This window comes from Hemiscyllium ocellatum, chromosome 25 (assembly GCF_020745735.1).
Source record: "Hemiscyllium ocellatum isolate sHemOce1 chromosome 25, sHemOce1.pat.X.cur, whole genome shotgun sequence".
Taxonomy (NCBI): Eukaryota; Metazoa; Chordata; class Chondrichthyes; order Orectolobiformes; family Hemiscylliidae; genus Hemiscyllium; species Hemiscyllium ocellatum.
This window is the reverse complement of record NC_083425.1, coordinates 17,530,755-17,602,843: the sequence shown is the minus strand read 5'-3', so window position 1 is coordinate 17,602,843 and position 72,089 is coordinate 17,530,755. Positions and strand designations below refer to the sequence as shown.

General features: G+C 39.9%; 1 long non-coding RNA gene across 1 annotated transcript; it reads left to right on the top strand.

Annotated features, from left to right (window-relative positions):
* The first annotated feature begins 24,269 nt into the window (after positions 1–24,269).
* LOC132827712 (uncharacterized) lies at positions 24,270–67,246 on the top strand. Its single transcript, XR_009646033.1, has 3 exons — positions 24,270–24,319; positions 66,802–66,872; positions 67,181–67,246. It is a non-coding gene; the product is annotated as an uncharacterized LOC132827712 (long non-coding RNA).
* Positions 67,247–72,089: the final 4,843 nt, after the last annotated feature.

Genomic DNA, 72,089 nt, shown 5'->3' with positions numbered 1-72,089 from the left:
GTTTTTTTTTTGCAGAGATGGTTCTATTTCCTGATGGTCCCTTTGAGATTGTTGAATTTATGACACTCCATTTTCTTTGTCATAGACATGTAATTTCTTCACTTTATCTACTCTTCTTTTTACCATGACTTTTATCACATGCAACACTCTGTAACTTCTTGGGTATTCTCTGTTGCTCCTGCAACATCTCGAATTCCCTTCCCTCAACTGATTCTCTTGAAACTCTTGAACACACTGAAGCAATTAAATCATTAGCTTGTATAAAATTCATTCCTTCAATTGGGAAAGAAGGAACAATTTCCACAGAAGCAATTCTATTGACCAAGTCACTCCATAAACCATCATCATCCAAGGGAGCAGGCTTAATAATAAAACCCTATATTAACACCCTCCCTTCATCAAGCCATCTGACACAAGTCTTATCATAAAACACCTTTAATAACTGATCTACCTCAGTAGTTCTCAAACTATTAATCTATTTACTTCAAGAGTTCTAAGTGGGGGTCACTCAACCTGAAACGTTAACCCTGATTTCTTTCCACAGATGCTGCCGTTTCTGCTGAGCTTTCCAGTAATTTCTGTTTTTGAATCTGTTTACTTGTGTTATTTGTGATGTAAGGGAACATGTTTCACTATCATAACTGTACTAACACTCATCATCTTTACTGATACTGCCCTCTCTAAAATCTGCTTAAGCATTCATATAACCCCAACTGGTTTATCATTCTGTTGACAATATTTTGTTTTTATATGCCCTGTCTATTGGCAATAAAACATATAGATTTCCTAATATCACTGTTATTCTTCATACCATCTATATTATATTATTGTCTGGAACAAACTCCCTTAAAAAATGTATCCTAACCTTCTGGTTAGCCTGTTTATGTTTTTCACTTCCTTTCATCTTTGAAGTTCCTTTTCTGTTTTGAAACTTGTTAACTTGTCTCTCTTGATTTCAGGTTCCAACATTTGCAAATCTTAGACAAAGTGTAAGAAACAGCAAATCTACTAATAGAGCCAAAAGATTCAATGGATTTGATCAAGCAACAATAAACTTTATTTTATTAGAACAATGATTGAATCTAAAATACATGTGCAACCTATATTCTAACAAGTAGAATTAACATATGGTTAATATGGCTAAAAGACTGACCAAACACCCCACTGAGCATATTGAATACCAAATATAATCAAAATAGATTTCTCAGTAACCAAATCAGAAATTGCTGGAGAATCTCCAGAGGTCTGACAATATCTGTGAAGAGAAATCAGGCAATGTTTCAGGTCCAGTGACCCTACCTAATTGGACTGAGACATTGATTCTGCTTTTACTCCACTGTTGCTGCCAGACCTTCTGAGTTTCTCTGACAAGTTCTGCTTTCGTTTGAGATTTCCAGCTTCTAAAATTATTTATTTCATGTTTCAATTTCTTAACAAATTCCACCCTCAACCCCGAATGTATATATACAATGGACATCATATTTGACCATCGCACTTTGGAAAAAAGAACACAGGCATGGATTATTTTATAAACAATTAGAAAATTCATAAAGCCAAACTACAAAGGGATCTACGAGTGCTGGTACAGGATTCTCTCAAGGTTGACTTGGAGTTTGAGTCTATGGTTAAGAAAGCAAATGTTATGTTATCATTTATTTCAAGAGGGTTGGAATGTAAAAGCAGTGAGGTGTAACTAAGACTTTATAAAGCTCTGATTATGCCCCATTTAGAATATAGTATCCAATTTTGGGCCCCACACCTCAGGAAGGACAAACTGGCACTGGAGCGTGTCCAGCAGAGATTCACACGGATGATCCCTGGAATGGTCGGCCTAACATACGATGAACGGTTGAGGATACTGGGATTGGATTCATTAGAGTTCAGAAGGTTGAAGAGAGACCTAATAGAAACTTTCAAGATAATGCATGGCTTAGAAAGGGTGGACGCTGGGAAATTGTTTCCATCATGCAGGGATACTAGGACTCGTGGACACAGCCTTAGAATTAGAGGGAATCAATTTAGAATGAAAATGAGGCGACATTTCTTCAGCCAGAGAGTGGTGGGCCTGTGGAATTCACTGCCATGGAATGCAGTAGAGGTCGGGACGTTAAATGTCTTCAAGGCAGAGATTGATAAATTCTTAATCACGCAAGGAATTAAGGGATATGAGGAGAGTGTGATGTAAGTGGCGTTGAAATGCCCATCAGCCCTGATTGAAAGGCAGAGTGGACTCAATGGGCCGAATGGCCTTAATTCCAGTCCTATTTCTTATGGTCTTATGGTCTATATTTCTCAACTTCAAAGGCCTTCACCATTCTTCTATTTTTTTTAATTTGTCCTTGAAAATCCCCTTCATGTGCAGCTCCCATTTTGGACAATCATCCTGCCTACTTGGTACAATGCTCTCCTGTACTCCAACACCCACTCACAGGCATAACTCCAGCTCTTCACAGACAGGTAGCCTCACTAAGCTAGTCCTCCCCCGACCTTGTGCAATGGCATCAAGTGATTACCACCTGCGGGCTTTTCAAAACTCAATCTCAATGTTGCTATTTGTAGTTCACAGCTATCTTCCAAGTCCTTCAGAACTCTGAGGACCTTTTCAGATCCGTCAGAGTTGATCCACTGTTCTAGGATTTCCTTGGACCCCACAACACAAACCAAATGAGGGGTGACAGATATAGGACAGATGTCGGACGGAGTTTCTTTACTCAGAATAGTAGGGGTGTGGAATGCCCTGCCTGCAACAGTAGTAGACTCACCAACTTTAAGGGCATTTAAATGGTCATTGGATAAACATATGGATGAAAATGGAATAGTGTAGGTTAGATGGACTTCAAATTGTTGCATTACTCTGTGGAACTATCGAGTGCGGAAGATCCTGTACTGCACTGTGATGTTCTATGTTCTAAGTGTCATTTAGTTTCCTTTAGCAACACAGTTAATGTTATGAAATGTAGAGTGTTTTTTTTTGTCTCACACACACATACGTATTCAATGTTTGCCTGCTTCTTTCTCCAACCAACCATGACTCAAACAGCTTTTCCATGTGTTTTTTTTTTAACTGCTTTGATTGGTCAATTGAAAGCCTTGCATCAAATCCCATCCCTTGGTTGAACTGTGTGAAATTAATAATTTTGGAGTAGTTAAATGTAGTAATCCCTTAGAATCCTCAAAAATAAAGCAAAGAACTGAGGATGCTGGAGACCTAAAACAAAAACAGAAATTGCTGATGAAACTCAACAAGTCTGGCATCATATCTGGGAAGAAAGCAGAGCCTGGTGACTCTTCTTCAGAAAATGCTGGCTTCTAGCATAAATTGCAAACAAATAAAGATGGATTAATCACAAGGTCATCAGTCCCATTTTCCCAGATTATTCCCATATTCCTCGACATATTTTAACAGCTAAAAATTCTAAACATCTAACTAATCATAGGTTACACAGTTCACAACAGCCACTAGTACAAAACCTCACTGACACACTATAGAAAAGAAGGTACAAGCCTCTCTATGGTGAAAGGGTATAGTGACGGTCAAACTAGCAAGCTTTGAGGCTGGAATGAAGGTAGTCAGGTTTGGGTACACCCATTTCACTGTGAGGCTCAAAATAGTTCATAGTTCTTTATCCAAATGGAGGGGTGATGCCAAGATAAGCAGAGAAAAAAAGCAAAGGGTACACATTGGAATACAAAGTTAGAGGTCTGACCCATGCTGCACTCATTGTCTGATCAGTAAAATAAAAGTGTACCTAGATTTTCCCTATGCACTGATAGAGAAGGAGACTGCTGCTGGGAGTATTAAATTGTGAATTAGCACTTCATAATTCCAGGTCTTGGCATTAAATGATGGATTGAAGTGATAGCTCATGGATGACTAGTTAATGACAGAACACAGAATGAAATGCTGCTTAATGATGACAGGGCACACTTTCTCACTCAGAGCAGTGGCATATTTGTCACCTGACATATGGTTAATGAACCAAAATAGAGTAACTACTTTCTAGTACCTAACAATGCCACCAAGTACGAGTTTTGTTGAATGATGCTTTTGCTATTTGCACATTTAGTCAAAGATGCAACAATATGCAATAGGTAAAGCATCAGTTTCAATGACAAAATCTAAATCAAACCCTGTAAAGTGCTCAGTTTAAAAATAACAGAACAAAGACAAATTGAACATTAATTGGAAGTGCATTGGTTTAGAAATCTGAAACTGGTAAACTATACCTGACTCATGTCCTGGGAAAATAACCAAGGATCATGCAACATAGTGTATAAGTTTCATCATTTAGTTCAAAATGCTGTGATGAAAATAGCAGTGTTTTAATGTCCTTTTCTATCTAAAACAAGAACTCAGTTTGTGCAAGGTCACTTCTTGTTCTGTTGGAAGCATTGTTCATTCAAAGATATCTTCCATTATTTATACTCAAATCATCATCACAAAAATACTGTTGAATTTGAATGTCACAAAATTTGAATTCAGTTCTTTTTCTTTTAGGACAGATAAAGCAAAGAGTTTCTGTATCAAGCACGGGAGGTGTATATGTATGTCATGGCTTCTTGTTTAATGTATTTGTCTCGTAACCATAGAAACGAACACAGGCTGTTATGGTCATTTTGTAAAGTTTCTGCAAAAGTATACCACTGGTTAGATTTATTATAAACTGTCAGCACCTTAAATAGAATGTGCTGCTAGGTGAAGTTTATTTGGCGAGACACCACACCCTTCTCTTAGAAATAACATCAATTTTCCGAAAGTCTCGGTTCTGACAAAGTGATTTAGTTTGGTGCAATTATATAAACAGAACTTATGAGTTAACCTGTTATTGTGTTAAGGTGCGTCTCATGACTAACATTTCAGTGTGCTGGTGTAGCTGGAGAATGTCACAGCCATGCCCAGTAATTATTAACATGTCCACATCCCACAGACTCAGAATTTATTGATTTAGTTTAGTATGCTTGAATATATTCAGATGTACTGATAAATATGACACATTGCATTTTATAAGATTGGATAATGTATGACCTAAGCAATTATTTCAAGAGATGCTCATTTTTTCAAGAGATTTTCTGCCCGTTTAGAATTTCTGCCCTTTTCTTACCAAACTTCAATGAGAGTTACACAGAAAAGCATTAGTTTCTAAAATTAGCAAGGAGACCTGGAATTTGATTTGGCCATAATTGATTTCCTATCTTACTCTGTTAATCCTTTGGGTTTCTTTGTCCATCTCTTTCTCATCAGCACTATATTTTTGTTCTTGTGTTTTATTTGAATGTTCATTTTCTGTCATTGACATTTAAGAATTATCTTAATTTTAGATCAATATAGTCTGGGTTTATAAGTCTTATGTTTTCGCCTGTAATTTATTCAAGATTGGGAGAAAACACCGCCTTAATGGATATGTCAATAGGTACGATTAGGATGTTTTGATAATTCAGAAAAACAACAATTGCTATTAAATTACAATTCAGCTTCAATTCAGTGTGAAATAGATGGTGACACCTTGCAAAATGTCCATATTACAGAGGAGGAAGTGCTGGGTGTCTGGAAACGCATAAAGGTGGATAAATCCCCAGGACCTGATCAGGTGTACCCTAGAACTCTGTGGGAAGCTAGAGAAGTGATTACTGGGCCTCTTGCTGATATTTGTATCATTGATAGTCACAGGCAAGGTGCCGGAAGACTGGAGATTGGCTAACGTGGTGCCACTGTTTAAGAAGGGTGGTAAGGACAAGCCAGGGAACTATAGACCAGTGAGCCTGACATCGGTGGTGGGCAAGTTGTTGGAGGGAATCCTGAGGGATAGGATGCACATGTATTTGGAAAGGCAAGGACTGATTAGGGATAGTCAACATGGCTTTGTGCATGAGAAATCATGTCTCACAAACTTGATTGAGTTTTTTTGAAGAAGTAACAAAGAGGATTGATGAGGGCAGAGCAGTAGATGTGATCTACATGGATTTCAGTAAGGTGTTCGACAAGGTTCCCCATGGGAGACTGATTAGCAAGGTTAGAGCTCATGGAATACAGGGAGAACTAGCCATTTGGATACAGAACTGGTTCAAAGGTAGAAGACAGAGGATGGTGATGGTGAGTTGTTTTTCAGACTGGAGACCTGTGACCAGTGGAGTGCCACAAGGATCGGTGCTGGGTCCACTACTTTTTGTCATTTACATAAATGATTTGGATGTGAACATTAGAGGTATAGTTAGTAATTTTGCAGATGACACTAAAATTGGAGGTGTAGTGGACAGTGAAGAAGGTTACCTCAGATTACAACAGGATCTTGATCAGATGGGCCAATGAGCTGAGAAATGGCAGATGGATTTTAATTCAGATAAATGCGAGGTGCTGCATTTTGGGAAAGCAAATCTTAGCAGGACTTATACACTTAATGGTAAGGTCTTAGGGAGTATTGCTGAACAAATAGACCTTGGAGTGCAGGTTCATAGCATCTTGAAAGTGGAGTCGCAGGTCGATAGGATATTGAAGAAGGTGTTTGGTATGCTTTCTTTTATTGGTCAGAGTATTGAGTACAGGAGTTGGGATAAAATGAGGACTGCAGATGCTGGAGATCAGAGCTTAAAAATGTGTTGCTGGAAAAGTGCAGCAGGTCAGGCAGCATCAAAGGAACAGGAGAATTGACGTTTCGTGCATAAGCCCTTCTTCAGGAATGAGGAGGGTGTGCATAGGTTTAGGGTGGGAGGGTAAAGATATAAGAGGGACCTACAGGCAACTTTTTCACACAGAGGGTGGTACGTGAATGGAATGAGCTGCCAGAGGAAGTGGTGGAAGCTGGTACAATTGCAACAGTTAAAGAGGCATTTGGGTGGGTATATGAATAGGAAGGGTTTGGAGGGATATGGGCCAGGTGCTGGCAGGTGGGAATAGATTGGGTTGGAATATCTGGTTGGCATGGACAGGTTGGACCAAAGGGTCTGTTTCCATGCTGTACATCTCTATGACTCTAAATCACACACTGTTGTCAAGAACAAAATAAATCATTTGATACATTTTCTATTGCTACTTTTTTGAGTGCACATATCACAGCTTGCACCGTCTTTTATCTGTGGGCATGGTGTTACCGCTATCCAGAGTCAAATTCTCACTATATTTTTGTGAGCTGCTCTCAGTTTTCCAGTGATTATGTTGCCTGTGCCTGTTTAGAATGCTTTTCGTACTGATGTTCAGAACTGTCATTTATATGCAAAAAAAGACAATGTTAACACTGAATTCAAAGGACAGTTTTTTTTTTGGCCGATCGTAAACCAGGATATGGGAATAAAACTCAGGTTACCTGTACTTTACCCATTCTTGGTCATCTGAATTAAATAATTTCAGGTCACAAGATTGTGCCAGAGACGTGTTAATCATTCACTGGGCCCAACAAATGGGAATATGAGAAAGGAAGGCCAACTTTTAACAAGCAACTCTTACCATTTTCCACAAAGACTCTTGCCATAGAAAACATCCTATTCAGATGTATCACAACTTGGTATGGCAACTGCTCTCCTCAAGACTGCAAGAAATTACAGTCAGTTCTTCTACAATGCGATGGTTGTGTTCTTGTGCAGCCCAGTGTTTTAGAAAAATCATGCTTTTGAAATAAAGTGTAATCGCGTTACAGCCAACACACGTTTTAAACGTTTGCACTTTAGAACCAGTGTCCCAAATTCATCAGCCACTTTACAGTGAACTCACGTTGACAAAACAACCTGTACAGAGAATTACGAACGCAGCCCAGTCCATCATGAAAACTGGCCTTCCTTCCATTACTCTGTTGACACTTCCTGCTGCCTCAGAAAAGCAGCCAACATAATCAAAGACCCCTCCCACCCCAGTTACACTCTCTTCCACCTCATCCATCAGCCAAAGATATAAAAGTTTGAAATACCAGCAGATTTAGGAGCAGCTTCTACCCTGTTATCAGATTTATGATCAAATCTCTCATATATTAGAGCTGATCTCTCTCTGCACCATCTCTGTAACATTATATTCTGTTCTGTTAGCCTGATCTAACTAAGCAGGGTATGATTTGTCTGGTTAGAATGCAAAACAATACTTTTTTACTGTACCTTGGCACATGCGACAACAATAAAGCAAATCAAATCAAATAGATATGAATGAAATAAGGATAATATTAGATATACCTGAGCAATATCTCTTTATCCGAAATGTGGGCACAAAATGGCAAATAAATATGTGTGTGATTTGGGGATTTTTCGATTATCTCACAGGCAGAATGTAATGTAATTTACAATAATAATGATAGCATTACAATAATTAAGATCTGCAATTTTGGGTAACAGGCTTTATTGAACATAGCTTCACATGCATAATGATAAAAGAGGACATTTTACCAGGCAGATAGCCTCCAGTTTCATGTGATATGATTTGAACAGGTAAAGTCAGTCTGCACTGCAGATTTGTTGCCACCATTCTCTTCAAATGTGGGCATGTACATGCTCCGTTTGGTTGGGTGTTCGAAAGAAAACTCATTTCTTAGTCAAGCAAGATGAAACCCTTTAGCTAATATGCTGTAGTTTATTGCATGCCAGCAACCTGTCCAAGATTCCATAATAATGATAACCATTGTTAGAGAGAGAGAGAGAGAGAGATAGTGAGGATTGCAGATGCTGGAGAGGTGAGTTGATAAAATAGAGTGCTGGAAAAAAAAGCACATCAGGTCAGGCAGCATCCAAGGAGCAGGAGAGTCAACATTTCAGGCAGAACCCTTCACCAGAGTCTCCTGCTCCTCAGATGCTGCCTGACCTGCTGTGCTTTCTCCAGTGTCACTTGTTAGAGAGAGGACCTGGATGCTCAGTCTTACTTCTCCTGAGATCCCCAATTATTGTTTGCCTACAAATGCATTTGGCAGCATCATTGTGATTGGTACTTATGACAACTCTCAATATTAACTCTTTCAGACCCATGTACAGCAATACCTAGAGTAGTTGGCAATGCCTCTTTCTCTACAAGGATTACGCTAAATATAGCTCTTAAGGTGTTTTGTCAGTTGTGACTTAGTTATGGCTCTCTCAATTCTCAGTTAAGACATTAAGGGATAAAGTTCCAGTTCCAAAACATTATGCACAAAACAAGTTGTTTGATCACAAACACATGGGATGTTGATGTGTGCATACCAACAACTACAGTTCTTAATTTCTGACTTTTGAAAGTACTTTATCATCAGTAAAACAGTTTGTGATGGCCTGAGCTCATGAAATGCGGTATATAAATGTGAATCTTCAATTTGTCTTACTCATGAAAATGACAGAAGACCTGGGTCTTTTTTTTCAAATCACACTCAGTGAAATTCTGCCTTGATGTTAAGAGAGGTAACTCACATCACATCTTGAGTTTAGCTCTTTATCCATGATGGATGATGATTGATTGGGTTGACTTCATTGACAAGAAATATCTGACCAATATTCCATGTTGCCAAGTAAATTCCGGTGTTATAGCTTTAACCAGCTTGGCCAATAATGGGGCTAGTTCAAGAGCACCATTCTTCAGTAATATTGCCAGAATGTTGTCAGGGACCATAGCCTTTGCCAGATATAGTGCCTCAGGCCATTTGTTCATTTCACATGAAATAAATCAAACTGGCTGCAAACCGCTTTCTTAATTTTGGTGACCTCAAGAAATGGATCATTCACTCAGCACTTCTGGCTAACAATGTTTGCAAGTGCCTGTCTTTTACACTGATGTGCTGGTGTTTTTCATCATTGTTGATGGGAATGATTGTGGAGACTCATCCTCCTGCGAGTTGTTTAATTGTCTACAATCATTTGTGATTGGATATGTGAGGACTATAACAGCTTTGATCTGATTCATTGGTTATGGGATTATTTAGCTATACTGTTGCAAACTATTTCCTCTGCTTGGCATAAAAAGTAATTCTGTGTTGCACCATACTGTTTCTGACATGCCCTCCCGCACTCTTCATTGAACCAGGAGTGATTCCCTGCCAATACTGTCAGGGACAAATGCATCTAAGATAGGTGGATTGGCAAGAATGAGGCTAGGCTGTATTTCCCTCTTGTTGGTTCTCTCACCACCTGGCTTAACCCAGCCTAGCAGTTCTTTAATCCAGTTCAGTTAGTTGTAGTTTTTCTTGAATCACCTTAACAATGGATATTGAAGTCACCCATCCAGGGAGAGTTTGTGCTTTTGAGACCCTCAATACTTCTTCTATATTATATTTAACATGGAGGAGCACTGACTCATCATCTGGGCTTTGATAGGTGAGGAGCTGAAAATGTGTTGCTTGAAAAGCGCAGCAGGTCAGGCAGCATCCAAGGAGCAGGACAGTCGATGTTTCGGGCATGAGCCCTTCATCAGGAAATCACCTGATAACAATCACCTGATGAAGGAGTGTCACTCTGAAAGCTAGTGTGCTTCCAATTAAACCTGTTGGACTATAACCTGGTGTTGTGTGATTTTTAATGTTGTCTCAGGAGAAAGCCTGCCATAGAAAGGGGAAACTTATGCATCACAGAACCAGTCACAATAAAAAGGCTGATCAGAAAATTAAGTGGCCTGCTTAGTAAGAATAGGCAACTATCTTACACGTTCTCAGAGACGTTCCTATACTTAATAGATTACACTTCTTACTCTGTGCCTTCATTTAGTACCTTTTGACAATTTATATTTGACTGCATTCTGTCAAAGATTTCTAATTTACCCTTGGATACCCCTGGAGGAGCTACCTTAGGGAACACATGTAAGACACAATTTTTATTTCAGAAAAGAATGAAGTTGAATTGTTAAATTACCAAGTTATACTATAGTTAATTCATTTTTGAGTTGTGCAGGTCTCCGCCTGAACATAGGACACTAAACCACTTACGAGAATGTCAATGGAGTTGCACATAAGAGAGAACACAAAGGTAGATTGAAAACTGAAAACTTTTCAGCCTAATAAAACTGTAGAGTATTCTCCTGATGCTGGATTAGGTGAAGTACAAAGAGTCTAGGGGTTTGTTAATGCCAACAAACTAAAGTGAGTTAAGTTGCATGATAGTTTACAATGTAATTTATAACATCATACTTCCGAGATGGTGCTGTGGCTGAAAATGTGTCCTGAATTGTACCATATTTTTAAAATTTTGCATCTTGGATAACACATGTAAAAGGCAAAAACAGTGATTGATTTAAGTGATGCACTACCTTTGAAGTGACAATTCAATGATATGAATAAATATGAAAGAATCACAAGTAGTAAGAAAATGAGCAATTAGTGACCAATGGATAACTGAGTAACTGTTTAAACACATTTAATTTTTTTTTAATATTGATAAAGAATGTTTCAAAAAGACTCCAGGCCTGGGCAGAGTTATGGATTTCAGACTGAGCCTCCACTTTAGAGATCAATAATTTAATTGTAGTTTATTGAAGTTTCATCCAGGAGATAATGAATTTTCATTGAAACTTCACTGTGAGAATATATAGGCACTGACTAAAGCAAAAGCCAAGATGCAGATGGAGTAGAAAATTTATATTTCAACATGCCAATGGTACAAATAGAACCGAACTTTGCTTTTTCTGTAGGTAATGTGGTCACACTGGCCATTTTAACTTCCCAGCTGAGTATGACACTAAAAGCTAGATACGGTGAGACATTCCATGTTGAACCATTCAGAAGAAACTCCTCCCCATATGGTGAAAAAGATACCTCAAGCCAGCTGACAGACCTGGGCAGCTAGAAACACCAAACCTTCGGACCAAAAGCTTTGAATCTTTTCTTTCCCTGAAAATCTGCTGACTTGTCTATATGTAAATGCCCAACTATTTAATGACAGCTGCCACTTGTAGTTGCTGGATTTGATATTTGAGGGTTCACCTCTTCAGTAGGAAGTAGACGTTGTAGACTTTCTCTTCTGAGTACTCTTTTGTTTTACCTATAATCGTTTCAATCTTGGTGTCACAAAGCAGTTACTTTTTTTCTAAAAGCTGTTCCTTGAGTCAAGGAAACTCTGTCCTTGTTTTTTTTTCAGAGGGGCAATAAACCAAATCAATATGGTTTGGTACAGATATGAGAAAGATTTTGGGAGGCCTTTTGTTTATATGTAAAGAGGTGAGACTTCAGGCCAAAGTGGTCATGCTTTAGAAGTTACCTGTATAAAGACAGGGGAATGGTCAGCTCTCAAGCTGACCTGAGATGAACAGTTTTAGTTCAAGCTTGAACTGGGAAGTTCAGCGGGGAGCTGTGTGGAAACTCTCTCTCTTTTCTGTCCTTCAACTTCAACCTGTAAGCATGTGTTCCATCTATATTGGTTTTAAAGCAAGTTGGCTTTTTGGGATTGTTGTGTGTTTTTGGAACAGCATAAATAAGTTTAGTTGGATAGATTGTATTCTGTATGGGTTCTTTATTCTGTTTTTGTGTGTTTCATTGTGTGATTTTGTGAATAAATATTTTGACTGTTTTAAAATCTAGTAGTCAACATAGCTATCTTACTCAGGTAACTTTCACAGTACACTTACTGAAGCAAATAGCAAAATTAGGTCTAGGGCTGCCTGCTCAAGAACATTTTGAGTAGTCTGGCCTAGTGCATAATAGATCGAGGGCTCTTTGTGGGATTTTAAGCAGCAAGTGATCGGCGCTAGTGTCTTATTTCGGGTGTAAGTTTGGTTGGGTGGACAAAGCTTGGTATAGTAATGGCTCTTTCAGTTGCCAAAAGTTTTCTAGATGTGGATGCAGTGAGTTTAAAAGTTTTGGAAGAAGACTGAGTTGTAAGAATTAGCAGCGAAGCTAGAATTGGAACTGTCTCCTTCTGTGAGGTAAGGAGAGATAATTACAGCAGTAGGTCAGCATTTAAACTTGCTGGAGAAACCATCAGAATCAATAGAGATGGCAAGAATTCAATTGTCAAATGAAGCAACTTGAGTTGGAGGCAAGAGATAAGGAAAGGGCAGCAGAAATGAAACAGTTTGATTAAGAGCAGAAGAGAGGGACAAAGAGAGAGCAGCAGAACAAAGAGAAAAAGCGAAAGCAGGGAAAGGAGTAAAGAGAGGTTTAGAAATTCAAAAACTGACACTTAAACAGGAAAGTCAGCTTAAAAGGCTGGAGGTAAAGGCTGAGGGTATGCTCAGTGAGGAACTAATGCAAACTCATGTGGAAGAGCAGAGAGTTAAAACAGGAAGGTTGACAGCTGAAGTGCTGATGATTATGAGCTGGTCCATAAAACAAGGTTTGGCTTCCAGAATCAGTTTTAGTCCATGATGGATAGAAGGTGGGGCAAAGAGAAATCCTCACATGGAAAGGGAAAGATAGATCTCAGTGAAGACCATAAGGATATTTTATCACAGGGTAAAAAAGAAACCCTTGAGGGGGACAAAGAAGTTAAAAAAGCTCCGGTGTTTTCATTGTAATAAAGTGGGCCACACAAAATCAGAGTTTTGGTGGGCTAGGAGAAAGCCAGATGTAGGAAAACTCTACAAGCCTGGCAGTTTTGTTGGACTAGTAACAAAAAGCACAAGGAAAGTTAGACAACTGCCTCAGAGTGTACAAGATGATCAGAGGTTGATTAAGGAGGAAGTGCCAGATCTGCTTAAAAAATATACATGCAAGGGTAAAGTTTATTCACATAGGCAGGAGTCTTAGGTAAGGAGGTTATAATATTAAGGGACACAGGAACCTCTCAGTCTGTAATGTTGAAGGATGAAGAGATATGCACTCCAGAGGGACTATTGCCAGAGAAGGTACTAGTAACAGAAATTCATGATGAGACAAAAAGTGTTCAGTTATATAAAGTGAGGTTAGAGAGTCCAGAGAAGAGAGGATAATTTATGGTGCGAGTACTGGATAAACTCTCAGCTCCAGGAATACATTTTGTCTTTGCAAATGATAAAGCTGATTCACTGGCAGACGTGCTGCCTACTCTACTTGAAAAGCCAGTGGAGACATAGGCAACTGAAGACCTGGAAAAGGTTTATCCAGGGATTTTCCCTGATTGTGTGATCACAAGATCACAAAGAGACAAGCTGAAGCAGGAAAGATCAAAAGGCACAGATAAGGAAGCTGACATAGTGTTATCTGAAACTTTCTTTGATCAGATAAGTAGAACAGAGAAGGACAAAATTGATAAATATGCAAGTATTTTTAGCTTTGCTAAACTGATTGCATTCCAGCAGACAGATGAGGAGTTAAAACAGTTATATCAAAAAGCATTTACTGAGAAAGAAAGTGAATGCATTCCTGTGTGTTATTACTTAACAAATGCTATCTTAATGAGGAAATGGAGACCATTACACATTCAAGCAGATGAGAAATAGGCAGAGATTCATCAAATTGTTTTGCCAGTAGGGCATAGAAAGGAGGTGCTGCGAGTGGTGCATGAGCTACCACTTGGAGGTCATTTAGGGGTGAGGAAAACACAGGCTAAAATACAAAGACATTTTTACTGGCCTGGACTACACAAAGATATAGTTAAATTTTGCCAGATATTTCATACATGTCAGCTAATCGGAAAACCACAGGCAGTAATAAAACCTGCACCTTTAATACTTATTCTGGCATTTGATTAACCTTTCACAAGAGTCTTGATTGATTGTGTAGGACCCCTGCCTCAAACATGAAGTGGGAATAAGTATTTATTAACAATAATGGATGTGTCGACTAATTTCCTGATCCCACGAGGCAACATCACAGCTAAAAGGGTTATGGAATAATTACTTAATTTTTTTTACTAGATATGGACTACCAGTAAAGATCCAGTCAGATCAGGGATCAAACTTCTCATCCAAACTTTTCAAGGAGGTTATAGATAACTTGGGAATAAAGCAATTCAAATCTATTGCATACCATCTGGAATCGCAGGGAGCACTAAAGAGATGACATCAAACACTGAAGACTATGTTGAGGGCTTATGGTCAGGATTAGCCAGATGTTTGTGATAAGGGAGTTCCATTTGTACTTTTTGCGGTCAGAGATGCACCAAATGAGTCAACCAAATTTAGTCAATTTGGATTAATTTTTGGACATGAAGTGAAAGGACCATTCAAACTAATTAAGGAGAAATTAATAAGTCAGAATTCAGAGACTGCCCATTTGGACCATGTGTCAAATTTTAGAGAAAGATTAAATAGTGCTGGAGAGATGGATAGATGGCATTTACAGGTATCACAACATGCAATGAAACAGGAAGCGGATGAGAAATCACAAAGTCGCAATTTTGCAATTGAACATAAGGTATTGGTGTCACTTCCAGTAACAGGTGAGCCTTTAAAAGCCAGGTTTAGTGGCCTGTTTCAAATTGAGAAAATATTGACTGAGGTGAACGACTTGATAAGGAGTCTAGACAGGAAGAAATCTCACAGAGTGTGTCATGTGAATATGCTCAAAAGGTATTTGGATAGGGAAGGAAAGCAAGAGAAGAAGATATTAATTATTACAGCACAGAAGGAAGAACCAGCTTTAGAGGACTCTGAATTGAACATTCCTCAAATCAAATTGAACAATGAGGAATTTGTCAAAAATTGGGATAAATTATTGAGTTACCTTCCACAAGAAAATCAAAATGACCTGAAAGCCTTATTACGATCAAAGGGGAGGTGTGCAAAAATAAACTGGGAAGTACTAACCTAATTGTGCATGACATAGATATAGGAGATGATGTTCTGATTAAGCAACATCCTTATAGGCATAACCTTCTCAAGTCAGCACAGGTTTAGAATGAGATAGAGCACATGCTCCAAGATGGCATAATCAAAGTGAGTTACAGTGACTGGAGCTCACCCGTAGTCATGGTGCCAAAACCAGATGGTACCCAATGGTTATGTGTGGACTATTACAAAGTTAACACTGTTACAAAGACTGATGCATATCCAGTTCTACAGTTGGAGGACTGGGTGGGGCAAACAACTTATACTTCTAAGTTGGACTTGCTCAGAGGCTACTGGCAAGTATCTCTGTCAGAGAGAGCAAAGGCAATTCCAGCTTTCGTAAGGCCAAATGGACTATATCAGTTCAAAGTCATGCCATTTGCTTTGAAAAATGTTCCAGCCACATTTCAGAGACTGACTAATAAGGTCATTGCTGAATTACCCAACTGTGTGCTGTATATTATTGACCTGATGATTTTTAGTCACTTGTGGAAGGAACGTTTACAGCATTTATCAGACTTGATCGATTGACTTCAGAAGGCAGACTTGGTGGTGAACCAAGTGAATTTGCAAAGCCCAAGTCACCTTCCTGGGCCATGTTACTGGACATAGACAAATGGCCCCACGGGATGTGAAAACTAAAGTAATTGGGGAATTTCCTACACCGTCAACAAAAATAGCAGTACTACAGTTCCTGGAATTGAGTGGATTTTACCAAAAGCTTGTGCCAAACTTTAGCAATGCAGCTGCTCCACTCAGCGAATTGTTAAAAAGGGGCAAGAAGTTTCAGTGGACAGTGGACTGTTAAAAGGCATTGGACAGCCTAAAAACTGTGTTAACCACTGCCCCAGTATTAGCCACACTGGATTACACAAAACCTTTCAAGGTGGCTATCGATGCCAGTGATGTGGGTGTCGGTGCGGTGCTCCTGCAGGAGGATGATGAGAGAATAGAAAGACACATCAGGTATTTTTCCAGGAAATCGAATGTTCACCAACAGAAATATTTAATAGTGGAGAAAGAGACTCTAAGCTTGGTGTTGGCATTACCACATTTCAGTGTTTATATTACCAGCAATGCACCTGAGACAATCATATACACTGATCATAACTCATTGACATTTGTGGAAAAATTGAAGGACAAAAATGCCAGATTGTTTAAAATGAGCTTGTTGTTGCAGCCGTTCCATTTGATAATTGTGTATGTGACAGATTGTGAAAACATGATTGCCGATGTGTTATCGACACTCAGATGAAATAGGGAGATGGTGGGGGTGTCGCAGCCTGAAATTACATGTGGTTGTGCATGTTTGCTGTTTATAGTTAGTATAGTGTTTACATGTGTATAGACTACTAACTAGAGTTTTAAAGGGTTAAAAATGAAGCCATCTTTTGGTATTAATGGTCCCTTTTTTAAGAGGGGTGTGTCACAAAGCTGGTCCCTTTTTTTTCTAAAAGCTGTGTCTTGGCTCAAGGAGACTCTGTCCATGATTTTTTTTATAAAGGGGTAATAAACCTGACCGGACTCTGATCATTCTGGTTTGGTACAGAGATTAAAAGGATTTTAAGAGGTTTTTTGTTTATATGCAAACAGATGAGCCTTCAGGCCAAAGTGGTCATGTTTTAGAAGTGACCTGTGTAAAGAGAGGGGGGGTGGTCAGCTCTCTAGCTGAGTTGAGCTGAGCAGTTTTTATATCAGTCTTGAATGGGAAGTTTAGCAGGGAGCTGTGTGGAAACCCTCTCTCTTTTCTGCCCCTGAACTTCAACCTGTAGGCATGTGTTCCATTTATACTGGGTTTTAAAGGGAGTTTGCTTATTGGGACTGTTGTGTATAATTGGGACAGCATAAGTAAGTCTAGTTGGATAGGTTGAGTTCTGCCAGGATTCTTTATTCTGTTCTTTGTTTTTCGTTGTGTAATTTTGTGAACAATTTTTTAAAATCTATTTTAGAATCTAGTAGTCAACCTGGCTATCTTACTCCAGGTAATTTTCACTGTACACTTCTGAAAGAAATTGCAAAGTTAGGTCTTGGGCTAAGAATGTTTTGAGTGGTCTGGCCTCGTCCATAACACTTGGTGTCTGCAAACTTTTAGGGGAAAGTGAGAACTGTAGTTGCTGGAGATCAGAGTCAAGAGAGGCAATAGGATCAATGTTTTGGGCACAAGCCCTTCATCAAGAGTGAGGCTTGTGGGCTGAAGGGGGGGGGGGGCTGAGAGATAAATGGGAGGGGTTGGGGGTGGGCCCAGGGGGAATGTAGTTGAGAATGCAATAGGTGGATGAAGGTGGGGGCGAAGTTGATAGGTTGGAGAGGATAGATGGGAAAAATGACAGATAAGTTAAGAGGGTGGTGCTGAATTTTAGATTAGATTCACAACAGTGTGGAAATAGGCCCTTTGGCCTAATAAGTCCACACTGACCCTCCGAAGAGCAATCCACCCTCCTCTGACTAATTTACCTCACACTATGGGCAATTTAAGGTGGCCAATTCACCTGACCTGCACATCTTTGGACTGTGGGAGGAAACCAGAGTACCCGGAGGAAACCCACGCAGACACGGGGAGAATGTGCAAACTCCACACAGACAGTCACCCAAGGCTAGAATTGAACCTGGGACCCTGGTGCTGTAAGGCAGCAGTGCTAACCACTGAGTGCCCCTGAAGTTGGAGGCTCAGGATTGGGATGGGGAGGGGGGGGGGGCGGGGGCGGGGGCGGGGAAATGCGGACACGGGTGAAATCCACACTAATCCCGTGTGTGGTTACATGGTCCCAGAGTGGAAGATGGGGTGTTCTTCCTCCAGGCTTCGGGTGGTTAGGGTTTGGCGATGGAGGAGGCCCAGGACCCGCATGTCCTTGGTGGAGTGGGAGGGGGAGTTGGTTGGTGCTGGCGTCCCAGAGATGTTCTCTGAAAAGACCTGTAAGTTGGGTCCTCTCTCTCCGATGTAGAGGAGACCATATCGGTTTAATGGAACCAGTAGATGACATTTGTGAAGGTACAGGCAAATTTCCGTTGGATGTGGAAGGCTTCTTTGGAACCTTGGACGGAGATGAGGGGGGAGGTGTGGGTGCAGAATTTGCACTTCCTGTGGTGGCAGGGGAAGGTGCCAGGAGTGGCGTGAGGGCTGAGGGAGAGCATAGATCTGACAAGGGTCTCTCCAGAACGCTGATGGGGTGCAGAAGGAAATATAACTGGAGAGGTGGGGACTGTTTGTAGGTGGTGGAAGTGGCGAAGAATGATGTGATGTATACAGAGATTGGTGGGGTGGACGGTGAGGACCAGAGGGGTTTTGTCCTTGCTACCTGGACTACACCTTGTCCCACCCTGTCTCCTGTAAAACCACCATCCCTTATTCCCAATTCCTCCACCTCTGCCCCATCTGTTCCCAGGATGACTAATTCAACCATTGAAAATCCTAGATGGCCTCCTTCTTCAAAGACTGCAATTTCTCCTCCCCTGTGGTCGACTATGCCCTCCACTTCCCATGCCTCCAATCCTAACCCTACGCTTCCCAATGCAACATGGACAGAACCTCCTAGTCCTCATCTTCCACACCTCCAACCTCCATATACATGGCCAATCCTGAACCACCTAAAGCCTGGAGGAAGAACACCTCATCTTGCAACCCTGTATCCACATAGGATTAATGTGGATTTCACCAATTTCCTCATTTACCGTTCTCCCACCCTCCAACTTGGCACCCACCCTCTTGACCTGTCCATTGTCTTTCCCATCGATCTGCTTCACCCTACTTTCCAACCTCACCTTCAGCCCTACCTTCAGCTGTCTATCACATTCCCAGCTACCTTCCCCCCAGCCCCAGTCCCCTCCCATTTATCTCTCAGCCCTCTAGTCCACAAGCATCATTCCTGATGAAGGGCTTATGCCCGAAACATCGATTCTCCTGCTCCTCTGATGCTGCTTGACCTGCTGTGCTTTTCCAGCAACACATTCTCGAATCAGTAAATTTTAAGTCGATTACTTTATCATTTTACTTTTGAAGAATTTTCAGCAAATACTGGTCATAAACTACCCTTTAACTTGTTTAGGAAAAGCTTCACTGGTGATCTACTTTAACTGAATCGTATAAATTAGAAAAGAGGCTAAATGAGCACTATCAATCCACAGTTCACCAACTATTTGGGGATATGCTGGTTGTTTGACAAAAGCCATTATTCATGAACAACTATGGGTCTCAAAATGGAACAATTAGAATACCGAACTATTTTTTCACACGATTCTTAGTTGTCTATTCCTTTCTTCACTTAGATTATATGTGGTCAGAAATAACAGCAATCGAATATCAAAACAAACAAAAACTACCATAATTCTGTAAGCGATAAGATAGTTAATGTTAGAAATGCCTGATAAAGTTTCCATCACCTTGGGTTGATCTTCTGGCTGAGATATGGGAATTAAGCTACATAGAGGAGAAGATGATCTGTTTTAAACACAGATATGGATTGTGATTTATTGGAGAAGATTTGAGTGAGCAGTCAATAAAAGGAAGATTTGTGCATTCCCAAAGTCTTAGTAGATTCAATGGCAAATTGTTTTTGGCCAATAGTTACTATACTAGTGCCTCTTGGAGACTCTACAATATGTCAGATGCTTAAAGACAAAACTGGCATCAGTGGACATCCACTGTCCTCTGGTACTAATGCAACAAAATGCAAAATGCAGCACTGTCAAAAGGTGCAGTATAATGTGGAACAGTTTTACTGGCAAACTGAACATCTGTGGAGTAGTGATCATAAAACTGAAAAATAGAAATAACTGAACTGCTTAGTGGATCCTATTATTCAGTACAATGATGTTCTTTATTTATTTGTTCAGCGTTACAATAATACAAAGCTGAGAATGGTGGTGTTGTGTGCATCATTACACTCAGACTTTGCGAAGGGCAACTAATGAAGTTTGGTTAACACATCGCACCACTGAGGTGCATAGATCAATTTGGGTAATTCCCCAGTTTGGCACAAGCATCTCAGATTGGCATGTCTGTTTTTGTTCCAGGGGAAGGTGCATGTAGGATGAAGTCAGCCTTTGAACCCTGGATGTAGACAGGAGGAGGACACAGGGACTACAATATGATGAAAAGGGCTGTTGAAACACTTGTACGTTTTCTCTTGGATCTTGTCACAGTTCTGTTAAACATTATTCCCGCTGGCCTTCACCATTTTTGATTGTCAGAAAAAAAGCCTTATGTCCTTCATTGAATGAAATCTGCTATCCTTCCATGGTCTGGCTTACACGATGGCCCAGCAAGTCATTCAATTATATCAAACCACTACAGACAAGTCACCAAGTAATAAAATCAGACAGATCAATTAAAGTTGAAATGACAACACCACGGTGCACTGGTGTCTAACAAAATCATTTTTAGCAACACTGGAGGTGGGGTGTAGGGGTGCCAAGATCAGAAGCTGGCCTGCAGACTGGTTGACATATTCCTACTCACAGAATCATACCTTACAGACTACATTTCAGACAGCACTATCACAAACCCAGCTGATGTTAATCTTCAGCCAACTCATATCAGTCTGCATAATCTCAATAAATAGCAGAAGGCAATGAATACTGTAAAGGCTGTGCGGCCATGACAACATTTGGCCAATAATACTGAGTACTCCAAAACTAGTTACTCATCAAAAGGGAGAGGTGAATTTTAAACCTTACAAGAAAGGAAAACCCAGCTAACTGGAAGCCAAGAAAACTGAAGCAATGAATTCCTTGGAGATGAATGTGGAGTCTCTGGCTTAAGACAGCTGGAGTTCACCATCTATTATCAAGGGGGTGGGGTGAAAATGCAATGGATGCTATTGTAATGAAGATTGTGAATCAGATATTTTTATTTGATAAATGTTTGTATTTATATAGTGGCGCATCACACGTAGTGAATGATTTGTGGTGCAATGATCATGTTATAGATAAACATGCAACCAATTAGCTATGATCTCCTCTATCCAAGGAGAACATGTTTAGAATGATGGTTGGGTTTGGAAATGTGTGTCAGTTACTTTTATAAAAGTTACTGACATATTTCTGTTGTCTTGTGACAAATTAAATGCTGTGCTGATGAGGAATTAATGCTTTCCTTGTGCGTTATGGCTTTAGGTTTAATGGAATGGTGATGTTTATTGAGGAAAAATGATGAATTCTTCTAATTCTGCTTCTGTATGAGTCCAAACTCTCATATGTCTCTCTCTCTCTCTCTCTCTATATATATATATATATATATATGTGGAATGCATAATTACTAATGATGACAAAAAGTAATAAAGAAGTTAGTGAGAATGAAAACAAAGTCCCTAAAAACCAAATGGCAGTCCCCAAAAACCTTAAGAGAAACAAATATTTTGAGCACTGATCCCCAACAAGAGTAAACCTACTCATTTCCATTCAATAGCATTGCTATTGCTAAATCCCCCACTCTCAATATCCTGAGATTCACCATTGACCAGCAACTGAAATGAACCAACAGATAAGTACAGTAGAAATAATACAAGCCAGAGGCTAGGAATTCTGTGACAATTAAGTTACCCCATGGTATCACTGAAACTGCTCGTAAAGCTTTTTTCCTACTCTCAAGCACAGACAGACAGATATTTTCATTTTTGACGGGCGCAGGATTTAATAGCTTGACAGGTTAACTGTTTACACGTGCTCTCCATCCTTGAAGAGCATTTATGTCTTCACTATTAAGTCAAGGAGTGCACACTGTGGATTGGTGTCATTTCTGGAAGAAAAACAATCAGGTCATCTTGGCCTGTGCTCTGAATTTAAAATGGCCCAGTCCATAATTTACATTTATAGACTTCAAGTCCCATCCTCTTGCCCCTGTCAGTGAAAATAGGGTCTGCAAGAAATGGTAGACAGGACTTTCAGGTTTCTGTCCTATTTATCATTTTTAAAAATCCATGGAATCTCAATGACTCTGAGAAAATCTATTCCACTGTATCCCTTGTTTCTGGGTATGAATCTAACCTAGTTTAAGGGCATGAAAGAATACATTAACTTCAATGCAGGGAAAAGTAGTGGCTGTAGAACAAGTTTCCACTTTCCCACTATTATTTTAGATTCAACTGCTTCCCTTCTTTTCTATCTCAGCCCTCAGGCTCTTAAATGAAACACATTGGAGAGATGTGAGCACTAAGTCACTACCAGCATTCATCAATAGTGCTCAGCTTGGGAGGTGATAGAAACCACATTCTTGCGGTTATGTGTTCCTGGTTACAGTTTGGATTGCTAGACTAAATACCAGGAGATTTTCAGTTGCTTACATGAGTTAGCCAATGGTGTTGAATAGCTGTAGCCTGATATTGTACCATTCTGGTTTACCTTTCATCTATTTCACATCAAAAATCACTCGAACATGTAGCGAATAAAAAGTATATCTTAGTTTTATGGTCTCCCACCAAAGGCTGAGAGTACAGAGATTCCAGCAGGTGACAATGTGATCAGATATTTATGAACTAGAATTTGGATGTCAACCTATTACTAAACTGTTTAGGAACTGGATATTTACCAATCTCTTCACTGCCAACATTGAGATGCTTCAGCAACACTCGACCTACAGGCATTTGGATGCGTACCCATTATCACAATATCAAGGATGGACATTCAGAGCTGTCATTAAACTACAGGAATCCAGCTACTTACTTAATAGAGGACAAAACTGTGTGCATATTGATCACAGGTAGCACAGAACTGGCCATTTAACTGTCACAAGGCTGTAGGAGAATCTGACATGCTGCCATTACTTGACTACTGCTGCCATTACTTGACTACCAAGAAAACAGTCACTTATCTGTTCACCGGAACACAGGAGAATGCTGTATATTTCCATCCCCATGCTGTCAGGAATTGAATGGACTGGCGGGAACCTGTCACAGAGAAAATAATTGGAGTCAGGCCAACCTTGGGAATTAGATTAAATTAGAATACTATAAATTTCAAGAAGACTGTGACTGACTTATTTTTGAGTATTTTCCTGATATTAATCCCATCAATTGCCAAAGAGCAGCACATTACACAATGGCATGAAATGTGACCAAATTCACAAAGTCAGCAGCAGTCATTCAGCGCATATACTCTAAGAGTGGAACTGAAAACAATAAATTAGCCAAGATGGGTATATCTAATGGGAATCCTAAAATGTGGGCCAAATTCAGATTTTTGATCTGAATCAGAAATTGTTGGGTTGGGATCTAAGTTTTGCCGGTCATCCAATAGCTTCCCAGTCAGTCATTAAGAAGATGTATTATAAATGAGCTTGAGCTATTCGTTGCATCTCTGTATGCTTAGCTTTGACATTAGCTGACAGTGTGAATTCTAAGTTGACAGACTATACTCTGAGGCCTTCGAAACCTCGGAGAGCCAGTTGGCCTTTGCTGACTGATTGCTGCAAAAGTGTTCAGTTTCTCTTCAAGCGGAGGCTTGTTGAAATCTGCTGCTTGAGTACTGTGGCTTTATTCAGCACTCTACAGACACACTTTGTCACAATATTGAATTTGAGGCCGCTCCAATTTTAGAAATAGCAGAAGAAAAATAGTCAGGGATCGTGCCAGCGAAATATACAAGTTGCCACACCATGGGTGGAGCTTAAGCACACAGTCTGTACGTGTGGACGCTGCATACTCCCAGTCTACGTGCTTTAGGTCTCTCCAGAGGACATAAGGCAATGGTGGTGTCATACATACCTCAATGTGGTCATGGGTAAGTCCAGCTTGTTTGTACTGTTAGTCTCATCGCTCTAGCAGCAGGAACTGGAAAAGATTGCAACTGAGAGGAGGAAGGTACTCAGCCCTTGCAGATGTTTTGAGGCTAACCAATTTACAAAAGTGTTTTCACCAAGAAATTTCAACCTGCGTGCCAAAAGTTCATTCTTTGAGTGGCTAGACCAGTCTGAACCCATTTAAAATAGTTGAAGATCCGTACAGTTTCATTGTAACAATGTGCTGTTTTGAACACTTTCAAAAGTGCAATCCATGGTGGTATCTTATGAAAACATTGAAATTGATGATTTGGAAATGTGCCATTCAACTTTCGGCATCGAAACAGCAACCTTTCCTCTTGCCATCTCTAATACTGATCTCATTGATCTAATATTATATTAGAATTGATCTAATACTATAAGAAGACAAAACTTTGTGCAACAGTTCATGACTTCAGAACTCTGAACCAAATCAAAAATCTGTGTTTTACCAATTTGAATAAGTTATAACGTGTGATAACTGTAATCATATAACTTCAAATGCCATTTTCAATAACTTGTGAAGCGTGCCTTCAATAGATAAGGCATGTGATGATATTATTACTGGCACGTTGCAGACACTTGGAAAATAGTAGACTGCCAATACCACAAATATTGCAAAATTACACTAATTAGAATACTGCTATCATTGTTATATTAAAAAATGAAGTATCAATATGATATTTATCAATATTAAGTATCAATATTGCCACTGATGGGTTAAAATGGTGTTATAAGACATAAATAACGTTTTGAACTTCGTTCACTAGTATGTGTTGCTTTTGTATTGTCACATTTCGTCAGGCATGGCCCAGAACAGGTCACATACACAAAGTGACAATTTATCTTTAGGCACTTAAGGCAGCCATTGTGAAAGCTTCAGTATTGATACAGTGACCTAATCCTTTTTTAAAAACAGATTTGCGAAGAATACTGACAGGGAAAGTAAAACTTATACTTTTCAGGAAGTAGGGTAACTGAGGTCTTTGGGATCAACTGCACAAGCAGTGAGGGCCATACTTTAATGTTTCAACTAAAACATGTACTCTGATTAATGCAGCATCTTCTTAGTGGTGCTCTGGAAAGTCAATCCAGAGTCTAAGTTCTTGGTTTGGAACTTGGATTTTATGATGCACTGCAGAACAATATTTTCAGTTCAGTGTTCGTATTAGTTGCAAGCAAATAGTGATACCCATTGTGTATGACCATGTAACTGAATGACATGAATATTTTCAATGAGAAAAAGACAACTGAAAATTCAGATGGATGACTTCAATTTTCAGTTCAGTACAAAATAGACATAGACTGTTTGACTGCTGGTTACAGCCTCGTTTTAAGGAGGATAATGGTAACAGATTTGGTACCTGTTTGCTGTAATCTTAGAGCATTAAAATAGCTCCAATAGCTAACTAACAGAAAGTGAGGACTGCAGATGCTGGAGTTCAGAATCGAGAGTGTCCAAAGAGCAGGAGAATCGATGTTTTGGGCATAAGTCCTTCATCATCATTCTTGATTAAAGGCTTATGCATGAAACTCAATTCTCCTGCTCTGGGGATGCTGCCTGACTTGCTGTGCTTTTCCAGTGCCACACTCTTGACCTTATAGCTTATTGTCAGAAAATAACAGAGCTAATTATTCTACAGAATACAACCATTTCTCTGACAATATTTGAATGCTTTTCCCTGATTACAAAATTATCTTTCAAAGGTCTTCCAAAATATCTGTTAAAAATAACTTTTTATCTAGTACCTTTAGTTTAACAACACAGTCTAAAGTGCTTCATGAACAAGAGAATTGAAAACCAACATTAGGCACAATGATATGTAAGGCAGGTGGATAAAGATTTAAAAGGCAAGGTGGGTTAATACATCAAACAGCATCATTGGTAAAATAACTATCTTGTCTTTATCATGTTGCTATTTTCCTTACTGAGCATAAATTGGCTTGTCAATTGCTTGTCAAAGCTATTATATTCAAAATGTGCTCCACTGATTGCAAAATGTGTTGAGATGTCCCACTTGGTGAGAGAGGTGCAGTGGTAACACAATTTGTTTCATTTGAGATGAGATTCCCTACAGTGTGGAAACAGGCCCTTCGGCCCAACAAGTCCACACCGACCCTCCGAAGAGTAACCCACCCAGACCCTTTCCTTTACCCTACATTTACCCTGACTAATGCACCTAACGCTATGGGCAATTGAGCATGGCTAATTCACCTGACCTGTGCATCTTTGGATTGTGGGAGGAAAACAGAGCACCCAGGGGAAAGCCACACCGACACGAGGCGAATGTGCAAACTCCACACAGACTGTCACTCAAAGTGGGAATCGAACCCAGGTCCCTGGTGCTGTGAGCCACCATGCCTCCCACATTTCTTTCTTTAAATACTATTATTTTAATCGATAATACCACTGCAAGGGGAGATTTGCTCAGATGTTATCTTTCTCTGTCAGACACACTACAGCCTAGAGGCTGGATATTTGATGCTTTCTTCCCCCAGGCCAGTTTCTGCAGTCTAACCATATTGCTTCAACAATAAGAACATGAGCTGGTGCACAAAATATACTAAAATGGCAGGTGAGAGGAACAGGGGTAAAGTACCTGCTTCTGAGCCAGGAGGCCTGAGTTACAGTTTCTTTTGCTTCAGAGGTTTGACATATCACATCTGAACAGGTTGTTTTAAATTAGCTATGACCTGTGGCACAAAGGTAATGTTTGGGACTAGGAGGTCTATGCATACCAGTCCCAGAGCTGTTTTATAACAATATCTGAACAGTTTGATTAAATAAGGGAGGGGAAGGCTGGGAAATAGGCATCAGTCAATCCTTTGAGGAAATTGACATCAAAAACATAGGCACTAAAATGGCGCATCTTGGGATATTGGTCTTGACAAGTGCATGGGGAGCCGAGAGTCCAGAGGGGCCAAGTCTCAGTGATATGTTCAGTGCAAACAGCTCATCTGAGTAAAAATATCCAAATCAGACCATGTAGCAGAAGTGGCCCTTGGCTAAATCTTTGTATTCGGGGTCAAACTATGGTGAGGATCATGGCAACTACTGTTGCCTCATGGAGAACACCATCCCATCTTTATTCTACAGGGAGGTAATTTTAGACGTTCTTTAAAATTTTTTCTAGAATTGGTAACTCCTGAAGAATCCTGAGTAGGGTTGGCTACTCTGTCCTTCTCGTTGACTAAATATTTTAATGGAAGCCTTCCACAAATGTTAAACTTCAAATTCAATGTGTAAAAGAGGACCGCAAATAGAGTCATAGAGTCATAGAGACGTACAGCATGGAAACAAACCCTTTGGTCCAACACGTCCCTGCCGACCAGATATCCCAACCCAATCATGTCCTGATCTAAGAAAAAGGTCAATTACAATTTAGCAATAGGAGTCATTGCAGCTTGGTTAATTGCTAAGTTGTGGTATCAATTTCTATTGTGAAAAATAGCCCACTTGCACCGAGCTGTAAGGTTTGAATTGTGAAGATTACTGAAATAGGGTCTTTTGATGTAAAAGCTAATGAGAACTGTTAAAAGGAAGATTCCCTCAATTCATTGTTGATTATGACAGTGTAAATGACACATTTACAACTTCACTGTCAATGGCTAATAGAATGAAACTTCTTCTTCAGTGTTAATCTCTTTGAGTAGTTTACAAAAGGTTTTGCAAACTCAGCTATGAGGTGATTAAAGAGCACTGCATGGGTTGGAGACTGTCTTGTCTGCCTCTCTCAGCCCCTGCTTTTCACTTCTTAACTTGAGGGATGAGCCTGAATACTGCTCTTGCTGCCAGATATTGTAATAGAGCTCCACCCACGCAGACAGGGTCATATGTACAAACAACTTTGTAAAAGCTCTGGCTTGCAACATATATAGGACACAGAAGCCTCATTAATTTTAATTATAATCTAATTGGAAGGCAGTCTGTTTAATTTGATGTGGTTAGTCTGTGGAGGCCTGAGGGTTCACAGTCGAATTGATGACCATTTTGAGCCATCGTTGTACAATATTGGGTACAGGGGGTGCAGGGTGATGGAATACGGCAAGATAAGGTAATGTCATTGGTCAAGTAATTCAGAGGCCTTAGAAATATGAGTTCAACTCCTTTGATTGCAGTAGGATGAATTTGAACTTACTCTTACAAACAGTGACCTGATGCTATCAGTGAAAGCCTAACTGGCTCACAAGTATCCTTTAGGGAAGGAAACCAGTTGATCCTGTTCCAGACTGGCCAGCATGTGACTGGAGACCTACAGTAAGCTGGTTGACATTAAACAGCCCTCTGAAATGGTCAAGTCATAGAGTCATAGAGTCATAGAGATGTACAGATGGAAACAGACCCTTTGGTCCAACCTCTCATGCCGACCAGATATCCCAACCCAATCTAGACCCACATGCCAGCACCCAGCCCATATCCCTCCAAACCCTTCCTATTAATATACCCATCCAAATGTCTCTTAAATGTTGCAATTGTACCAGCCTCCACCACATCCTCTGGCAGGTCATTCCATACACGTACCACCCTCTGCGAGAAAAAGTTGCCCTTTAGGTCTCTTTTATAACTTTCCCCTCTCACCCTAAACCTATGCCCTCTAGTTCTGGACTCCCCGATCCCAGGGAAACAACTTTGTCTATTTATCCTATCCATGCCTCTCATAATTTTGTTAACCTCTATAAGGTCACCCATCAGCCTCCGACGCTACAGGGAAAACAGGCCCAGCCTGTTCAGCCTCTCCCCATTGTTCAAATCCTCCAACCCTGGCAACATCCTTGTAAATCGTTTCTGAACTCTTTCAAGTTTCACAACATCTTTCCGATAGGAAGGAAACCAGAATTGCACGCAATATTCCAACAGTGGCCTAACCAATGTCCTGTACAACCGCAACATGACCTCCCAACCCCTGTATTCAATACTCTGACCAATAAAGGAAAGCATATCAAATGCCTTCTTCACTATCCTATCTACCTGCGACTCCACTTTCAAGGAACTATGAACCTACACTCCAAGGTCTCTTTGCTCAGCAACACTCCCTAGGACCTTACCATTAAGTGTATAAGTCCTGCTAAGATTTGCTTTCCCAAAATGCAGTACCTCGTACCTATCTGAATTAAACTCCATATGCCACTTCTCAACCCATTGACCCATTTGGTCCAGATCCTGTTGTAATCTGAGGTAACCCTTTCGCTGTCCACTACACCTCCAATTTTGATGTCATCTGCAAACTTACCAACTGTACCTCTGATGCATGCATCCAAATCATTTATGTAAATGACAAAAAGTAGAGGACCCAGCACCGATCCTTGTGGCACTCCACTAGTCACCAGCCTCCAGTCTGAAAAACAACCCTCCACCACCACCCTCTGTCTTCTACCTTTGGCTAGTTCTCCCTGTATTCCGTGGGCTCTAACCTTGCTAATCAGTATCCCATGGGGAACCTTGACAAACGCCTTACTGAAGTCCATATAGGTATAAACAATGACTGCAGATGTTGGAAACTGGATTCTGGAGTAGAGTGGTGCTGGAAAAGCACAGCAGTTCAGGCAGCATCTGAGGAGCAGAAAAATCGACTTTTCGGCCAGAAGCCCTTTATCAGGAAGTCCATATAGATCACACCTTCTGCTCTGCCCTCATCAATCTTCTTTGTTACTTCTTCAAGAAACTCAATCAAGTTTGTGAGACATGATTTCCCATGCACAAAGCCAGGTTGACTATCCCTAATCAGTCCTTGCTTTTTCAAATACATGCACATCCTGTCCGTCAGGATTCACTCCAACAACTTGCCAACCACTGAGGTCAGGCTCACTGGTCTTTACTTCCCTGGCTTGTCTTTACTACCCTTCTTAAACAGTGGCACCATGTTTGCCAACCTCCAGTCTTCCGGCACCTCACCTGTGATTATCGATGATACAAATATCTCAGCAAGAGGCCCACCAATCACATCTCTAGCTTCCCACAGAATTCTCGGGTACACCTGATCAGGTCCTGGGGATTTATCCACCTTTAACTGTTTCGAGACATCCACACTTCCTCCTCTGTAATCTGGACATTTTGCAAGATGTCACCATCTATTTCCCTACAGTCTATATCTTCCATATCCTTTTCCACAGTAAATACTGATGCAAAATATTCATTTAGTATCTACCCCATTTTCTGTGGCTCCACACAAAGGCTGCCTTGCTGATCTCTTCCTACTCTCTCACTAGTTACCCTTTTGTTCTTAATATATTTGTAAAAACCCTTTGGATTCTCCTTAATTCTTTTTTCCAATGCTATCTCATGTCCCCTTTTTGCTGTCCTGATTTCCCTCTAAGTATACGCCTACTTGCTTTATGCTCTTCTAAGGAGTCACTCAATCTATCTTGTCGATACCTGACATATGCTTCCTTCTTTTTCTTAACCAAACCCTCAATTTATTTAGTCATCCAGCATTCCCTATACCTACCAGCCTTCTCCTTCACCCTGACAGGAATATACTTTCTCTGGATTCTTGTTATTGCATTTCTGAAGGCTTCCCATTTTCCAGCCATCCCTTTACCTGCGAACATCTGCCTCCAATCAGCTTTCGAAAGTTCTTGCCAAATACCGTCAAAATTGGCCTTTCTCCAATTTAGAAATTCAACTTTTAGATCTGGTCTATCTTTTTCCATCACTATTTTAAAACAAATAGAATTATGGTCGCTGGCCCTAAAGTGCTCCCCCACTGACACCTCAGTCACCTGCCCTGCCTTATTTCCCAGGAGTAGGTCAAGTTTTGCACCTTCTGTAGTAGATACATCCACATTCTGAATCATAAAATTGTCTTGTATGTACTTAAGAAATCCCTCTCCATCTAAACTTTTAACATATGGCAGTCCCAGTCGATGTTTGGAAAGTTAAAATCCCCTACCATAACTACCCTATTATTCTTACAGATAGCTAAGATCTCCTGACAAGTTTGTTTCTCAATTTCCCTCTGACTATTAGGGAGTCTATAATACAATCCCAATAAGGTGATCAACCCTTTCTTATTTCTCGGTTCCACCCAAATAACTTCCCTGGATGTATTTCCGGAAATATCCTCCCTCAGCACAGCTGTAATGCTATTCCTTATCAAAAATGCCACTACCTCTCCTCTCTTGCCTCCCTTTCTATCCTTCCTGTAGCATTTGTATCCTGGAACATTAAGCTGCCAGTCCTGCCCATCCCTGAGCCATATTTCTGTAATTGCTATGATATCCCAGTCCCATGTTCCTAACCATGCCCTGAGTTCATCTGCCTTCCCTGTTAGGCCCCTTGCATTGAAATAAATGCACTTTCATTTATTAGTCCTACCTTGTCGCTGCCTGCCCTGTTTGATTCACTTCTGTTCTCAACTGTACCAGTCTCAGATTGATCTTTTTCCTCACTATCTCCCTGGGTCTTGGAAGCTGACGTACCCCTCGTTGAATTAGAGCCAGTCTCAATACCAGAAACTTGGCTGTTCGTGCTGCGTTTCCCTGAGAATCCATCACCCCCTACATTTTCCAAAACAGCATTCCTGGTTGAAATGGGTATATCCATAAAAGACTCCTGCCCCAGGTGCCGGCCTCTCTTACCCTTCCTAGAGTTAACTCATCTATGTGACTGCATCTGAGACTTTCCCCCCTTCCTATAACTGCATCCATCACACACTGTTGCTGTTGCAAATTCCTCATCGTGTCTATATGTCTCTCCAACTGATCCACTCAATCTGATAAGATTCGCATTTATGGCAGATATAATCCGCAATAACCCTTAAACTCCCACATCTCCCCGTGTCTATGTGGGTTTCCTCCGGGTGCTCCGGTTTCCTCCCACTGTCCAAAAATGTGCAGGTTAGGTGAATTGGCCATGCTAAATTGCCCATAGTGTTAGGTGAAGGGGTAAATGTAGGGGAATGGGTCTGGGTGGGTTGCGCTTCGGCAGGTCAGTGTGGACTTGTTGGGCCACAGGGTCTGTTTCCACACTGTAAGTAATCTAATCTAATCTAATCTAATCTAAACTGACAAGAATTACATCTCATTGCAAAGGCCATTTTTGCTACTTCACAATCTACAGACCCAGAAAATAACTCTGTCTTATTCCTCTACAAATCACTGCACCAGGTTAAATTACTAGCTATGGCTTATATTTTAAGTTTAATCAAGAGACTTAACTCCAAAAACATATAATCAAGAAAGAACCCACCATATCACTAATGCAGCCTTTCTCTTGGATAGACGTAAAACAACAATGACCTTATCTGATTCTGTCAAAAATCACACAACACCAGGTTATAGTCCAACAAGTTTAATTGGAAGCACACTAGCTTTCGGAGCGATGCTCCTTCATCAGGTGATAGCATCTCCAAATCATATCTGATTCTGTGTTGTGAACTTCGCCCAAACCGGTTCCTCCAAGATTAGTTGTGAAATCTACTGTTTGTTAATTTTCCCAGATGCACTCCGATGTCCAGTGACACATGAATTCAAAAACAGCAAAGGCAATAACTGTGCAGGTTCTCTCTCTCTCTCCTGCACGGTCCTCACCATGTGCTTCCTTTGTCTGCTCTTCTCCCTTTTAAACTGCTGTTGTTTTGACTTTTTTTTCCAAAATTCCAAAGCAATGCAACAGCATATAAAACAGGTAATTGCTGCTCCTGGAATTCGAGGAAATCACCTCCAGTACCGTCTGCCACTCAATATAAAAGCAATTTGGAATGGCCAGCCAATGATGGAATGTCCTCATTCCAAAAATAAGAGTTTTCAAATTGGTTACAGTATTAAGCAGGTTATTTCTGTAGATTAAGAAAACAATGCAATTTTCACATGCCATTGAACTTTCAAGTTCCATGTGTTTTAGGGCTTTTAAATTTGGCTGCACAATAATCCAACAACTAAACTTTTTTCTGTCATTAAGCTGTAGCCTACCTGATGCCATAGGTAATTTGTCACATATATTTCTTACAATTTGAAGATTGATTTTAGAGATCAATGCAACACATCCATAATTTTAAATGTGAGATATGTGGATCAGATTACAAAAATTACTTTGCCACCAAAAGTAATTTCTTTGTTTTCCATGCCTAACACCTTTGCATTTGCTGTTTCATAAGAATAAATTTGAATGGATCAGCCAAAGTATTGGTAAAACAAAACCACCAAACAAAAATGAAAGTGCATGGAATATTGTGCATCAATCCAACAAGCCTCCAATTAGGACAAAGGGAATCTGTAAAAAAAACTGATTACTTGGTTAAAGGTAAAGACACCATAGTCGTTCTAGACCATAGGACTGCCTTCTTATCAGAGATAAATACTGGTGGTGGTCAGGCAAAGTTGTAGAGTCATAGAGATGTACCCTTCGGTCCAACTCGTCCATGCCGACCAGATATCCCAAGCCAGTGAGCGATTGGGAAAGAAAATCCTGGATGTTAACCTCAGCTGGTGTCGGCATGCAACTCCCACTATTGGCATCACTCTGAATTTCAAACCAGCCATGCAGCCAACTGAGTTAATTACTTGGCTAATATTCCCAGAGACGTCTGATTGACAAATTTGCAGCTGGGCCACATTTAGCTTTCTTTTTCATGCTTTCATTCATATTCATCTGAGCTCAACCTCTGAGTTGTTTTCTTCTTCCACAATTGGTGGTAATTTCTGAGTCAGTAATTTATGCAATGAAGAATCATCATGGGATCTTTGCACATTGCTAAGGCTGGTGCATCAATACCACAGGAGTGACATGTTACTGGAGGTGCGATTATCCGCATCGATTAAATAAAGTCTGGTCTGCCTCTTCAGGTGAACATTTGTGTCTTTTGACATTATTCAAAGAACAACCGGAAGTTTCCAGGAATCCTGGTCACAATTTCTATATCAATTAAGTTTCTACACCCAAATTAACAAAGTTTGCTATTATTGTTTGTGGAATCTTAGGATACGCAAAATGGCTTCTAAATTTTCTAATGTGATTGCCATTGAAAGTTGTGAGAAGCAGCAAGCCTTTCTCTTCTTCTTTTCTCTTGCTCCCATTCCAGTTCGATAGGTTTTCAGACTATAGTGTATAGGAAATAATATATGGTAATGAATTGCACTGTGATATAATTGCAAAACATTAATTGTCTCCAGCTCTTCTCTGCAGAGTTGAATTATTCTTATGTATTCTATTGTTCATGACTTGCTGTGATAAAATTGTTATTGGTTATTATACTGGGTTCAGCATTTTAAAAGAACTATTTCAAATGAGCCAGAGTTCTGTCAATTAACTGGAAAAGTGAACACTTAAGAATGGAAAGCATTTCTCCATTTCAATTCTTTTGCCTGTATTAAAGTTAACAGAAATTTACCTTTCTGAGATCCTTGGTTAATTGCCAATCACCATTACAATGACAAATATGTAGAAATACATGTTGTGTAAATCGAGGAATGCTCTGTCTTTTTTGTGAAGATGTAGTACTTTGTTTAAATCAATCAAAAATAAATTGGTTCAAAGTTGGACATTTCAAAAAAGCCAAGAAATTGGCTAACTTTAGTCCTTGAGTTTTCCAACAGTTCTGTGCTCATTTGTGAACCCCATGCATTTCTGCCTTTTACATTTAGATCATAACTTGTTACTTTTGCTATCTGTTCCTGTACTCACAGTTTCTATTGCATTTTTTCTTAAGCGATAGAAAAGTGTTTCAAACCCGAAAATAAATTCACAGGTTACACTGAACATTAAACACCAATTTCCTTTGAACGCCATTCAAAAATTAACTTGGAATACATGCATTAAAATAACAGAAAATTGAAGCAGCAAATGTCAAATGTGTTTTCCCGGTGACCAGATCTAACATTTGAAATAGGAACCGCAATAACTACAATTGAAGGATTTCATGTGATGCAAATTTTAATTGTGTTTGATTGTGTTTAGAATATAAAAAGTATACACTGGAATTCTTAAATAAAGCATATAAAAAACAGACCACCCTTCAAACCTGATTCAATGTGGTGAGTGTTCACATTAATTAAGTTTCCTGATTTGTACCACAGTAAGGCTAGGATTAGCAGTTCAGGCATTGCAACACACTGCTGAACAAAGCCCACATACTGACAATTCAGGAAGGACCTCCATGTTAGCTTCTTTGCAGCCTCATTCCTGGAGCTCAAAGGCCATAGCGTCTGCAAAGCAAAAGAAAAAAATGATGTAGCCATTTCAAGTTTATTTTACGAACCACATGACCTGGGGGAATTGCTACTGTGTTTGCTCCTAATGAGCCACAATTTTGTTCTTTTTGAGCACTCGAAGCATGAAGAGTTCCTCATGGAATTTCAGCCCTCATGCTTATGGCCTTTGGAAAGCACAATAAATACTGATGACAAATCTGATTTGTAGGAACACTCACTACATCAACAATGCTCACTGTAGTATTCAGGCTAACAAAGATTTCCTGAGGTCTGAATATAGCCCCTATGGAGCACTGAAGTAAGACTTGGGTTAATTAATTAAAATTGCAATGTCCTTTTTTCAATTCTTTAAGACTGATAGTCATCTATGTTTTATGAAAATAAATCCCTGCCCCCCCCTTACGATTTGATAATGACACAATCTGGACATGCCCTGTGCTCATTTATTCTTTCACTTAATCTAGTTTTTGGGCTATTCAGCAATATTGATTTCCCACAGTTCATGAACAGGGTGCATGTTGCTTTTCAATCTGATTGTGACAATGTTTTTACTGCAACATTACAGAATTATTTGAGTTATGTAAAAGCAATCTGGTTTCCTCAGGATCTCAGGCTCGGATTTTAATCCTTTCCCTCTTTTTCACTTTAAGCTGCTTCTTTTTCTGTGCAACTCACTCATCTTTGCATCGACCAGGTTGTTTACTGTTTTAATTGTATATGATTTTGAAAGGACTAATGTCACAGACCGCTAATCTGATTATATTATTCCATTCTGGATGAAAAATCAAAGTCTGCAGCAAGAGATACTAACAAGATCAAAAGATCACCCATAGCTCCTTGTAGTTATGTCGAACTAGCTAATATCAATATTTAGTACAGCAAGCCATGAGCAACAAAATTTAATAGAATAATTCTACTTTACACAGAAGCGCTCATGCAATTAATGTTTTGAAGTTATATCACAGTGTGATTTAATATCATTTGTTCTTTCTACTAGATTATAGTCTGAGTATTTGTAAAGAAATAATCCACATCTCTGGCTAAGACAATTGCCTCTTCTTGTTAAGGCGCACTAGTAGCTTGTCCTCTACCATAGTTAACCAAGCAGGCTCTTAAACCCATTATTGAAAGAAGGATTGGTGGCAGCACTGTGTCTGAAACATAAACAGATAGTGGTTGATTTCTCAGCATGTATGACAATTGCTGGCCGCACAACTGACTCATGTTACTGTTTCTAAACCGTGAAACCAGATGTACTGCTTGGTTGTGGCTGTGTGGCTGGAATGTCAATGCACACTAATCTAAGTTACATATTTCAGAATAGGAACTCTGTAAATCAAGGTTAAAAAACAGCAGGACAATGCTTGAGACATTGAGCTTGGGTTTCGCTATATGGGACATAAGTAAATCTGTATGCGCTATCAAAATCCTGGTGTCCATGGAAAGCATCTCAGTGCATATCCTCCCGTTAGGGGCAGAAGTCAGCAAGATGATGCACAAAGACTTTCAATGCATGTTGGGAAATAATTTGGCATTTCGTACATTTGCATTTCTTTCTGATAGATAAAGTCATCATCGTCCCATAAGGCTGTTTTCTCACGAGAAAGAGATGATTGTTGGCGGTTCAACTTGAGGGTCACCACTCCAGCAAGGCTGAGAAAGTGGGACTGTCATAGTAAACTTAGGCAGTGTGGGAACTGAACCTGCACTGTTAGCGTTACCCTGCATCACGAACCAGCCATTCAGCTGAGATAACCGACCCCTCAGCCATAGTTCAAGTGCTCTCCTTAAATTGGCAGATTGGAGCAGTTTATCCCCTGGGCCATCACTTTGCTACCATCTAATCAATGGCCTCTCCATGTCAATCAACTTGGAAGTCTGACTCCAGCCTGGTAAGAAAGTATTTTTTTCATACTATGTACCTGCCTGCCTCCATCATTGAGATTTATAATATGGCCAAAACACAGGAGCAGCCAGAAAAGAGAAGCACATTTGCAAACTGTCAGAGAAATTACCCAATTGAACAGAGACCACACAAGTGTGAAACATGTGAAATTGACAAGCTGTTTATTACAAGCAATATAGTTGGAAGAGAAATTGACTAAGCTGACACAGAACTGAGAGTCTGTACAGGTAGACCAAGGGTCGTCTTCCTTGAGCAGTAGGCACAGGCAGTTTTATAGGGGTACAGTAATATGGTGTGAATTACAGAACAATCAAGGGTAAAACATAATCAATGAGAAGACAATCAACCATCTGATAGCAGCAATCAACCTGTGATTGAGTTAGGAGATTCTGATCCTCTGTGAGAGTAGGTGCTCATGTCTCTCATCCTGGCATCAATGGGTTGCCATTGTGGTTAGCCCACAAGTAAGTTAGGGGAAAGAGAGGACTGCAGATGCTGGAGATCAGAGCTGAAAATGTGTTGCTGGAAAAAGGGCTCATGCCCGAAACGTCGACTCTCCTGCTCCTTGGATGCTGCCTGACCTGCTGTGCTTTTCCAGCAACACATTTTCACCACAAGTAAGTTACCTTGGTGCCTTTCAGTCTGAGCATCCTTCCTAGAGTTCCAGTACGTATGAGGAGTGAGGCTGCCCTTAAGGCTTCGGGAGTCGTTGTGCTTCCTGAAGGCTTGGAAGTCTATTGTCAGGTTGTCTCGGAAAGTGTATTCCCCAGTCTGGAAGTGGTTTGAGTTATTTCCTGTTTGCTGCCTAGTGTCTTAGTTAGCCTGTTTGGTCAAGATTGAGGCACTCTGGGTAGTTTCTGTTGTGGCTTAGGCAGAATGGTTCCTTACGCTCTTTATGGCCATGCTGTGGGTGGACAGGGAAACGGATTTTCTCCCACGCAATCTTTTTTTACATTTTTAAAAATATGATCACAAGACAGGAGGTACCTGTATAAAGTGTTGCCAGACATGGTTCAGTGGGAAACAACTTGCCCTTGAATCAGAAAGTGGTGTATTCAAACCCTACTTCAAATATTCAGAGTAGGATTATTTGTCCAGATTCTTCTACAAATCAGATCACAATGCAATATTGGAAGAAGGACAGTGGTTCAGCATTGATTTTCCTTGTCATGCCTAAAAGGAGCATTTGCTGCACAATTAGCTGACTGTAGGAGGACTCTCAATGAAGTGGCAGCTAAGATGCCTTTTCAGGTCAGCAATCCAAAGACTGCTATGAGATTTGAAGCAACCTCTCTCCAACATTTCAAAATTTCAAAGGAGAAACATTATCAGCAGCTAGGTCTGCAGCATTGCCCTAATCTGACCCCACCTCACCATGAGCGAGTGTTTCTGTTCCCCCAGTACCTGCATGTGCCTGGCTATGAGTGTTAACAGCCTTTTAAGCAAGTGCAATCGAATAACCAGTGCTTATGTATAGTAGCCCTGCCATCCTGCTTCTAAGTAAAAACAATGGCTGCAGATGCTGGAAACCAGAGTCAAGATTAGAATGGTGCTGGAAAAGACAGAAGTTCGGGCAGCATCTGAGAAGCAGTAAAATCGACGTTTCGAGCAAAAGCCCGTCATCAGGAATACAGGCAGAGAGCCTGAAGGGTGCAGAGATAAATGAGAGGAGGGTGAGGGTGGGGAGAAAATAGCATAGAGTACAATAGGTGAGTAGGGGAGGGGATGAAGGTGATAGGTTGGGGAGAGGGTGGAATGGATAGGTGGAAAAGAAGACAAGCAGGTAGGACAAGTCATGGGGACAGTGCTGAGCTGGAAGTTTGGAACTGGGGTGAGGTGGGGGAAGGGGAAATGAGGAAACTGTTGAAGTCCACACTGATGCTCTGTGGTTGAAGTATTCCGAGGTGGAAGATGAGGCGTTCTTCTTCCAGGCATCTGGTGGTGAGGGAGCCTCAGTGAAGGAGGCCCAGGACCCCTGTGTCCTCAGCAGAGTGGGAGAGGGTGTTGAAATGTTGGGCCACAGGGCAGTGTGGTTGATCCTGCTTCTAGGAATAGTGAAAATAAGCCGGCACACACACATCAGTCCATGGAATTCTGTCTCTGCATGATTCCAGGTCCACATCCTTTAGGGCTTACAAATTCATCCCTTGAGCACAAAAACCAGTTCATTGCCATTCATTTACATGGAGTCATCTCATCCACTCCATCCGCTTTTCTTTTTCTTTCCTTTACTTCTTATTTTCTCGTTTTTTTTCTTTTTTTTCAGCTTTTGTTTAGTTTTGTTTTCCTACTCACACCTTCTGGAAAGAGCTCAGTCATGGAGGCAGCGACAGCTGCGGGGGGCAGGATCAAGAGTCTGACAGCCTGAGATCGAACCCAGTGCGGGATGAGTGAGCCCAACACAGTGGTGAGCGAGGTCCCCCTGCATCTGCAGCGGTGGTGAGAGCAGGTACCGCGAAGCCTCCCGGACAGCAGGCCAAGGCAGAGGAAATTGTGTCCTTGTAGGAAGAGAGAGCCCAGCATGGCTAAGCACTTAAGAAAGACTGTTCAATTTTTAACTTTATTTCTTTATTTTTAAAATTCCGTACCTAGGTACCTTTGTAACTAAAATGGCGATAGAAATGGAGACATTGTATCCTTTCACTCTACTTCTAGATTTGAGTACATGTGGCAATAAAATCTAATTCTAAATCTAATTCACTGTCAGAAGTGCAAACCTTTAGAAAACATATTAACCCAGAGTCCTGACAATCCTTTTTGTTAGAAGTAAAAGGTTCCCATGATTTTATTCAATGACAGGGATATTCCAGGAGGCAGCAAGGCCAGGTTTACCTGTCTGGAGGCAATGTCCCAGAAACAGACAAGTGGGAGCAAACAGTCCAAGACAACCTCGAGATCCTTACTCCTTGCTCAACTACAGAAGTGACCTTAAGCCACACTGGAGTATCAATTTCTTCTCCACCCCACACTCTCCCACCACCCGCCTCCTCCCCCACAATGGAGGCCTGGCTTCAAAGGTCATGTTGAACATTAAAAGGGTTAAAGAAAAGCATCTCCATTTTGAAGTGCCCTTTCTCCTCCCTTACCTTCCAGATGTATCTGCCAGGTTTTCAAGCTAAACAACTTCTCATTGGTTTTCCAACCATGGACTGTCTGAATCCATTTTCCTGACAGGTGTGAATGGCATAGCATGTTTTATATTTAAATTGAGCTACTTTTCTCTCAAATTATCTGGTCAGATACATTCAATAAATGCATTGTTGCAAAAAACTAAGTTAATACAATTGATCCATGAGTAAATATATTATTTGCCCAATTATTGTAATTATTTCTAATCAACCTATGAAAAGATATTGTTACACACCTCTGGAGATTGTGGGACTTGAACCTGGAACTTTTAGCTCAGAGGTACGAACACTACTACTGCAACACAAGACCCCCATTCCATTAGTATACAATGGCAGAATTAAAGAATTCAAACTAAATCTGGCTACTTTGCCACCAGTTTTACCAAACAATTAAATTAATCATTGATGTAACACTAAAAATTAGACTATTGCCTCAAGATCTATATTCAACTTATTTCATGGAACTAGTATGTTTTCCATGTTATCTTTTTTCCTGCTTAAAGCCAATCTACTTCATCTTAACCAACTTGTTATTACACATACAGATAGAAATATAAAACAGTGCTATCACTACATAGTTAGCTTTAATATATTTGTGTGGTGAATTGGCCAAGCTAAATTGCCCGTAGTGTTAGGTAAGGGGTAAATGTAGGGGTATGGGTGGGTTGCGCTTCGGCGGGTCGGTGTGGACTTGTTGGGCCGAAGGGCCTGTTTCCACACTGTAAGTCTAATCTAAAAAATTGCAAAAAATGAGTGTAAAATCCTATTTTGATTTGAAATAGGATATGGCTTACAAGAGTTGAATGCTGCAAAAGTTAAAGGATTTTTTAAAAATCTTACCTCACTCATAAAAATGACTCAAATCCATGTTTTCTTGGTTAGGGAATGAACTTCTAAGTTACTCTCATACCTATCCATAGATGAAGAGTATGTATTGAAAGCAATCTATGTACAACTTGTACTTAATCTTCATGTCTTAAATGGTATTGTTGTCTGTGACTCAAAAAAAGGCCCAAGACAGTGAAATCTGGGCAGACATATGAGTAAATTGCCAAAAAATAATTATAGTAGACCAGAACTGCAACAGAACATTGGCAAAAACAGTCAATTTGCAAATCAGGACCTATAGAATAACTCATTCAGCAATTCAGTCTAAACAAAACAACAGAGTACCTACCAAAAGCCTTGAACTTTCAACAAAAAGGATTAAATGTGAAAAATGTGCAGCTGCCTGCAGGTGAATCCTGGCAGTGAACTGACCATATTTTGTCTGTTCAGCAGTAAAGAATGGATAATTGGGAGAATATTTTATACTTGGATGAAGATTTTGTACTTAAGTGTTATGCTTGGATCATGAATCCTATACACTGGGATTGAATGGGAAGTGGTTTGGACCTTAGTAATTTTATGCTTGGATTTGAATTGTGCCTGGAACAGGTATGATGTTGATTTGGAACAGATTGAATATGAAAATTATGTCAATAGAGTTTGGCAGGATTTGCAGAAAAGAGAAAGAAAACAATTATTTTGTCATCTAAATTTGATGCTAATGTTGTCTTCCCTTCACAATCAAACTGTGCTGCAACTTTAAATGAGGACCATATTAAGAAGGCAAAATGTTTCTTCACACAAGCACACGCAATTTGATTCCTTTCTCTGTTCTTAAACTTCCAGCTTTAATATAAATTTTCAGCAGGTCCTTGGCTGCCTCATGGAGGGCTAAATAATGAGAGAAGTAATTAAATCCTGCACCCAAATGTGCTCTAAATTTTGTTTATTATTTTTTGGAAATACAGTCTCCCTCTTGACTGAAAAATAAAGTATATTAAGAATTCAGTGATGGTAAGGATATAATCAGCACTTTTTTTGGTGTTGTTCCAGTTTTTCAGACTTAACACAGCATTAGCAGCTAGTTACACACTTTGGTATTTCTTTTAAAAGAGTCCATGTCCTTTCCTGTCCTAATGAGTGCCCCCAAGGCTGTATTGCAACAATGCCTGTTAGTGTTTTCTCCCTTGGGGAACACAGTTGCACTGGCTGGGGCAACCTTTCCATTTACCCAGACCTGACACCTGAAATGTATTTAATCAGCTATTAACTGTAATAGTACCACAGTGTCAAGTGAACCATGTTGTTCCATGCATGCTGAATTTTGTGTTTATTGTGCTTCAGTTTTATTCATTTATTATGAATATGTACCTCAGGAGTTCCTCATGGCTTAAAACAAAAGGTAACTAGTTGCAACAGAAGTGCATTCAATGAGAACTGGTTGTTCCCTTGCCAAACCTTTTGCAATTTATAGGGAATATAATTAATTTCCATGGATTAATGGCTTGTTTACTGTCTCAAATTTAATACCATTTTCCAACCTAGTATCCATTGGAACATTGATTGTCTTTTAAGGTGTTCTTCATTAAATGGACTAGACAACAATAGTTACTCTAACTTAGCATTTTTCATTAACATTATTGAGGAGTGTTCTTACAATCTGAAGCACTCCTGAAGAACTGCTTTAGTCAGTAGCATTTTGTAAAATGTTTGTAAATGCCTTCAGCTTTAGTCCTCAAAGTGTGGATCCTCAACTATACTGATCATCCACAATTGAGAATATATTTATTAAAATACAAATTTAACAGGTTGGATGTGCATGCTAGTCCTTATCCATATGTGCATAGTAATTTGGGTGATAAACATCTCTATACTTTTGGTGTTCATAAACTTGCTTGGAGCTATGTGTGTGCTAAAAGATTCAAACAAGTCAATGTTTAACCTGAATGTGCATGAATGATTGATGACTACATTTGATTGTGTAATGTCCCAGAAGTCATAGGTCATTATGTATCCTCAGCTTTTATATAAATGTAATTGTGATAATTTCAAACCCAAACAAAAGAATTTAAGGATTGTATTTTACTTTAAGTGTTACTGAAGGTATGTTATCTAATTTCAACCTCTTCTGAGGAAGCAGATGAAAAATGTGCACAAGCTCAAACTGAATCTGAGAACAACATACACATTTCAAACTCTCTTATGCAAGGTGCATATGTGTAACTTGTACTATTCCTGTCCTTCTGATACTTATTCCACCGACACCCTATGGTTTTCTCTCTATAAGTTGCAACAACTATGTTTTTTTTTGCCATGGTAATTAGCCTGAGGGAACAGTAACACTTGATCTCGTAACATGCACAAAATCAAGAGAGTGTCTATTGATGTAGAGAGGTTCTGTATGTTCTGAATTAGCCCCTTCCTTGAGGAATACCTAGGTTATCTTTTCCAATTAAGGTATCTTTTCTAATGATAGTGGTTGCACTGTGTGTGGATCCTCTTTATGTCTGTGACAGCTAGCATTTCTTCTGTTCTGTCGCTGTGTCTTACTTCTGAATATCTTCTAAAAGCCTCCAGTTTTTCAAATAGCATTCCTTTCTCAAGGTTGGACATTCTCCATTCCTATGAAAACTTACCGTGGTGATATTTTTTGGGAACAAGTGTTTGGCATGTAACATGGCATGGATTGTCCATACCTTACAAAATGATAGACTCTGTTGCTGCCTTAAGGTAATGTTAGTCTTTGCCACTCAGGATCTGTTGAGTTTTCCTGGTTTCTGCTTCCAACAAGATTTGATTAGATTTCTCTCAAGTTAAGTCTTCCTTGGGGTGTTAAAATATGACGAAGTCTTGTTAAGAATCTCAGTAACAACTCTGTCTTATGTGAATAAAAACTGAAAAAAACTGCAGATGCTGTTAATCAGAAACAAAAACAGAAATTGCTGGAAAATCTCAGCAGGGCTGGCAGCATCTGTGAAGAGAAATCAGATTTAACATTTCAGGTCACATGAGCCTTCCTCAGCACTGATGCAAGCTGGGAAAATGTTGGTTTGTATGCAGAAGTTAGGTTGGAGAGAGAGTGTAGGGATAGGTGGGGATAGAGACCAAAGACAGAGAAGAATAGTTGAACAGACAAAGAAGTTGATAATGATCTGGCTGGGAGGGTGATTAGCTGTTAATGGAGACTGACATGGACACTGTCGCAAGTCTGAGACAGAGACAGTGTTTCAACGAAATTCAGCGCATGCTAGAAGAACATCATCTCATTTTCTGCTTGGGGACCTTACAGCCCTCCGGATTCAATATCGAGTTCAATAATTTTAGGGCCTGAACTCCCCCATGTCTTAACCCCCAACCCCACATACCAGATTGTGTTATCACACTGTTTGCCATCATACACTACCTATTGTTAGCCACTAACAGTCTCCATTAACAGCTATATACCCTCCCAGCCAGATCGTTACCCACTCCTTTGTCTGTCCAACTGTTCTTCTCTGTTTTTGGGCTCTATTCCCACCTATCGTTTACTCCTTACCTCACCCCGCCCAACCTATGTTCTGCATATAAACTAACATTTCCTAACTACCATTAGGTCTGAGGAGAAAGTGAGGTCTGCAGATGCTGGAGATCAGAGCTGAAAATGTGTTGCTGGAAAAGCGCAGCAGGTCAGGCAGCATCCAAGGAACAGGAGATTCGACGTTTCGGGCATAAGCCCTTCTTCAGGCCTTATGCCTGAAGAAAGGCTTATACCCAAAACGTCAAATCTCCTGTTCCTTGGATGCTGCCTGACCTGCTACGCTTTTCCAGCAATACATTTTCAGTTACCATTAGGTCTGAGGAAGTGTCACTGGGCTGAAACATTAACTCTGATTTCTCTTTACAGATGCTGTCAGACCTGCTGAGCTTTTCCAGAAACTGCTGTTCTTATTTCTATCTTACGTGAATTCTGTGTTTGAAGCTACATTTTCACAGTTTTGCGTTAATCTGTCATCAATGAAATATTCTCTGGGATAATTAGTGAGCTCCATCACTAAACCAGCTTGTTCAAGAAGTGTACTTGTTCTGAAATTGAATAAAGTAGCTAAACATTTTAGGACATTTTCAAAACAGTCTATATTCTGATAGTTTGTAATTTGATAACATCATCCACAACCGGACTCTTTGAAGATAATAGTCCTTGCTTAGCTTCAGTCTTAGTATGTAATTTGTTTTTTTATTAAATCCCTCCAGTGTGGAGCAGGTCACTCAGCTCACTGAGTCCACACCACCTTGCAAAGTGCGTCCTATCCAGACCCACAGTCCCTAACCTTTCCCGGTGAACCTGCATTTCCAATGGCTAATCCACCTAACCTGCACATCCCTGGACACTGTGGGTAATTTAGCGTGGACTGTGGGAGGAAACCGGAGCACCCAAAGGAAGCTCATGCAGACACAGGGAGAATATGTAAACTCCACACAGACAGTCACCCAAGGCTGGGATGAAAATTGGGCCCTGGATGCTCTAAGGCATCAGTGCTAACCATTCTCATTTTGAGATAATGTTGTATCTTAAGAACTCCATGTCACTGCCATTAGGTCCAATCTTGAATACGTATTCCTTCACTCACCTTGAATTTGTTTGGAAGTATTATGTCTTTTACATTTCTTCTGTGTCACATTAACGATTAATACTTCAATATTGCTTTAAATCTTTTGTTTGTAAAGCTTGTAGTCATCAATATTCTTTTAAATTGATAGATTTTTTTTGCACAGCAATGTCACTGTACTTTTTTATTTTTCAATCATTTTAACATTGTATTTCTCCAGTATTGCATTTCTGCAACACGATATTGAATTCCTCAATAAAGCTTTAAACTTTATTCTTGGTTACTCTGTACCAATTTACAGTTCAGGTTTTTTAAAAAAATATGTTTACTTACAATACTAGATTTCTGTACTCCTTAATGGGTTTTCCCACAGTTTCAGCTTTTGTTGATTTTCTATTAATCAAAATGGTGGCAATCTAATTCATCCATGGTTTTCCAAGCTTTCCCAACCAAAATGGAGTTATTCCACTCTTTCCTGGGTGAAAGGTGTTTTTCACCTTTCCATCTAAAATCAAATATTTTCTTCTTCAAAGATTGCTTCCTTCTGTGCCATAAAACCTCTGTGAAATCTTTGAACTGTTGTAAATCCCATATGATTAAGGAAGAAGATATGTTGGGTGTGAGCATAAGAGAAATAATTAGTAAGTTTGCAGATGACAGCAAAATTGGAGGTGTAGTGGACAGCAAAGAAGGTTACCTTAGATTACAACAGGATCTTGATCAGATGGGCCAATAGGCCGAGAAGTGGCAGATGGAGTTTAATTCAGATAAATGTGAGGTGCTGCATTTTGGGAAAGCAAACCTTAGCAGGACTTATAAACTTAATGGTAAGATCCTAGGGAGTGTTGCTGAACAAAGGGACATTGGAGTGCAGTTTCATAGCTCCTTGAAAGTGGAGTCGTAGGACAGGATAGTGAAGAAGGTATTAGGTATGCTTTTTTTTATTGGTCAGCGTATTGAGTACAAGTGTTGGGTGGTCATGTTGCAGCTGTACAGGACATTGGTTAGGCCACTTTTGGAATATTGCGTGTAATTCTGGTCTCCTTCATATCAGAAAGATTTTGTGAAACTTGAAAGGGTTCAGAAAAGATTTACAAGGATGTTGCCAGGATTGAAGGATTTGAGCAATGGGGAGGGGCTGAACAGGCTGCAGCTGTTTTCTCTGGAGCGTCGGAGGCTGAGAGGTGACCTTATAGAGGTTTACAAAATTATGAGGCGCATGGATAGGATAAGTAGACAAAGTCTTTTCCCTAGGGTGGGGGAGTCAAGAACAAGAGGGCATAAGTTTAGGGTGAGAGGGAAAAGATATAAAAGAGACCTAAGGGGCAACCTTTTCACGCAGAGGGTGGTACGTGTATGGAATGAGCTGCCAGAGGAAGTGGTGAAGGCTGATATAATTGCAACATTTAAAAGGCATTTGGATGGCTCTATGGATAGGAAAGGTTTGGTGGGATATGGGCCAGGTGGCAGGTGGAATTAGATTAGGTTGGGATATCTGTTCGACATGGACTGGTTGGACCGAAGAGTCTGTTTCCATACTGTGCATCTCTATGACTCTATGACTCTATGATTCTATCTGTACTTGACTCCAGCCATCCAGCAATTTGGTTAATGCTTAAATTCCCTCTAAAATGGCTGCACCAACAATACTGCTGTGTGAAAGATGGTCAGTTACCACTATTTCTTCGAAGGATGAGCAATAAATGTTGGCCTTGCCAGAGATGTCCACATCCTATGAGCGATTACAAATAATGTTTTGGCATTTGATTTTAGTAACTTGAGGCACTAGTAACCTAAATTTCATTTAGCTCCTCCAAAATTTCCTGCTCTAACCACTTGAGGAAAAACCACTGGCTGTAAAATTGTTGAGTGGCTATCCTGGACAGATGAAATCAAATCGTTTCACAAGGATTCTTCATCTGAACCAGTTGATAAAGTGAAGCAGCAGAGACATTGACATTAAAATCAAGTTTAATGCATCAATTATGCTTCTTTCGGAGCCCTGTGGGGCAAAATGATCATACTGTTTCAGAACTTTCTATCTTTTAAATGTGTAAGGCAAATATTTACAGAGATTGATTACAAAATGGGAATATTCTTGGGTATTGAGGGGAAAAGTAGAACATATAATAAAAGTTGGGGAGTGTTTGTTGAAACAGTTGCACTGAACTTAGCCTGAAATTTATATCTTCAAACACAATTGGTGCCATTTGCAATCATGGCTACCTTGTAGCTGTGGTGTAAGAAATGGGGTAAGGAAAACAGCATAAATTGCTGCATTCTGCAAGACCTTTCCATTATGATTTTCACAGTACAGAGTGTGAGGTCCATGCAAGACCACAGAGGAGCAAGATTACTTTGCTGCCTGCAGCCTGGAGGTAGGATTTATATTGCTGTTTATCAGTAGAACTTATCAGATAACATGGTCATGTTTGGAAAGCTCAGGGATATTCCAAATACTGTCTCTACTTTATTAGAAAACTAAATGAGCACAGCTGCATTGCTAAAAAGGATTTTGGTAATAGCTCCATTGCCACAGTAGATTCATTCAATACTGTCATTGTGTTTTTTTTTATTTCTTGGCATCATATGAAAATGACCAGAAATGATCTTAATTAACACATTGTGAACTGTGGTCTGCGGCGTAAAAGTATCACAAATATACATGCAATTGCGTGTTCTCTGGGACATTGACAGATGATGTTTTTGTGCAGCTCCTTTCTAAGAGCTCATTTTAAACTGATGTAGTAACATTTCATCTGCTGGTGATTTTCCATTAAAAGCACAGCCTCTCATCTAGAAAAAATAGCACCTTCTGGTTACAATTGATTAAACAGTTACCTGTCTGAAAGCTGCCAATTTTTACTTGCAAGCAATTCCTACTTGCTGCAGAGTCTCTGTGAACAAGTTGCAAAAAATGATAGATGAGATGTTTTCAAAACCATAACCTTATTGAAAAGCAGAAATTCTGGCTTATAATAAATACTTGAATAGATTTAGGACACATAGTGGGGAGCATTCCTGTGAAATGCCATATGTTAGCAAATACTGTGCATCTAATTAAAGGACTGCAGGATAGACAGTGGAATTGGTTTTGGTTTTAGCAAGGATTTGATAGTCTGAATGCTTTTCTGTTATGCTATAAACTTCTATGGGCATGTATTCATGCAGTTTTACAGTACACGTAAGGGATTACTCAGTAAGGTTAGTAGCTGTGTGAATAAAGTTCAAGACCTTTTTTACGAACTTCTCCTACTTGAACTTAGCCCAATATCCAAATGTATTTTGCATAGCCCCAATGTGTTTACCTGACCAGTTATCTCAAATATTTTTTGTACTTTGAGAAAATAATTTCTTTCTCGCCTGTGAAGAGAGGCTGGATAAAGTTGGGTTATTTTCTTTGGAGCTGAAAATGTGTTGCTGGAAAAGCGCAGCAGGTCAGGCAGCATCCAAGGAGCAGGAGAATCAACGTTTCGGGCATCAGCCCTTCTTCGTTCTCTTATTTTCTTTGGAGCAGAGAAGGTTGAGAAGGGACTTGATAGAGGTGTATAAGCTTATGAGGGAAATGGACAGGATGGATAGGAGGCAGATGCTCCATTTAGTTGAAGAGTCAATATCAAGGTACATTCTTTTAAGCTGAAAGGCAGGAGGTTTAGAGGGGATTTGAGGAAATTTCTTTCTACCCAGATAGTGGTGGGAGTCTGGAATGCACTGCCTGGTAAGGAAGTTGAGGCAGGTGACATCACAATCTTTAAAAAGCTTGTGGGTTTGGACTTGAAATGTCTATGATCTGTTTCAGTTTCACTCTCTATTGATTCAGTTATATGCCTTCTCACCCACCTTACTCTGAAGAAGAACAAAGGACAGTATCATCTGGGAATGGGTGCAAGTTTTATTTGTCTATTTCAGTGATATTTCTGCCTCTATTGAGGTATGAGGCGAGAGTACTGGAAATCTAGCCTATCCCTATTTTGGAATTTAGAATTAATATTGATAGTTCCAAGTACTGACCATTGTGTTCAAGTTCTGATGAAAGCTCCTTTCTGGACTTACCCCAACATTATGTCTCATCTCCTAGGGTACTACACACAATTTTGGTCCTCTTACTTGACAGGAGAAAGTAATTGGTTTGCAGGCAATTCAGAGGAGACTCGCTAGATTGATTCCAGAGATAAGGGGTTTATCTTATGAAGAGAGATTGAGCAGATTAGGCCTATACTGTCTAGAGTTTAGAAGATTGAGAGGAGATGTAATTGAGGTATGTGATGCTAAATAAATGTCCTCATATGGAGCATCTAAACTGTGAGGACACAGATTTGGATTATGGGTAGCAGACTTAAAACAGAGATAAGCAGAAATTACTTTTCTCAAAGAGGAGTGAGTCTGTGGAATTTACCACAACAGAATGTGGTGGATTGTGGGACATTGAGTCAATTTAAGGAGAAGATAGATTTTAAATTAGTAATGGGTTGAAAGATTATGGAGAATAGGCAAGAAAATGGAATTCAGGCTGAGATGAGATCAGCCATGATTGTATCAAATGCTGGAGCAGGCTCAAGGGACTGAATTGTACATTCCTGCTCTTAATTCTTATGTTCCTACGTTTCTTCCAATGTTGCACTGAAATGACCAAAGTGACTGATATTACATTACACTTAACACAGTGATTATAGTAACACAGACCCCTGAACAAAGGCATAACAATGTTACACTTCTAGACATATTAAACTGCAATGAAATTAATCAAATTTGCTTGAAGTAACACCTTCCATGAACTTAGATTATACCATAGCACTTTATATACAATATCACACATTTTGATGTCTCATCACGGTTGTAATGCATTGAAATTAGAATTACAATGACTGCGTAATTCACTAAAGCTTTGACACTAACCATAACTAACGTAAACAGTATCAAAGTAATCTGATTGTTTGTTGTGTAAAAAATGAGGTCTGCAGATGCTGGAGATCACAGCTGCAAATGTGTTGCTGGTCAAAGCACAGCAGGTTAGGCAGCATCTCAGGAATAGAGAATTCGACGTTTCGAGCATAAGCCCTTCATCAGGAATAAGAGAGAGAGAGCCAAGCTGGCTGAGATAAAAGGTAGGGAGGAGGGACTAGGGGGAGGGGCGATGGAGGTGGGATAGGTGGAAGGAGGTCAAGGTGAGGGTGATAGGCCGGAGTGGGGTGGGGGCGGAGAGGTCAGGAAGAGGATTGCAGGTTAGGAGGGCGGTGCTGAGTTGAGGAAGGAGATGTGGCTGTGGTAACGGGTCTGTTTGAGAACGTGGCTGAAGAGCTTCTGTGCAGAGGAGATGACCTGGGGGGTGCAGTGAGAGAGGGACTCACTGAAATCCTTGTAGAGGGAGGAAGAGAGCTTCTTCAAGGAAGGCATCCTTGTAAGAGGATTCGCAGTAGGTTAAAATCTTCGAGTAAAAAATGAGGTCTGCAGATGCTGGAGATCACAGCTGCAAATGTGTTGCTGGTCAAAGCACAGCAGGCCAGGCAGCATCTCAGGAATAGAGAATTCGACGTTTCGAGCATAAGCCCTTCATCAGGAATAAGAGAGAGAGAGCCAAGCCGGCTGAGATAAAAGGTAGGGAGGAGGGACTAGGGGGAGGGGCGATGGAGGTGGGATAGGTGGAAGGAGGCATCGTTTGTTGTATCTTGTTTTAAAAATAAGTCAACAAACAATAAGGACACCATAGTGTCTACTCTGCATTGACATTTTTCCCCACCCTGGGTGAGGTTGGTGGTTTGGGGCATTTAATCTGGATGAAGTGTGGCAAGTGGAGACCCTGTTAGCTCCTCCCCTCTGCCCCGATTACGGGAAGGGGTGGAGGTTTGTTGTCATCCTTCACACTGAATCACTACTTGAGGGTCTTGATTGGCCAAATAATGCACATGTAAAGACCTCATCCCACTACCGCTGTAACCACCTAATGCTGATGAAGGACCTGCCAAGTCAGAAAGCAGGAAAGAAAGGGGCAGCACGATGGCTCAGTGGTTAGCACTGCTGCCTCACAGCATCAGGGTCCCAGGTTTGATTCCAGTCTTGGGTGACTGTCTGTGTGGAGTTTGCACATTCTCCTCGTGTCTGCGTTGGTTTCCTCTGGGTGCTCCAGTTTCCTCCCACAATCCAAAGATGCGCAGGTCAAGTGAATTGGCCATGTTAAATTGTCCATAGTGTTAGGTGCATTAGTCAGAGGGAACTGGGTTACTCTTCGGAGGGTCGGTATGGACTGGTTCGGCCAAAGGGCCTGTGTGGAATCTGAAAAAAAAGCCCAGTTGTCATTGTTTGCAGCCTTCAAGGATGTGTCCCCCATTCTGATTGTGGGACCTCATACCTGAAAGCTGGTGAGGATTCAGTTCATTGAGAGACACCCTACTGCCCAAATAGGACTGTCCTATCTTGTACCTGAAAGACCGGTAGTGGCTGGCTCATTGAGAGCCATCCTACTGCCACTGTTGGACTGTCCTATCACACAGTCCCCCCAATCCTCTGACCCCCACTACCATTGTCTCTACCTTGTTGGGCCCCTTACTCATCCTGGCTTTCTTGTAGGTAGGTGTCCAGCCACAAACACTGCTCATACAGTGAAGATATATGGCAGCACTTGGGAGAATGGGATTTCAGGCCTGGTCTCCTTGCCCAGTTAAATGCCAGGTTGACACTTAATTTGGCAGACCTTTCTGAAAAGAAGCAATAGAAAGCTGGCTCACCTATCAGTGGACAATAGTCCTATTGCCTCCTTCAATACCCTCTATTCCCAATCTATGAACCAGCAGAATTGAAACAAGATAAACTAACAAATCCAGAAATATAAGTAAGAATTAGACTCATTTGGCCTAACAGGAATGCCTAATTTAGATCACTTGTACATAGCTCTTATAGATCCCGTTCACCTTTTACTAATGCATCCCTTTCAAACAAAACGTAGCCATCTTTCTCTTTTGCACAGTCACGACCTGTTATATAGTCATAGTCATAAAGTCATGCAGCATGGAAACAAACCCTTTGGTCCAACCAGTCCAATTAGCCCTATCTGCCTGTATCTATACATGTTTACATCTAAATTTCGTTTTCCTTTTTTTCTGCTTGTCAATGGAAGCATAGTTTGTCATTTTCTTATGCATCTGCTGATATGTATTTTGCCTCCATCAGGTTGCTTCATTTGAAGTGGCAACGCCAATGTTATCCATTGTAACATTGGAAACTAACCAAGGAGAATGTGCTTTTGAAGCATCCAATAGACATCTATTATGGATAGCCATTAACTGGAATTATTATATTGACAAACCCATGAGTGGCTGGACTAGAATAAGGGGATTCATTTATATAAAGCAGCATGTGATCCCAAGTAAGATGGCATGTGGGACTTTATACCTTCAAGTAACATGAAAGCAGTTAAACCAAGCCTGGTCACCATGCACAATTTTGGTCTCTTGATTTAGGAAGGATAGAACTGTGTCGGAAATAATTCAGAGAAGGTTTACTGGGTTTCCTCCAGGTGCTCCAGTTTCCTCTCACAGTCTAAAGATAGGCAGGCTAGGTGAATTGGTCATGGGAAACATAGAGATAGGGTAGACTGGTAGATCTGGGTGGGATGCTCTGCGAAGGCTTAGTGTGAACTTAATAGGCCGAAGGGCTCTCTTCCACATTACCGGGATTCTTTGATGATCTTGCGGGACTAAAGGGTCTTTTCCTGCTTTTTGTTTATATTTTCTTTTATTCATAAATATAATTCTACAGGCTGGTTTTACAACAATCATAAAAATTCAAATGTTAATCAATGCATTTTCATTTCATGTTGGTTTAACTCATTGAATTCGTACTGTATAAGAATGAAATAGGGATCAGTAACATGAACAATGCATTAAAGATGTTTGTAAATTTGAATTTGTTAATGTGCTGAATAAGTCAAATTTGGAATAGGAAGTGACCGTGAAGCTCTCCAATATCTAGCAAAGCCCTTGAGAGCCTTTAATTGTTCTTTTTTAAAACATTAGATATTCTGTGCAGTGTAATGGTTTGCTGTCGCACAATATCTTACTGATGTCACTCTGCTTCATTATGCACCATTATTCACATGGGAATTCTTGATTTAAATTTTATTTTGAAAGATGAGATTTAAGCAATTTAAATAAACATGACTTTGATTTTTAAAGGTTGTGGTGGCAAGGATGCATGGGACTAACCTTGGGGCGTAGTGCACGGAAGGGATTTATTTTGTGTTTATATTATAAACACATGTTCACCGGGGGGTAAACTGAGGCTGTTATGGGTTCACCACCTTGTGACCCTCAGCAACCATGATGAATTGGCAGCATTTATTGCCCTCTTGTGTGTTAGATTTTGAACTTGGGTCTCCACAGGTGAAGTATAGGGGCCTGGGCCACCAAAGCAGTTATTTAACCTCCCACACCACGGCATTGTGTCTGAACCAGAATGTTTGTTGACTGCACCAAGCTACAGTCATGTTCATGCTTCACTTATTCCATATTTGACTGATCCTATCATATAGTTATTGCATATGCAGTTCCTGAATAATGCCATTCCATATCTCAAGCACCTCAGAGAACAGTGGAAAAATGCATTTTACCTTTCGAAATATTAATGTCCAAGCTGAGTATATCTTTAATTAAAAATAATCTGACAACCTTATGGTGCTGTTTGCTAGGTACAATTTACATCACATACATAAAAATTGCAAATCCTTTGTCAAAATTTAACATTTAGTAAATTTTATAATTTTTCTTGTCTGTTGAAGTTAATCACTTCTTTCAATAGCTGTATGGATTGGAACAATGTAGAAAAATGCCTATACTTTGGAAAAGTTCAACATCTTACAATATAGCATGATGTTATCAACATTCATCACAAATAGACTGATGCATGAAAATCTTTTTTATTTTGCATTACTCATTATCCTAAGTGTCAATATCAAATAGCCACAATCAGTCATTTTTCTTAATGCAGTCTGTAAAGGTTGTGTAGTTGATACAAACTTATATTTAGGAGTGTCTGGTTAGATTTATCATTCTGGAAGAGCCAGCACTAATTCCTAACACAAGAGAAATTGCAGGAGAAACTCTTGACAGCAACTTTGGAGAGAAGGCAGAGTTAATGTTTCGAGTCCGGAGACCCTTCTTCAGAACTGGAGCAGCTTAGCATTGCAGAGGATGCTGGCAGTGGATAGGTCTGCTCATACCTTCTTTCCAGGAAGAATTAGAGACCCCTAAGACCACCCTGATGGGAGATGGACATTTAGAGGGAGAGCATGTCCATGGTGAAAAGTAGGTAGATGGAAACTGGAAATTCTAAAACTGTTGTAAAGCGTCAGAAGAATTGTGGATGTAAGTGAGAAGGGACTGGTCAAGGGGAGAAAAGTTCACGTCTAGGTGGGAAGCAATAAATTCCATGTGACAGGAACAGGCAGAATCAATGGGTTTGCCTAGTCAGTCCTGTTCATTGATTTGGGGAATAAGGTAGAAGCGGTCTGTGTAGGGTTCAGAGGCTATATCCGCTTGGGTCTGAAGAAGGGTCACTAGACTCGAAACATCAACTCTGTTTTCTCTTCAAATATGCTGCCAGACCTGCTGAGTTTCTCGAGCCATTTCTGCTTTTGTTTCAGATTTCCAACATCCACAGTTCTTTGTTGTCTCAGCCTCCCATCAGCAAGGTTAAGAATTCCAATGAAGCATGAGAAATGGTGGTGAATATTAGATATTCATTCGGGGCACCCTTGAGTCCGTGCTGGGCCCCATCACTGACCATCGTGAATCTGCACTGGGCTCTCTCATTGACTATCATGACCTTGCCTATTAACAACCTGTACCAGACTGTCACCAACACCTTTTATAAGATGATATCCAGCATCTCGCTTATTGAAACTGTGTTCATCAGATGTGCACACTTCTGATGAACACAGGCAACCATTTAGTGCCCATCTCAGAGGAAATTTAAGTGTCAACTACTTCGCTGTGAGTTTAGAGTTAAATGTAGGCCAGACCAAGTGGGAATGAAAAATTTCTTTACAAAGAGTATTAAGTCAACCAAATACATTTTTACATTAACAGCAGTGGTTACGTAAAATAAAACAAAGAATGCTGATGATCTGAAACAAAAACAGAAACTGCTGGAAAAACTCTGCAGGTCAGGCAGCATCCGTGACAAAAAAAACAGAGTTAAAGTTTTAAGTCCAGTGACCCTTCTTCAGTAGTGCTTGCACTGTTGAATTCAGATTTCACCTTTTGGGATTTGAACCCAAGTCCCTAGAGCAGTAGCCTGGAGTTCTGGATTATTAATTCAGTGGCAACACCCCACCATCTTCAGCCCTTCCTGACACTTTCCAATAATTGTATGAGCTCATATCTTCGAGTAAAAAGCGAGGTCTGCAGATGCTGGAGATCAGAGCTGAAAATGTGTTGCTGGTTAAAGCACAGCAGGTCAGGCAGCATCCAAGGAACAGGAAATTCGATGTTTCCTTAATGGGCTCTGGCCCAAAACGTCGAATTTCCTGTTCCTTGGATGCTGCCTGACCTGCTGTGCTTTAACCAGCAACACATTTTCAGCTCTGAGCTCATATCTTCTCCTGCTCCTCAGATGTTGCCAGACCTGCTGTGCTTTTCCAGCACCATGTTCTTAACTCTGAGCTCATAACTTGTCTGCCAGTAATTATAACTTCAGTCAGAGTAATAGCTAGAGGAGCCCAACATGAGGAAGGGGAAGATAAAGCAATATTCAGGTTATTGTTTCTTCAGGACTACCACAACAGCTGTCCTGGCAGAAGTAAGAAATGTTTCAGGTGCTCCCTTTCTGTCAGGCATTCTTTTTGGCAAGACAAGCATCCAGTTCACTGGATCACATGCTCCTGTTAGGGAATGGACTACCCCAACATCAATAGTAAAGCAAATCAGGACAAGACTTATGCATTTAATGTTAGAGTCCTGAGGAGTTTTGCCAAACAAAGCAATCTTGCAGTGCAAGTTCATAGTACCTTGAAAGTGGAGTCGCAAGTAGATAGTATAATGAAGAAAGCATTTGGTATGCTTGCCTTTACTTGGCACTGCATTGAGTATAGGAGTTGGGAGGTCACGTTAGGGCTGTACAGGACAGTGGTGAGGCCACGTTTGGAATGCCATGTTCATTTCTCCCTACTATAAAGTAAACGTTGTGAAACTTGAAAGGGTTCAGAAAAGATTTACAAGGATGTTGCCGGATTGGAAGGTTTAAGCTATAGGGAGAGGCTGAGTAGGCTGGGGCTGTTTCCCCCAGAGCGTCAGAGGCTGAGGGGTGAACTTATAAAGGTTTATAAAACCATAAGGAGCATTGATAGGGTGATTAGCCAAGGTCTTTTTCCCAGGGTAGGAGAGTCCAAAACCAGAAGGCATACATTTAAGATGAGAAATGAAAGATTTAAAAGGAACCTAAGGAGCAACTTTTTCATGTTTGTATGGAATGAGCTGCCAGATGAAGTAGTTTATCCTGGTACGAATAGAACATTCAAAAGGCACCTGGATGGGTATGTGAATATCAAGGGGTCAGAAGGATATGGGCCAAATGCTGGCAAATGGAATCAGATTAAACCCAATCATACAACTTGTATAGTATAATTCACAACTCAGTCCATCCCAGGTGAATCTCCTTCAGAGAAGTCGAAAATCAATTCAAAATTGCAAGCAAATTTAAGGAAACAATCTGTTAAATTCCACACTAACTCTCATAGGCAATTGAAACAAGCCAGGAGATCACTGGGTTCCTTTAGATCCCTGCAATACTCGCTCAGAATAATTCTATTATGATATCACTTTCATAGTAAAAATGCTCCTCGGCTCCTCTCTATGTCCCACCCAATGGGATAACTGAGTTCAGGAAAAGATTTGCTGATTGGGGATGCATTGAACTCCTAATCTTGCATCCAGTGGTGCATCATCTTAACATGATGTGACACTACTGGAACATTTCCTAATGTAAACAAAACATGTAAAGGAGTAGATAGGTCTAATTGTAACCAGCACTGTCAAATGCATTCCAAACCATTCACTCCAGACTTTGTAAATGCTGCACATTTTAAGCACATTCAGTTTACTTAGTATAGTGATTGGAACCAGGTGGATCTTATTGACTGTGAGATCCTTGATTGGGGTCTTAACCTGGGCTAATCAGGGAGCCCTGGCTGACAGATATAACTAGGAGATTGAGTCTCCTCAGTTTAGGGAACTGACTCTGTGCTGGCTGGGCCACAGTCAGTGTGTTACTGCTGCTGTTGGTTTCTGTTTGTTTTTGGGAGAATCTGATTCCTGAGCTGGCTGAATTATATAGCCAGTTTGTTAACTGGTATTCCTTTATTGAGGACTGATTTCTAAACTGCCTGATCTAAACAGTCTATGTGTTTCAGATGTAATTCAACTGTCATCAGTAAACTGTTGTATCACTGGCTGGTTACAGCCTGTGAGTTCCTCTTTTCTCTTTTACTTTGAGAAAAGGACAATGTTGATTTTGCGGCAGGGCTTAGCCCTTGAATTCTGGTTTTATTTGTTTTTTGAAAAAGTTTTCACTTTTTTGGCATTTGGACTGAGCCTCTGTGAGAAAATACACCTTTCCAGATGAGCTGTTCCTGTGGGTAAGCCTGGCCATTGTCAGTGGACCAGGCCTCTGTAAAGATTGAACACCTGTGTGTGTGCTGGGAGATGAGCATTTGCTGCATCCTGGAGTTTGGGAATGGACCCTGCCTTTGGGAGTGAACCAAACCCCTGTGAGTTAACTGCACCTTCACAATGTCCTGTGTTCATGTGAGTGGGCCTGGTTCTCTGTGGATGAGCCAGGACTCTATGGAGACTGAACACCTGTGTGCTGTGAGATGTGCATTTGCTGCCTTTAGGAGTGAACTCTGCCCTCAGTTGTGGACTCTGTTTTTGGCAATGGAGTCTACATTTTGAAGAGGATGGTTTATAGTAATGAACTCTGTACCAGAGGGACACTGTTTGTTGATAATTAACTCTGTCTTGTTGCTTGCTTGGTTTATCACCTGCACTGTCTCGTGTGTCCCTGGGTCTAGCAGGCCTAACTGTGAGCTGGAAGGCTCATAGGTCGTCCTGAAAGCTGTCACCCCAAGAGCCAGAGGGTGGGTAGGCCACCTTGATGCTGGTCGCTCCTACAGCTGGAGGGTGGGTAGGCTGTCCTGTGAACCTGAAATTGGGTAGAATGCCCTGAGAGCCGGAAGATGGGTAGGCCGTTTTCATCCTGAGAAAGGGTAATCAGGATGGGCTCTCCTTGAGGTGGGTGGAAGGTAAGTCAGAGCAGCCGAGAGCCAGAAGGTGCATAGGCGCAGGCTGAGATTCGGAAAGCTTGTGGGGTGCCCTGTGCGCTGTCATCCCAGAGAAGGGGATGGGCTGGCCTAGAGGTGGCCAGAAGGTGTGTCGGGGCAGTCCACAGGCTGGATGGCACATCAAGATGGGTGAGAGCCAGATGGTACATAGGGAAAGACTGAGAGCTGGAAGGTGGGTAGGCCATCCTCAGCACTTCCACCCCAGGCAGATACCAGGACGGGTGTCCTAGAAGGTACAAAGGATGGTTAGGGAAGCCAGAAAGGTGATAGACCATCTTGACTGCTGTTTTCCTGGTGGGGATGGGTGGGAAGCAGGATGGGCTGTGCGACTGGAAGCTGTGTCAGGTCAGACCAAGAGCCAGAAGGGGTATAGGGGCAGGCTGCCTTAGAGTGGCTGGAAGGTTGGAGAGATGGGTGAGTCCCTGGGGGTGGGTGAGGCAGTCTGTATTCTATGCACTGTTTCTTAAATCACTGCACTGTCTAGTATGTTTTTGTTACTGCTACCTTTGTGATGACTGAAGGTGGGATTTGAGGTTTGTCCTCATTTCCCTGGAAACGGGTTGAACGGTGGGATTGGGCTTTGGCTTTGCTGCTCCTCTCCCTTGTAATTTCATCTTTCTCTGTATACAGCTTTGAATGTTAATTGTTTGTAAATTGTATACTGTTTAAAATTTAAAAAAAGGGATTCAGAATCTCCTCACTTCAGAGATTGACTCTAAGCTGGCTGGCTACAGCCAGTGTACTGTGTACATATAAATACAGGGTGACTTGGTGAAGGGATACTGGCCTCTATGCAGTTATTTCATTAACCCTATGCAAACTGATTTAACAACAAAATACTGGGAAGTGAATCTATGGAAATTTGCCAGAAGAACATTATAAAATAAGCACGTGAACTGGTTGGCTTTTTCCCTTTAAGAGCTGTTAAACCTTGAATAATTGCAAATCACAAATCTGAAAAAAGCTAGACTTCTGTAAGTTGAGGGTGTTAAAGTTACAAAATAAAAATGTTAGAGACCTGCGGGAGACCAGCCGTGATCAAATTCAATGTGAAACCATCTTAAGCAGCTAAATGACTGACCCTGTTCTTTATTTCTTATCTCTCGCTATCCTAAATACAGGTGATGAACTTGTCACATATTTCTGTACAGAGACCAGTCAAATAAAATGCAGATTTCACTGTTCTGATGTCATTGAATTCCAGCTATACCACATTGTTCCCCTTCAACTTTCCCAATAGTTGTTTCAGGTTCCTGAGGGTGGAATTGCTTTACACCAAGAAGAGAAAAGACATAGAAGAAAACACCTAATGTTCTGTCCTTATGTAATGGGCAGGAAAGGACAAAGGCAGCACTGATTTCTGGGTACATAAGGGTGCGCAAAAATTGGCAACAGAAATTAAAATGCTTCCAAAAATAGCTCTTAAAGGGCAACCCCACCCTACTCTACTCTTAAAGCATATTCATAATACAGAGAGTACAAATTGGAATGTTTTCAAATCTTCAGTTAATCGGAGCTTTGGATAAACAGTTAGCCCGATCTCACTCTGTTGTTCCTGGCAGACATGCTTTTTCCAGAGGTGAGATCAATATTAACAATTGTACCAGTGAGATTTCGGTAAGTTAATAATCTGTATTCATTCTCCTTAAATGTCTGCTCTTTAACCTGCATTTGTGCTGTAGAGGGAATTGCCAAATCAAATTTGACTTCTATATCCAGTGAACTGCTAGTCATTGTACATCCAGGAAGACATGGGAAATTTAAAGAAGAAGGATGCTTTCATTGATTAGTTTAGTCTTATAGCTTGTACGTTTAATGAGAATGATAACAGATAGGAAATATAATTGTGAATTTTTAGCTCTCTCAAGACTCATCTCTTTGACCAATGTCTTAATCACTCTTAGTAATATCTCTTTTGGCTAGTGCACATTTTTTTATTACATAAAGGACATTTCTCTGCTACACATGCAACTTGTTGATAAGGGAGTAATCTGATTCAGAGGCAGCATCACAAGTCAAAATGCAATATCATTCTGAGAGAGCTAACAATTTTAGACTCTAACATGCTCAAGGTGAATCTTTCTTATTTCTCTTTTAAATTTAAAGCCGGACCATCAGCTTACTCCTTCCAAGAAATAAAAATTCCGAAAGAAACCAGCCATCAATCAGTTCATTTTCATATTACTCATTACGAAACAGGATAAAAATGTTTTTATTATCCTTGTAAACCATATTCATTAATTTCCCCAAATATCAGCATATTTGCACACCCATTTGTTGATCTTGTGGTTTGCTAGCAAGATGCTGGCTCCTGCAGACTTTGGTTGCCCTAGCAACCCCAGGCCTTATCTGGTACTGAATTTCTGGCACACATACAGCAGGGCCTTTCAATTTTCTCTATTTCCCCTTCCCTGTTTTTAGCTCCCTTCAGCCTTAAATCGTATAATGTATTACATACATCCTTTGCCGTTTAGTTTTTATAGCTTTGAAGTTTCCAGTAATCACTTTATTGAGCTGCTGGTGCCATTTTTCATATTCTATCGTTGGCGCCTGGGCATAGCCAATGGAATTTAGTGTATCCTATTCCAGGTAAGATAAAGAATGGCTGGCACTTTCTATTTGTTTTTAAAATTTCTTTCAAACGCACTGTGTAGGAAAAGAAGCCCTGGGCCGAGAAATATGTTTCTTTTTCCTCTTATATTTGTTCCTTTTGCTGAACAATTTTATGTGAGGTGTTTTCCTGTTTCGTTTTATGCATAAACGGGCATACAAATGGATTAACAATGTCAGGGCTGAGACTATATTTCACACCTCAACTATTATGTGTGCTAAAACATTGAGTTCCCGAAGTTATGGAAAAGCCGTAAATATAATTATTTACACGTCATTAAAATTTAATAATGAATGACCTCATAGCTCCTTCTGATTTTTATTAAACAAATCCTGGAGAGCAGTTTAAACTTCCAAAAAAATAAATTAAATGTAAACCCTGCAGTAATTGATGGATAATTTCCATCCTGCTTTAGAAGCAATGGTTTATTTTCAATAAATACCCCTTAGAGCTCATGATTTATTTTGCAAGTTGCCCCTATGGAACAGACTTTCCATGCCGTATGTATTCTGTGAGACCTGGTTGGAGACATTTTCCCGAAACTTATTATAAATAAAGATTAGAATGAAATCTCTGATTCATACGTTGTCTTTGTTGCTTTTTGTTTTACAGAAAATCCAGAAAGATTCAACCACAGAGCAGAAAGCATTTATTATTGTAACTTGTCATATTTCTCAAAATATTGTTCTATGCTGTTTTAATTTTTTTTTATTGATGGTAACAGCATATACAAAATGAGTGTGTGAGAAGACACATTGAATACCTGGCCCATTGTGGAATGTGTCAGCACAATATGAGTTGCACAGTTTTGACCTTAGTCTTCTGTATCAGTGCAACTTTATCTTCCCTGTGGCAACATCACTTTGTGCGGTTGTTCTCTGTATGTGTCATTAGTACAGAAATCACATGATAGCATGAAACAAAAGCAGAAATTGCTGGAGAAACTCGGCGGCTCTGGCAGCATCTGTGGAAAGAAAGGGGATATAACAATTCAGTTCCAGCAGCGCTATTTCTGCTGGAGCCAAAGAGTTACATCTGCTTTCTCTTGACAGATGCTGCCAGACCTGCTGAGTTTCTCCAGTATTTTCTGTTTCTGTATCAGATCGTCAGCACCTACAGTTCTTTGTTTTATTTTCACATAATAGCATACAGAACCTCCTTAGAATACCGACACTGCAATCACAATGCTTCTGAGTGTGCAAAGGAGACAGAATCACTGGCTGTGGACACAGACCACCTCTAGAGACATCATGCTGTTCCATCACTAATATAATAGAGGTAATCTACTCCACCTTCAATAAATGAATTTCCCGATGAATTTTAGAAGGTGTTGTTTCCTCAGCACTTTTTATTCTGACGCTGCTCAGGAATCTCTTTACTAAAATGTGAGTGCCAGAATATCGACAATCCCTAAAACAAAAATTCAATTAAAGTAGATCTGTGCTACATAAATGTGTAATTAACCATGAGACCCATGGAACAATATGAGCTGATACAAGAGCAAATCTTTATTCTCAATTACCACAAGAAGTAGTTTCCACAAATAAGTTTGTGCCCACTCTAATCCAGATTTCTAAGTCTCCTTCCTGGAATGACTGAGCTGCAGTGTTCCTGGGCACTTCCTTCTACTGGCTAGTCTAATAGCTGATAAAACAGCAAGTGGAAAAAACATCTATTTCAGGATAAGCAATTGCCATGCTGTCAAATGTTATACAAAGTATTATAACATTTAAGAGGCATTTGGATGGGTATGTGAATAAGAAGGGTTTAGAGGGATATGGGAGAAAGTGAGAACTAAAGATGCTGGAGATCAGAGTCAAAAAGTGTGGCACTGGAAAAGCACAGCAGGCCAGTCAGCATCTGAGGACTAGGAGAGTCGATGTTTCAGGCATAGGCCCTTCATCAGAAGGGCTAATACCTGACATGTTGACTGTCTTGCTCCTCAGATGCTCCCTGACCTGCTGTGCTTTTCCAGCACCACACTTTTCAACTTAGAGGAATATGAGCTAAATGCTGGCAAATGGGACTATGTCAGAGGAATCTGTTCTGTGCTGTATGACTCTATGACACTAATACATCTCTTAACTACAATATCACTTTGAACCATTTCTAAAATCAAATTGAAAAAGCGTTATGAGACTACAAGACCATCAAATTGATATAATGAAGATGGTTTGGTTATTTGTGACTAACTCCTTCTTAAAGCGCTTATCCCTTCCCATCATTATCATTGGTCCAGCTGCAACCTAAATTATTTCAAGCAGTGACTTCCACTATTTTGTCAGAAGTCCATTCCTTGTATTGTGTCCATTGTAGTCCATTGTGATTGTGTATTTTCACTGGTTGAGGATTCTAGAACTAGGGGCCATAGTATACAAGTTAAAGCCAAACCATTCAAGAGGATTGTTAGACAGCACTTCTACGCATGAAGGGTGTTTGGAACTCTCTTCCAAAAACTGCAGTGGATGCTGGATCAGTTGTTCCTTCTAAATTTGTGAGAGTTTTTTTTTGGAAAGCAAAGGTTTGAAAGAATATGGACCAATAGCAGGTATATGGAGTTGGGCCACAGATCAGCCATGATCTCATTAAATAACAGAACGGGCTTGAGGGTCTGAATGGCCTATTCCTGTACTTATGTTCCTATGTACTTTATTTTGACTGTATTTGCTGCAATAATTATTGATTACAGTGATTGGAGGTATGGACTATTGAATCCACAAAGCTCTTTCAATATCTTTCAACATTACATTCAGATACTTTCAATACTTCATGCTTGACTACACTGAATTTCATTGGTCTGTTTAGTTATATATAATTTATCAAACTTATTACAAAATTCTTGAAACATCTGAACAGATTTGATTATAAGTTTGAGGGTTTCTTTCTGATTAAATGTGTTTTTACCAATTTGTAAGGTTTCATTTCCAATCCCTGGGAAACTCCACATAGCATGTGGTCCCACCCTGACTTAACTCTCTTAATAAGTTTTCCTCATTTTTGTCCTTCACCCAATTTCTTATCTATTCTTTAGTTTTACGCAAACTTTTTGTTGTTTCTAAGGCTAAATGTTGTTATATGAAGAATGATTCTGAAATGTTTAATATTGGAGACTCTGTTAGTCTTCACCCAATCTGATGATGACACATAATCTCAGGTGGAGAATGAGAGCTTGAGATCTTGAAATAGTCAGATGTGTCATGTCTGGCTCCTGATAATTTTTTTAAGTATTGCTAGCTAACCAATGTAAATTGTACCTCTTGTTATTATTCAATAAATGACATCTTGTTACCACAAGGGCTTCTTCTTCTTAATACTCACAATGGTTCAGCTCCCACCACTGTTAACCAAAACCCCTTGGACTCGGTATGGAAAGAAGGTTTGACGGCAGGACTCTTCCCCAACCACAGATATATGGCAAAAGTAATATCTTACTTGTCAACTGGTTTTCTAGAAGTCAAGGTACATTATGTTATAGAACTCATCCCAGCCTTGTCAGATTATTGCTTCTTGAAAAGAAAACATAAAAGAAGTTGATCAGTTGAGATCTTGTCTTTCTTTGTTGATATTTAGTTTCCCTAGTTACACCACGAGGCAGCAATGCTACCTCACAGCACCAAGGACCCAGGTTTGATTCCAACCTTTGTGTCTGTGGAGAGTTTGCACATTCTCCCTGGGTCTGTGTGAGTTTCCTCCAGGTGCTCTGGTTTCCTCTCAAAGATGTGCAGGTTGACTGGTTTGGCTGTGCCAAATCGCCCTGTGGTTTACAGGCTAGGTGAGTTAATTATGGGTAATGTGGGGTTACGGGTATAAGGTGGGATGCTCTTCAAAGGGTTAGTGCAGACTCAATTGTCTAAATGGTTTCTAATTCCACTGTTGGGATTCTATGATTCTGGTTATTATCATGTAGTTACTCATTAAAGCTGTCCATAATAATCAATTCCATCTTGTTGTGAAATATTGGTGGTAAACAAATCAATCCACATTTACCTGAGTCTTGTTTTGCCACTCTTTTGAAAATAGGAGTCAACGTCTGCTTCTTATCAATCTCCCAGGAGCTTCTCAGTGTTGATTTCTTAACAATAATTCTCAATATCTATCTCATTTCTATTCTTCTGTTTCTCTTAACCACTTTTCAAGAGTCACTCTTCTAAGCGTTCTAGCTTTAAGTATTTCCACTTTATTTTAGAAAAGACATTTTGGAAAGCATAAAATGAAAAAAACCTCGCCAATGATTTTTTCTAAAGAATCTGTTTAACAAGCAAATATCTTTCTAATGTATGCATTTCTAATTAACTCTTCAATAGCAGATGATCAGATAAGCCTTGCTTAACTCAGTGGAGAACACTTAGCCTGTGTTAGCCCAATCTCTAGTCATCATTTTTGTAACCACCAGTATATAATTCTTATTGACTTGTTGTTTTGTTTCTCTACATATAGTTAAAGTTCTAAGTGTTATGGTGCAAATGAAAATCAATAATTTGTTGAATTGTTGTTCAATAGTGGTTGTGTTATTCACAACCAGTCAAGATTCTCCATCCTTTGCTTATTGTACCTCTAGGTTTAGTAATGTTTTTAATTATTACAATAGTGTTACAATGCAAAAGGAAACTATTTGGCTCATTGTGTCTTCATTAAATAAGCATCATTACCTAATGTCAGTCTCCTGCTTTTTCTCCATATTCTTACACATTTTATTAAATCTATATAATACCATATTATGCTTGGGTAAGTTATATTTTGGAGCATAATGGAGCTTAGCTTCCATAACATTCCAACTCTCAATCATGAAAGAGTGCTTTAAATGGAAAGGTCGATAAAGCTGTTTTTATTTTTGCCTCGTTTAGATCAGAATCTGCATTTGTGAGTGGGTTTATGTTATTAATTCTGATTTCTTTATCCCAATAACAGATTGATGGACCTACAAAAGGAAACTGGATCTCTGATTCTACAATTAGGAGAAAGAAGACACACATTCAAGTGTAAGCACAAGATTCCAGGTTAATAAGATTCAAAACTCAAAGCCATGGAAGTGACTGTACAAAATTGATTTATAAGCAGGTCATTCAGCACAAACAATTAGAAATAACAGCATATAAACAAATGTCTAACCTGAACTGAGAATCTAGTTTCCTCTAAAAGAAAAATATTTATAGAATTAATGTTTGTGATATTCATTTGATAACATTAATTTGCACTTCCAGAGAAATGTAACAAAGTCTAAGACAAGTTGAAATCATTGAAGGTGAGAGTTCCATCAAATAATGACTAGAAATCTGGTTGTTATTAGTTGAATGGAGGAATATGGAGCAAACAGTGTCAGAGAAGAAGGTACATGTGGAAGCTCATGACTGGAAAAGATTCATGAAGTAGATGGAAAGTGATTTTGAGGTATGATAAAGTTTATAATGTTAATGTACTGAGGCATGGGGTGCCTTCGGAAGCAGGGATAATGGAGGGTGACTGGTATCATCGTCTTTTCCCTGATGTTTAAGTTTATATGTTCAGAGATTGTACTCCGTGATCCTGGTTGTCATATTAATTGGCATTTGTTAGTATGAAAACCAAGCTTTTGACTTGAGTATTCTTCTTTACATCCATTCCACCACCAAGACCACCTCCTTTCCTTTGTACAATGATGCTCAGCTCGATCTCTATCATTCACCTACTGCTGTTAATCTATGCCTTTGTATTTGTTTTATACACTTGAAATATCTGTAGAAAATAGAAGCTAGCAGTTAAAGATGAGAACATATTAAAGAGATCTAGCCACAGGATAGATTGGTCTTTACTTAGATGCCTATACTTTAATTATTCTCATGCCTTACAAATGTCTAGAAAATTAAAGTTCCTTTTCAAGTCATTTCTGATATTTAAAAAAAATAGGTTTCTATGGCTGTTGAGTACTGGACCTGCATTCAATTCTTAAGTAGTTCAATGTTAGGTCTTTGCCCATTTTGTCTTCTTCAGTAATGGATGGGGGGAGAGAGAATGTGATCTGGGACATTCACATTTTGGTTTTTGATCACATTCAGCAAACATCCAATGATTATAGATTCTGGCCTAAAGCAGAAAGAAAATCTCATCCCAATGTCAGCTGTGTTATTGACTAGAAGCAATTAACACCTTGTGGAATGGGACTAAAGATTTTGCTTAGATATGTGTTAGATCGTCGGATAAACCAAAGGCTGAAACCTAAAATCCTAAAGAGAAGCCATTAAACAAATGTAACTGTTGTCTGTAATATACCACTTGTAAGTTCGATGACAAATCAATCATGTATGCCAAGGGTTGCCACATTGCAAAGCAACAATTAATTGATGAAGATAGCACAGAAATTAGAGTCCAGATAGAAATACCCTGTGGCTGTACTTGTTCTGGGAAGAATGCCATGAAGAGTAGGTGAATTGATTTAAAGAAAAAGCTTGACTTAAATGTTAGTAGGTAAGAGACCAGCTATGGAAAGTACTGTTTTAATCTGTTTATTGCTTCAATAACATTTCCAAAAAAAGCTAATTAAAAGTGTTCAGTTACCACAAATGGAAAAAAAAGACACAGGCTTTTCCCTTTGCACACATACTATCAGTCCTTCTTTTCATGCCATTTTTCCTGTAACCATCGAGTGTGATGTTTTGTATAATTTTTCCTGGAGCCTAGCAGCTTAAGCTATTAATTGACCGTGAACCTATCAATAAGGGTGATTCCTCCTCAGAGAGTTCCACAGCACAGTCTCACAGATTGGCAATGTGACACCTCCCATAGGGAAATCAGCAATTAGTCCTTTAGTGTACAGGTGACCAGTGTTCATAGTTAAGTTCAACAGTTCATTTGGCCCTTTCTAGTTTCAGAGGATCTTGAGGTTCTATTAGCTTTAAGCTGAATATAATGTTTACAAAGCAGTCTGGTAGTATGCTTGTTTAAAGAATACATTTTTCCACTGAACATTTTGGGTTTGATTTTGTGCTATTTGTCCTGGCGGAAGACTGAATTTTGTGTTCATTGCTGGCGTAAGCGAGACTTCATATCGGCGCAAAATATTTTTATATTGAAAACAAAATGTTTGCATTAACATTTAAATCTTGGACTGTGGCACTTTGGAGGCTCATATTGGCACACTAATGATGAGCAACAATTTTAGCTAGGTTTCTGATGCAAGTGACCTTACCTCTGTCGACCTGCAAATATATTGTATAAAATAGTGCAATGCAAGTTCCAATTCAGATCATGTATTTTTATATTTGATTTTCATGTTTAAATTGGTAAATGACATTGCATTTCAAGGTCTGTTCAAACACAGCATTCTGCAAATCCTCGCTTCAGTGTGTCCATTATTGAAATTGGCATTTACATTTCCTTTGTTCCTGATGTATTATGGGGTATAAAAGTTCAAAATAGTTAAAATAACAGCACACATGGGACTATTTGAGAGATTTCCTCTTTATGCTTTCGGTAATGAAATCCTAAGCCCAGATGGCACAGAACAGATCTTCTCCTTTTTGTGTTTCACTAGCTTTGCTCAATGAAACACGTTGTGTGTGACACTGTGAAAGATTCATTGTTTGAATGAGGAAGCATCATATCTGAACTGAGCAAGCTAAATTATGAGCCGAACCTAATTATTTAGATTTTTCTCATACTCCCTCTTGAAATGTGGCATCAAATGTTGTCCATCAGTATTTGTTCTGAGTGGATTTGATGATGTGATTACTGGAGCATTAATTTTGCTACAAGAGCTGGGCAGATTTGAGTCAAGACGTTAAAAATCACACGACACCAGGTTATAGTCCAACAGGTTTATTTGGAAACACTAGCTTTCGGAGGGCCGCTCCTTCATCAGGTGGTTCATCACAATCACCTGATAAAGAAGCAGCGCACCGAAAGCTAGTGCTTCCAAATAAACCTGTTGGACTGTAACCTGGTGTTGTGATTTTTAACTTTGTACACCCTAGTCCAACACTGGCGAATCCAAATCTTGAGTCAAGAATATTGATTTGGCGCTGGAGTAACACGTAGGACAAACCTGCTAATTAAGCACAGTAGGCTTCTTTCCCTAGTGGGTATTGGTGATTCAGTGCTTTTTTAATAAACATCTAAAATTATTTTATCTCCACCTTTATTAAACTGAATTTGAATTCTCAAACTGACTTGGAATGATTTCTCATTCCATGGATTATTAATTCAAGCCTCTGGATGATCAGCCCAGTAGAAAATAACCACAACAGCATCTTTTGCCCTATCTTATTAAATAACCATGATAACATCTTTTGCCTTCACTTATGAGTTGTGCATTCTCACTTGTGCGGTTGCCCAGTTAGACAATACTAAAAAATACACAAGTCCAATTATTTGTGGAATGAGAAACAATCTTTTTTCCTTCATAATTAATGGCCCAAAGTCTAATTGATTTCTCAAAAATCACAGGTTTCAGAGTCTTAACTCCTGTGATTTAAGTCTTTGTTTTTTAATATTGTAGAAAAGCAGCCATCCATCTACAGGACTTCTTGTTGTGCTGGTTTCTACGTGTTGACAATTAAATGAATTTATAATCAGCAATGTGAAGATTCTAAACAATACCTCAATGTAGTTGGACACAGATGGTACTGTCAATTGATCACATAGAATGACAGAGAATATATAACACAGGCCCATTTATGTCAGTGTTCAATGCTGAAATCAAACTCCCCTTCAGTCTTCCTCATTTAACTAAAATCCTTACATTTTCACTACTCTCTGGGTAAAAAGGTTTCATCAGAAATAACTCTTTGATTTCTTGGTGATTATTATATATAAACGGCGTCCAGTTTTGCTATTCCCCACAGTTGAAAATTCTATCATTGTGCCCACTCTATTAAAACCATACATTATCTCAAAAAACCTTTGTAAGATCACTCCTCAATCCTCTTTTAACAAAAGTAAAGGGACTAGGCTGTTAGTGCTTTTCTGGTAGATGTAGTCTCTCAGTTCTGGTATCATTCCAGTAAATGTTTTAATTCATTTGAAATTTAGTGTTTCTGGAAGATATTTTCACTAAAATGCATTTAACATGTTTAAGGAACAATGTAGTAAGGAACACAGGTCATTGGTCAGATTACAATGTCAAGTCTTTTGCTGTAGCCTTGAGCAGGTGTCTAACTGTGAGGATGAACTATGAATAAGGGGCAGAATGACTATGGCATGAAACGTGAGAATTGAATTTGATATTAAGCAAGGCATATCTTAATGTTGGGAGTAAAAAATTATATTTTCTAAATTCTGGACTTCATGATGAATTTTTTACAAGGAAGTGACAAGGGGCCTATGTAGGAGGATTAATGATGATTATCACCCTTGTCACCACTTTGTTCTTCCTTATGAATATGCAGTTTCCTACCACTCATCGGATGGAAAACTTAATTTCTGACAGATAAGTCTGAGTGAGAATCTGGTGACTCCAGCTTGTTACTTGCTCTCCAGAGTTCCTTCTTGGATGTTGGCACCAATATCTCAGGGAATGCTCAGTGGGCTGTGGCTGCTCATATCAACTCCATGGACACTGGCATCTGACATGTGCCACGCTCTCTGCATTCGCCATGGCGCATCTCCAATCCTCTTACAGTTTGCTTCCACACTTTGAAACACATCATTAACTAGCATTGCAATGCTGCTTCAAGGACACTTTGCATGCAGGGGCATGCATTCAACTCACAAACTGAATCAGCTTATATCTTGGGGTTGCTCACTTGCTTTCTGAGCATTCACTCTACTTGGATGATCACGGAATCCATGCTAAAGTAACACCAAGTCTAAGATTGGGACAGGTCAGAGACCTTCAGATGCCTTTGCACACAACACTGTTGAGTTATGTTCTCAAACCAGTTTTATCCCATGAATTTACGGAACAGGATCTTCAATTGTTTAAGTTTTGTTGTCTCGGGAGTTCAATAAGTTTACTCCAGTCAAGTGCAAAACCTTTCAATCAGTTTATGTAAGTGCAGATTTGTTAAAGTAAACAATGTCAAGGACTTCAAAGAGCTATTCTCAGGAATAACTTCCAGTGAAAAGTGGACATGAGAAGTAACTTTAGGTATGCTAATATATACAGGCTTCAAGAAAGAACTGAAATCAGTTGGTTTTAATGGAACAAGCTAATGGATATGCAATTAGGATTTGCTCTGTCTCCAGCATTGTGTATTTGTTGGTAGATCCTGCAGTATCCCTGC